The sequence below is a fragment of the Phaethon aethereus genome (genome assembly GCF_964289735.1).
Source record: "Phaethon aethereus genome assembly, chromosome: 10".
NCBI lineage: Eukaryota > Metazoa > Chordata > Aves > Phaethontiformes > Phaethontidae > Phaethon > Phaethon aethereus.
Window position 1 is genome coordinate 3,981,617 of NC_138586.1, and position 72,089 is coordinate 4,053,705.

At 40.5% G+C, this 72,089-nt stretch overlaps 1 protein-coding gene across 1 annotated transcript; it reads left to right on the forward strand.

The window, feature by feature from the left end:
- Nucleotides 1-9,916: 9,916 nt before the first annotated feature.
- CHRDL1 (chordin like 1) lies at nucleotides 9,917-50,407 on the forward strand (the record flags this gene model as incomplete). The annotated part of the gene is made up of 11 exons (XM_082003971.1): nucleotides 9,917-10,013; nucleotides 11,902-12,014; nucleotides 15,948-16,041; nucleotides 34,469-34,614; nucleotides 35,610-35,703; nucleotides 39,486-39,553; nucleotides 41,328-41,502; nucleotides 44,778-44,972; nucleotides 46,722-46,889; nucleotides 48,053-48,142; nucleotides 49,388-50,407. 11 exons carry the CDS (start codon nucleotides 9,917-9,919, stop codon nucleotides 49,516-49,518), a joined length of 1,371 nt encoding a protein of 456 aa, XP_081860097.1. The 3' UTR covers nucleotides 49,519-50,407.
- Between the last annotated feature and the right edge of the window lie 21,682 nt (nucleotides 50,408-72,089).

The window sequence follows — 72,089 nt, forward strand, 5'->3', positions numbered from 1 at the left end:
CCCGAGGTGTTTGGTAACGTCGTTGTTATTGTCTTTGGCTTACCAAGGCGAGATTAGCAGCACTAATCACGGTTTTATAAAAGTATATTTGAATTGCAATTGGAGCCTCATTCAGTCTGCCTTGACTCCTTCTGTCACGCCTTGGAAGACAGGACTGGGTTTATCTGGTGGATCTCAGCTGTAAAGAAATGCCTCAGCAAGTGGATTTTTATCATGGTATGATCAGCCTGTAAGATTTGTTACTGCTTTTCTCATGCATAGCTATATCCTCAGCAAGTACAAATCACTGTGATTCTTTTAAACTGCAAATTTCTACCAAGTGTGATTCTAGTCAACAATTCCAATGGCAGGGAAAAGTCTGTTGTTTTTATGTGAACCATACCACCTTCTGCTGTCTTCAAGAATGTGTGTTACTGAAAAAAACAATGAAGGTGAAGCTCCTCCCAGAACTCTGAAAGAATCACTTATAGGTATTGTTTGATGCTGCTTTTCACTTGCTGAAAATAGTCCTCGAGATGATATTGCATGTTATATAGCATTATGTTTTGGTAGAAGCAGTAATTGTATGTTGTGCAGGCTTCCCGCCCACAAAATGCTGTCGATACAAGAGTTACAGATGAGAGTTTGGACTGAAGATTTGGACTTGGTATCTCAAGAAAATAAATGCCCCTTTCAGTTTCCTCAAATATGTGGCATCAACTAGGGATTTAGAGCTCTATTTTCAATTACCTTTTTGATGTTATGCCTCCAACACCCATTACATTTCAACACAAGGTTAAACAATGCAAAAGAAATTCATTACTACTATTAATACTAGAAAAAGACAAAAAGCCAAATCTGGCATGGCTAAATAATTTTATGGGTTTTTCAAAAGTAAGTCAGATGGATTAACATACAAAGGGGATAAATCAGAAATCAGTGGTTTCTATCAAAGATTACAATGCACCACTGACAGTAAGATCTACCTGGTCAAGAATTTCTGATTGGAAATTCAACTATCTGGATAAGAACGCACAAGGAAAGACAGGACAGACAGGAAAACTTTCTGGGAATGTCATGAAGATCAGTCCTTTCACAATTTCATTGTAGTTTGTGCAGATTCCTTGGGCTCTTTTGAAAGTTTGAGTAATAACTGCTTCTGCATATCTTGGTGATGATACTTCTCTACTGTTTCGCTCTCAATAAACCACTGTGTACTGGTGATTTGACACACCATGGTGAAGCTCATGCAGCTCATGAATATACACAGAATCACAGAATCATTAAGGTTGGAAAAGACCTTTAAGATCATCAAGTCCAACCATCAACCCAACACCACCATGCCCACTAAACCATATCCTGAAGTGTCACGTCCACACAAAAAATTCTATACTCCTACAAATTGTCTTGCAGACTTCCTTGGACATTACAGGTATGAGAGAGAATTACACGATCATAATTATGGCTGCACACACACCGTGTTGGTGAGAGGTATCCTATAAATATCTGGAATGGATTGGATTGGATTGGATTGGATTGGATTGGATTGGATTGGATTGGATAGGATTGGATTAGACTAGAAACAGCTGCAGATGAGCACTTTGAAATGAATGTAAAATTCAGAAGGGCCTCACCTCTGAGTACATGTATATGTATTCTATACCTATATATTGGTATTCTCGACACCCCACCCAGCAAAACATCATTTGCTTTAGGACGGAATGAAAAACTGTGTGGTTCCCTTCTCCTGCTTTTTCATGTTTGCTACTGGCAGCTCTTGCAACTCTCTTCTTACCTGTGTATTTGGAAGTGAGATTTAGCAACATACATTTTATTTGCATTTTTTAATGGAACGATGAAAGATTTTCAGCTACTCTTCAGTCTCAGATGAATATGTCCACATGAAGGTAATGAGGAACCGGGCTGCAATTTGACATTTTATGTAATGATGTTGTTGTTATTTAGCAAACTGTATTGAAATCTCAGATTCACTCCATCCATCTGTCTCTCTGCTAAATAAGTAAATTAATTGCTAGTGCTAGAGGACTGAAACCCCACCACAGATGAAGTCAGTGCTACAGAATAAACAGGAGGGTGGAGAATGCTCATGACCATCCTATGCCATAATCACAAAATCATGCACATCCAAAGCCCTTTTTGTTTAACAGTGTATGTGAAGACTGCTTGATGAACATCCAGATTGTATTCCCAGTATGATAGTTGGAGGGCTGATCCAAACCACAGAAAGTAATTTAGAAATTTTTATAAAATCCTGGGAATAATACTTAGCATCTTAAGATACATTTTCCAAAGGGCTCCACTGAATTTATAGGAATGCAAAAAACAAAGGAATTCATTAGTTTAAGAACTTCCCTTCATACTTTTTCAGAAGTGAAAATTTGACCATAGATAATAGTTTTTTCTTGAAAGCAAAGGGAAAAAAAAGGCAGGGAGGTAAATGAAAGTTGTGTCATGTGTCTAACATCTCTCAAAGCTCAATGTCTGTTCCAATTAAGAAAACTCTACATGGTGTATAAACATGTTAGCATTGGCACGAATCTTTTATCCTGTTTTTTTCCCCCTCACAAGAACTGAGAAATAATAGCAGGATAGCTACGTACTGCTCAGTCACTGAACATAGCACAAGGAGATGGACTTCTACTGTCAGTGTCACAGTTTATTAGCTGCTTAACTTCCATTATCTTTAATGAGAATTACATGGCTAAATCTCTGTGCTCTTCAAAACTTAGGGCATCCTCAAATCTCTAATGCCCATTATTGGGAGCAATTCTTTCCTCTCCAGACACCCGCACACAGAGCATATTCGAGCAGTGAGTTCTGCCTGGTAGCATGAAGGGTAACAACTACATATTTGATGCCTCTCTGGAGCTCTCTGTGTCACACGTGTGCAGCAGCCCTGAACTTCACAAATTGCAGTAACAGCCCACTGTTGAGCAAGGTGTTTGCTAAGTCATATCAGTGCTGTGGTCTAAGAGGAGTAAGACAGACTCCCTAACATGGGGCTGTATTAGCTGCAACACAAGGCAAAGCACAATGGGCTGTGGCAAGACACAACTAGTACTAACTTTTAATTGTACTGACTCCTCAGTGATACTTAGGCAGAGTTGGGAGGAGGAACAGCTCGGGCATGGGTGCAGCACTACCAGGATCCACAGGCGCTGGCAAACCCTGCAACCTCAGCAAGGGTCACTCACCAAGAGGCGACCTGTGAAAATTTCATTCATGCACAATGTCCAGTATGTGTCACATTATCCTTTGACCTAATAACCGTAATGCTTGCTGTGACACTATGCCAGGTGAAGATGTATGGCAAGAAACAGAGGCAGCTTTTGTATGTGACCAAGAAAGAAGCAGAGCCTGACAATTTTAAACTATGTCATTGCTCAAAAGCCCTCAGGGACATCCCAGCAACTGATGAACAGCACAGCCTGAGCAGCAGACTCAGGACTAGGAGTAAGACTAGGGCATCCTGCCCTTGGAAGTCTGGGTTTCCACCATGTTACCCATTCAGTGAGTCCCAAGCCCTCACCTGAGAGAAAGGCTCTTTCAGCCAATTCTCTACAATCTAAATCCGCCAAAGAGTGTGAAAAAGGCTCCATTTTGTATATGTCTTTGTTCAGCAAAGTTCTTACACCTGAATTAGTATCTCCAGAGACCATCAGACACCATCATCTTCTGAAACAGTCTTACAGAATGCAGTGGAAAGTGCCAGCATCTATAGCAACTTTCCCAAGGCACTTCCCAGGCCAAATAAGGAATTTCTTCAAAGAATCTCTCTGCAAAAGAATTCAGGTCACAGAGCCTATAGAAAATTTCCATTTCTCATTACTACTACACTGACTATCCATAAAGAGTACTGCAACGACTACTGTTGTCTTTATTTACACAAACTGGACTTTGTATCAGCACAGGGAAGGAAATACATGTGATGAATGCTGTCTAAGGGAAGTTTGACAGAGGTGGGTAGCTGTGTTGGGTAAGTTGTTCTGGAGGATGTCTATACAGTAAAACTGAGCTCTGCCCAGGCCCAAAGCTGCACCTACCAAAGTCATGTAGGTGCCACAAAACCAAACTATCAAGCCTGCCTACAAGGACCTGTGGATTCCTACTCTCAAAGATTTGCAAACTCTTTTATTTTCTGGACAGAATTACAAATTGTGTATTTGGTTTTGAGTAACACTGAAAGAAAAAGATACTTACATTCCCCAGGATGCTTAAAGTCTTCTCAAAATGACACCATACCTATGTTCACTTTGGTCACTGTTATCCATATAACACAGCTTCTAATCAATGACATCAACAACAGAACAAAAACCTTGCGGATTAGAGACCCAGCATAGACAATCCAGCCTTCATCCAACTGTAATAACACAGGAATGCAAAAAATCAAAACAGTCTAGTGGAATTTGGACAGCCCATGCAATGCCCCTTTTCCATAAAGAAATGTCACTTTAATGATGTTACTAAGGGCATTTTAATATCTCATCAACTCTTCTGAAATCTGATGCCATATCAATTTAGCTCTAACACTGTAGGGAATGGACTGATTTTTGATTTGGAAGAAAAAATACCACATGTGGAGACACCAGCACAACTTCAGCCACCTGTAAGGACAGCAGGACAAAAGTGCAGAGCTCCACTTGTAATTGCTGCACTAAACCCAAGAAACATCCCTGATGATGCACTCTAATTTAAATTTAGACCTGTCAAGGGATGTACACAATCTACTGCATTTTGCTGCACCATTCCAGCAACAACCTCCTTTCCTTTCACAGCATGACCTTTATTTCATTTGACTTCATTTACCTCCAATGTTACACCCTTCACTTCTACATTTCCTTGTGGTGTCTGAACTCAAGTTTCTGAGACAAGATCAGTGGCACTGGTGAAGTGGCACTAGGGTAAGGTTTACTACTACTCCCACACCCAGTGGCTCCCAGATAGCCAAAGGCAGCTCCTAGGAAAGTCCCTCCACCCAACGTTGATGTCAGTGGGAAGACTTGTACTGGCTTTGGGTCTAGCTCTTTGCAAAATGCAACAGGGTTGGTTCAGTCGTAGGCTGAGTGCATATGTTATTCATATGCAATTTATCTCACAGGCTGAGCCTGCACAATCTAACCCAGCACAACATCTAAAGGAACAACATTGCTACGGCCCCACAGTTTAGAAGCATGTGTGTACACGCTTAACTCCATGAGCATGGAGTTAAGCAGGACCAGAGCTTGCACCACTCAGATTCTGTGCCTTCAAGTGTGAATTATTATCATATTTCTGATTCAGAGTTATCTTTTTTTTTTTTAATGTCCCCATCCCTATTTCATACCATGGCTCTTCCAAAACTATCAGCCTATGGCAGTAGCTACCACATTCAGGTCAAAGAGCTTTAAAATGATGATTTCTCCTTAGGAACATAGATTACTGCCTGTGTATAGCAAGGCAAAGAGTGGCAGAGAGACACAAGAGATAGGCATGGAGCAGTGTTTTCAAAACGTTTAGCTCCGGAATGCAGTTTGTTTCTCTTTTCCTTTTTCAATATTAAGAAATATAAAGTCACATTTTACTAACACACAGCCCTGGTTACTCATGAAGTCACACTACAAAACCCATAGTAAGTCAACTATTCTTTCCTCATGCTAGTATAAGGTTTCACCATACACTGTATTTTCAATATTTCGTCCAGCCAAGTTTCAATGGAAGAAAAGAAAGTTCTGCTCAATTTTCAGCCTTCTGAAAGGTGTATGACCTCCCAGCAGTGCTCCCCAAACACCCTGGTCCCAAACTAGGGGAAATAGGTTGTAATTTGTTTCTCCACATGATGTCTTTTCATACCTCACCCTTTTTCTCAGATCATTTGTCCAGGGTTCACTGATCTCTTCTTATTAGTTACAGGGGCTACAAGAAGACAGAAAAAGAATGTTTGACCAAGCATATAATGTCATGAGTCATGGGTTTAATTTAGTTCAACCAGAATCTCAATGTGACCTTGAAACCTTCTAACACAATAAATCAGACCAGAGGGTATCAGCAGAGGGTGTCTGACAAATCCCAGCGGACGCTAACTCCATCGGGTCTGCTCTGGAGGGCACCCCGCGTGTGAAAAGCCCATTAAAGAGCCATCTCGGTGTAGAGCCCTCTCTCTGAGAAAACTGCCCGTGGGGCGCGGTGACCGAGGAGGGAGCCGTGGCCGGAGCGGCTCGCGTTCACCCAGCCCGCAGCTCCGTTTGAAGGCATCGGAGCGCACCAGTCCCGCAGGTGTTTCCCGCACGGCGGGAGGGGAGACGGGTGGCGGGCGCCGAGGCGCCCCGCGCTGGAGAGCGGCCCTCTCCCCCTGACCCCCCACGGCGGAGCAAACTCCACCCCGGGCCGTGCCAGTCAGGCGGGTGTGCCGGGCGGCAGGAGCGGGGCGCGGAGAGAAGAGGGGGGGCCGGGGCAGGAGGCGGACCGCTGCGCTCCTCCTCCCGCCGCCGGGATCCAGTGCCGGCGGGGCCGCGGGGCAGGACCCGCTGCTGAGCACCCTGTGGCCGCGCGGCCTCGCTGCTCTCCTCGCTGGAGCAGGAGGCGGTGGCAGGTGTCCCAGCCCGGGCAGCCCGGCAGCGCCCGGAGCGCCCGCCCCGCCGCGTCCCCGGAGCTCGGGCTTAGCGGATTCCTCCCTCCCCGCTCCCGTCCGTCAGTCGGCGGCTGGGGGCTTGCCGGTGGCGGCCGCGGGACCCCGTCAGTCCCCTGCTAGCCCCCTCAGCACCGCCACTGCGGGAGCGAAGGGCAGACCTAAAAGCCCGGACGAGCCGCGGGAGAAGACTATGGCAACGTGACGGGGAAGCGGAGCCGCCTGGCCGCAGCCCTCCCGGACCCCGGCGGAGCGGAGAGCGCGGAGCCGCGCCGCTCCCCCAGCTGAAGCCGCCGCTCGCAGGCAGGCTCCAGGGCCCGCGGCTGAGCGGAGCGGCCTCCAGCCCTGCCCCAGGTTTGTTAACATTTCTTTCCTTAGGCGAGACCCCGGGGGAGGCGCAGTCCCAGCCCCCGGCGCTGCGCCCGTGGGCACGGGCACTGCGCCGGGGGCTGGGATGGCGGCACCGGCAGCCCTTGCCGGGCTCGTCGACGCCTCCCGTGCTCGCAGCCCGGCTTATTTCGCCCCGCCGATGGTAGGGGCCGGCCTCGGCGGCACCGCCGGCATTTGGCCGGGCCCCGCCGTGCGCCCTGCGGCTCCGCTGCCGCGGCCCGGACCGGGACTCCGCCGAGGGCAGCCCCCAGCCTCGGTTGCCCCCCGGCCCCGAGCGGGGCTGCGGGCGCTCCTCCGGGCTCGGCGCCCACGAGTCGACCATTCTGTGGAAGCAGCAAGAGCCGGGAGCCTGCGGCCACAGCTCACTTGGAGACTCGCCCACTTAACAGCAAACCCCGCGACGGTCGGAGCGCGGGCTTGCGGCGAGGCTCGCAGGAGCAACAGCCGTGGGGAGATGCGACGGGGACGCCCGCCCGGCTGCGGCGGCCGCCGGCTGCCTGCGAGGCTCGGTTCTGCCTTGGCTTCGGGACTTTTTTTTTTTTGCATTAATCATAAAACGTGGCGAGGCCGGACACTGCCAGTCGTAGTTGCTTCACCGGGCTCTTTGGAGGGCGAGGAGTTAAAAATAGACCCGTATGCTTTACTTCAGTGAGTAACTCGTGTAAGAAGTGGGTCGCTTTCATTGTTTCTACTAAGCAGAAAACACACCAATAATTAACAGGTTAATCCTAATTGAGATTATTTAAATCCAGGAATATTTTTAGGACATTGCCCTTTGGGGAAATAAAGGGAGTGTGCTAATAGTGAAAAGTATGTGTTTATATTTGGAGTAACAACAATACAGAAATTACAGAGAATTAAGACAGACATCAAAAGTCCCCATCCCGTTTCTGTTATTAACTCCTCCATTTCACATTACCGTGCAGCAGTTCAGAGTGTAAGGAGTCCAAGTTTTAAAACGTTCTTCCTTTTGAAGACCTGACATTTAAAATGCATGGACTTCTGAGCCTTTCTATCCGAACTAACCAATCTAGCTAACAGGTAAAAGTGCTGCACAAAGGATAATTGTGCTCCATTTATAAATATTGTTTGCTTTAGCAACCCCCAAGAAGGCCAAAATATTTAAACATTCACATTTCTGTTAGTCCCAGTGATGTGCTGCTGTTCTCCATGCATGCATGATGTCCTGGGACTAAATTACAAGGTTTTAATTTTTTAAAAAAGTTTTTGAAAGCTTATTTGGCTTAAAAATGTCCTGTGTGATTTGAACACGTTGAAAGGAAAAAATGACTTAAACTTTTCTTCTGAAATGGGGATATTATTCTCTGTTTCCAAAATAAATGGAAAGTTATATTTTGTTACTGCATAGGGAGTGTGCTTTTAAAATAGCATTATTTTTTTGAATGTTTTCAGGTGCAATTGACATTATTTTGAATGAGCTTACTGAGTATAGACAGAGTAGTTGCATAGGTTTGATGACTTAAGGAAGGTGTCCATTTTGGTTGTGGTTTGGGAATGTAAAGAATCCTTAAACAGTAAAGACAATAAAAACACTGATAAAATCAGATCACCCACCCTTTGTTACAGTATTCTAGATCTCAACAGTCTTAATAGGAAGATTTTCTTTTTAAGTGCTTGTTAACTTACTCTGTAGTTATAATTTCTCTTAAGTTATCCACCACTTAATTTTGAATATACATATATAAGTTATTACTTTGCTTTGGTTATCTGTGAGCTCAAACATATTCTTGTACAGTTCTATTATTTACATGAAATCTGAAGAGGTCAAATTAGTTTACAAAGCAGATTGTTTATTTTTCCAATAGTGAATCTTTTTTTTTTTAACTTTTGTAAAACTAATTGTGAATCCACATCAAGGCTCTTAAAATCAAACCCAAATCTTTCCAACATTGTAAATTATGGAGAAGTGCATTCTGGGAAGATACTACTTCTGCAGTGAAGTAAAACAGAACAGTAAAACATCAACAAATTTCTCAATTTAGAATCTTAGGGTGGCTATCAAAAATAAATAAATTCTACTTCAGTTAGTTATTTTTTCACTTGTTTTTTTCATTATAAAGTAATTCACCTTTTAAAAGCCAGAAAAAGATAAACAGAACAGCACATGCAGCAAGTACGATGCCCTCTCTGCACCACATAGAGAAGAATACATTAAGCTTTGCCCCATATGCAAGTTTTTGACATTAAAGATTTACAAGAATGAAGATGACATGTAATTCCCCCATTCTACTTTCTGATATCAAGACAATGAAGGGTTAACTGTGGAAAAATTAATTATACACAATCCCAGAACAATAGTTGTTGGGAGAGGGGAGGAGGGGTGAACTGAATAGTGGTGGAAGCCTGTTAGATGCAGTGAGGAAAACTCAGCTACAGCACGGCCAGGGTTTCACCCTAAGCATGGATTTCCATAGTGCAGGGCCAATGCGCCAGGCATACCCAAGATAAAGTTTACGATAAAGCAAACGTATTACAACTGACACCTGTATGTCCCAAGTTGCATCCAAAAGAGCTGCTCTACAAGAAAATCTCCCAAACTAGTTTCTTGCGAAAGAGGACTTTAAGAATTTACATTGCTTACTTGCCAGATTTCTCTAGTTTGGAATAAAGTAAGGACTTTATTAGAAGTAATATCCAGTTTTCAGCTTGCATGAATGGGAATGTGGCCCCTTCTCAAAAAATGAATTTATCTGAAGCCAAAGCTGTTTCCATGAAATGAAGATCCATGATATAGGCAGATTTTTTTGTTCTGGGTGTTTAGGATTTCTGTGTGCTGGATGAAAACGTGTCAGAGAATTTAAGTATCTTACAGGATTTTAGTTTAATTAATTTAATCTTTTCTTCCCAACAGCTCAACATTCTCTACTTTGGAGGCTCTTTCTTTTCCTTTTGTCGATAAAGATGAGAAAAAAGTGGATATTGGAGGATTTTCATTTTATCTTTTTTGGTGTGCTCTGTCTCCTTTTCATAGATGGAGGTAAACTACAACAAGTAAAACGTAAGTAGACTTCAAAGAAAGCTGTCACGTTCGCCCAAATTTGACATTTCCCTTCTATTTGGCATATGTGGTTCAGAAAATATCTTCAAACAAGAATGTCCTAAACTGTGAAACTGAGTTCAAAACCTTCTAATATTCTTCCTCCTTCTAATCCTACATTTAGTAAAATCAGGTCACGCCCATGTTTGGGGCACATTTTCCTGAAGCTGTACAGGTTTCATTGCATCATGAAGAGCGTAACACCTCAATTTTAGAATCTGTTTTATTTCAAATATCCTGAATCAAGACAGCACGTAATTCCATTTTAGTGACCTCTGTAAACATATGATGGATTGTCTGGATTTTGTCCCATGTGTAAGACTATTGTGCTGAAGTTTTCAGCTAGCGTAAAGTGTGTCCAAGACTGTTCTGTTGTGTTCCAAAAACCACCTCATGTGAACTGGATTAGATACATCCTTTGAGAAAATTAAGAGTCTAAGCACTGTCAAAAACTTGATGAGAAGAATTGAAAAGAATACAAACGAAGGGAATATTTCTACAAAGTCTGTCATCTGTGGGAGATGTTAACACATTTCAGAAAGCATGGCAAGGAGGAATAATTACCCATATAAGTCTATGAGTTATTGACTGCTACAGCCTTCTTACTATCTCTCTGGAATGCTACCGCCACCTGCACAGGCTGTGTTTTGGCCGCCTTCTTACAAAAGACATTGTTTGCCCTTGAGAAGTAGTTAAAAGTTTCAGCCTCAGTATCAGCAACTTCTGCTTCTACGGAGGCAAATTAAAAAAAAAGGGCAAAAAAGAATGAGTTCCAAAAAGACTGCCTTCTCCACCGAACTTACACGAAAACAATGTGCGGGTATCCCTGTTCAAAGAAAGCACAGTGTGAGAAATAATCAAACTCCAGCCACCTGCTTTTTCAGATCCTGTATTTCATTTGTCATGCTTTTGTGTGAAGTGAAAGCAGATCACTTCACAGTTGCTACTAATAATCCCTACTTCTTGCTACCTTCTTTTAGCCCAGTAAATGTGAAGAATGCCCCTTGCTTGGATTATCACTTGGAAGACAGGTATTTTGTTTGATACTCTGAAGTATCATCTATACTGAGGGTGATGAATTAAGATGAATTTGGGCATCGTTAAGATAACAGGAAGGACTTCTCTCACAGAAACACATGACAAACACCCTTTTATTGAAGAGCTTTGAGTTTTCAGCGTGAAACCATAATGTGACAGGGCAGTAATGTCTGATAGGTAGATGGATATCTGCAAAACTGCACCTGCAAGATTGGAAGTGCTTAATGAACAGGAAGATCTTAAAATATTTTGAATGCTGATGCATATGTAAGTCAGCACAAATTTTTCTGAACTACTAGGATAAACTTTTTTTATTACGTTGTTGAAATATGGAGATACTGAATATGCAGTGTAAATACAGTACATTTATCTTCCTTCTGCAGTTCCCTTGTTCAAAATCTTTCTGCTATACACCTGGAATTTTCCCGAGTTGAGCCCATTGCTTTGGTTTTGCAGTGAAAAGGTTTTGCTTCCTATAAACCTGTCTGAGCAATCAAGCACTTTAATTTTGTTACCGAAACGGGATCTTAGCCTGTGTTTTTGCAGGTGAAAGGGTAAACTCACCCTGTACAAAAGCCGTTTTATCAGCTATTTCAAGAGCTGCAATTTTGGAAAGATGGGAGGCCATGTCATTTATTTTGGTTTGGGAGGTTAGAAACAACAGCATATGAAATTAAGGGCATTTCCGTTGTGTGATTCTCCAGGGAAAATAGAAATGGTTTACAGAAAACACTGCACGCCTAGAAACGTTTCGTAAGCACAGAATGGGAACATTCATTCATAGCTCTTTCAATTCTTCACTGTTTTACAGATTCAGATACATACTGTGTGTTTCAAGATAAGAAGTATCGTGTAGGAGAAAGATGGCATCCTTATCTAGAACCCTATGGCCTGGTTTACTGCGTTAATTGTCTTTGCTCAGAGGTAGGACTGCTGAGTTATTGATTCTACAATTTCTTCTATGTGCTTAATTGACTAGAATCCTTTAATTTGTATCTACAATTTAACAAAGCCCAAACCTGTTTTCACTAGTGAGTCCTGATCATGCTGCAGGAAACAGAGACAGGTGATCCTAGTGAAGGGAAAACATTAACAGAGAAGGCCAATACTAGCAAAAAATATTTGCATGGGGTAGAAAAAACAGCTCCTTAACTAGCCAGAAACTTTGTCACTGCTGAGCATTACATCTTGAATAGTTAGACCCCACTACCTAAATACAATCCTTGCAGTTCCATCAGTATGGAGGATTGTGCTGAACCTGCATTTGGTAGTGTTTTGATCTATGTACAGTGCCCACATCTTCAGAGGCATTTCCACAGTCAAAGCATCTGCTGCCCTGAAGTGCTGAAGGAAGAGGCTTGGATATCACCGTTTGTAAAAATCTGTGAAAGAAGGATGAGATGATGAAAAATGAGAACAGGGTATGGGGAGCAGAGAGAATTGCGTAGGATGTGAAAGGACAGGTCTTTGGCCACTATCAGTTGATGCCCGATTCGAAGACACAGCAGTCATAGTTACTCTAAGTATGTCATATACAGCTCGGGGTGGGGGGGAGAAAATGAGCGCAGAATATGTCCCTTGGAGTACTTTAAAATTACTAAACAATAAGGGATCTTAATCATTAACTCATTAGGCACTCCAGATGCTGAGCTTTGTCTGATGTATTTAATGCATAATAAAGTTTTCTTGGCTATTTTCCCCCCTGCAAGTGTAAAAATCCTGGGCCCCTGTGCAGCATTTGCTCTGAGGGATCTGCTACTACAATTTAGTGCAGAGATGCACAACCAGTAGTCCCACAAGCTTGGCTTTATCTCAGATTTGTGCAGCAGAATGCATCTGTAAGAGAAAAAACAGTGTCGCAGGAAGAAAAGTCCCTGATTATAGCAAAAAGGAGTTTCCACTCACGTTTGCTGATCTATATGCAAAGTTGAAAACTCCTTCAGAGTCCATGTGTGGTAAAACACTCATTAAATTGCTGGAAGGCTGTGTTGGGTGGGGATGAAATTCACTGGAAAACCTAGAGATCTGGATACAAATCATTGCTCAATGATTTTTATGAAGATTGTTAAACAGTCTGGAGGGATGGAAAGGTGCATGTAATGCTCCTCTAGAGAACAGCACTGCTGTGATCCAGGCATACCCACACACTGTGAGGCTCCAACAAACACAGTGTATTTTATTTCTTTCCTTTGTATATGTGCATGGAAGAGCAGAGTGACAGTTCAGGGGAACAAAGTTAGTAAAGAAGGAGACTGCTTGTGGTAGTTATCAGTACATGCAGCTCAAAAGTGGTTCTAGACTCTACTTTCTTGTTTTTTCTGTTTTACCTGTGTTGTACCGTGAGGGTGCAAAATGTAACTTGGGGTTATTTCAACAGTGAGGATGCTGAGGGATCTCTGGGATGTGACTCTTGTTGCCTGGAAGGAAGACTTCAAATAACAATTGCAGCATCCAGCCATTCATTTGAGCTTCATCCTGGCCAAAAGAAATCCCCTCAGAACACTGACCTACAGTAAAAGCTCCAGATCATTAAGAAACTTGCTATAATTTTAACACAATTAAGGCTAGATAAAGCATTAGAAAACACGCCATGACATAGCACAAGTACAGACCTTAAACCAAATATTACAGCATAAAAAATGAAACGTAAGTCTGCCACAGACAGCAAATAGGAGACACCTAAGGGTAACCCACCTCTGATTCCCTGGCAGTAAATCAGTTAGGCAAAGGATACGTACAGAGTCTGAAGCAGCAACCTACTCCCTACACTGCAGAAAAAACAAAAAAAATCCCCAGGGGTCTTCATCACCAGTGTGACCAGAATTTCTTTGCTGGCCTCAAACATCATGATCATATGATCTCTGCACAAAACAAGTCATATCAGCCAGGCAACAGACCGAGATCTCTGCTCCATCTCTAAACAACAGTCTGTCCGTCCATCCCCTCCCAACACACACACTTCTAACATTTAAGAAAAAGGTGAGACAAATTAACTAAACACAGGCCAAATTATTTAGCCTGGAATTAAAAAAAAAGCCCTCCTGGTTTTGTGTGTATGTAATACTGTATTTTTACAAGTTATAATTTGCATACTTAAACCAGAGTAAAACTAAACATAATTCAGTGTTCTCACCCTGTTCCCCCTTTCTTTTACAACCCCTCCTCCCCCCCTCAGTGGAGACTGTTGACTGTTACTGTCGGGTAATCGGAGCATTCACAATTTGTCAGATCATTATATTACTCTTTAAAATACAGTAGCTTTTTGCTTGTGTTCATCGTCAGATCTGCAGACTCCAGGGGCTAAAATGAATCCTCTCCACACTTAGCACTTGATAACACAGCTTGGGAAGAGAGATGCTTTGTTACTCTTTGAGTATCTAATGCAGAAATGCTAACCGTGGCCCTGACTCAGAGAGGCCTACAGGAGCTTAAGTCCTGCCCTAGTCAGTAGGGCTTGGTCTCCCATATGTCACTGTGAATCTAAGTGTAAGATCAGTTAAAATAGTTCTGTCCTGCTGCAAACAGTGGAGTACTGCAGGCAGCGCTGAGGAGTGAAGTAGGCCTGCAGAATTTTTATCACAGTTGATCATGCACAGAAAGTAAACATTCACCTTGGGAGATTTCACAGGACTAATAATTAAAAAGGGAGTGAGGCCATGGAACAGGTCAAGTAAGCAATATGGAGCCAGGCCAGCAGGCAGTGCCAGCCTTTCTTCTACAGTAGTGCTTTACAGGCTCTCAGATAATGATCTGCTGGGCAAGGAGCTGTGCAGACCAGTGATACTCCTTATTCCACAAAGAGTCTACAGCCTAAAATTTGCTCCTCCTCTATAAAATCAGTATATTTACTTTCAATCATCATTGGAAACAGATGGTGATACAATTTTTAGTGTCTCTTTCCAAAGCAGATGCACAAATGTAGTTGGTGGGTAGTAATGATCTAAAAGTATGATTCCAGCCTGTGGTCTGCAGATATTTAGGAGTCAACGGATTATTTTGAAAGACATTGCTAGAAAAGCCTATACATATGCTATCTAAGGAGGTCTGCACCTCCACTGGAAACATTTCAGTGCTCCAGCAGGCATATGAAAATGAAGTGGATTTATTCCTGACACCACTTCAAACTACAGTCATAGCATAGTATCAGTGTTCATGCTGAAAGATCTTTCTTGCTATAAACATGAGCAACTCAGGGCTAAATTAGGAGGATGAATTATAGATGGGAAATGGGAATTTGAAATGGATAGTTTTTTCTGGTTACAGACATTGGAGAATGAAAATTCCCTGTGTTTTAATTATAAATCAAACTTAGATGTGGTCAAATAGAATATTATGTTAATGACATGAATAATGAACACTATTCCCAAGACTTGCTTGTATTTCTTAGAAAAATGGCTACTTACCAACTGGTGTTTTTTGTCTACTGGGGAACCCATAAAATGAAAACAAAAGAGTCTCCACAGTTTTCAGGAACAATTACAGACGCTATTGTCTCTTGCGGTCTTGAACTAACCCTCAGTAGGGGATATCTGAGAGACCTACCATTCATTATCTGTGTCTTAGTTTTGGAAATGCAGTTCCTAAGCACAATTTGCTCAAAAGAAAAACACAAAGATTGTTGCAATCCATTTTTAGGCACCTTCTCTGATTTTAAGGTTTGTATGGATTTCTGCTACATTCTGATCTCGAGCATAAATTTAGAGGCAGTAAAAGTAGTCTGGGCTTACCCTGGTGTGAGTGAAATCAGAATGTTGTAAAAAGGCATTTAAAAAACAAAATCTGGATGCAGAATAGAGAACACAGAAATTTGTAAGACAGCCCATTTCATTAAAGCATTGTCTTATGTTCCACCTGCAGAATGGAAATGTACTGTGCAGCAGAATAAGATGCCCAAGTCTACACTGTCCTTCCCCTGTGCATGTACCACAGCTGTGCTGCCCACGATGCCCAGGTAATTCCTCTTAATGACATACAGTCCTTTCTGAAATAGTTAGTTAATATGCTGAGTAACAACAAAATTAAATGTCTATGCTGGAAAACTTCTGTGAAGTTAACATCCTTCTATATCCGTTTAGGTCATGAGAGGCTTATCCTACAGTAAGTTACAGTATATCCTATGGTAGTTTCATTTTAGGAAATCAGAAGTATAGATTTGGGAAGGGATCAGGTAAGCTACCAAGTCCAGTCCCCTACAATCCAGGCAGAAGGTAGCAGAAGTTTCATTGATGGGGTCCATGGACTATCTGCTCCCCACTTCTTCCCTTATCTCTAAACTCCATCACAATAAAACCCCATCCCACAAACTTCCTAGGTTTCTGCTTTTGGTGCTTTTCATAAGAGCAGGCTAAAATACATGGTTATTTGCAATGGTTAATAAGCAATTCAAAAGTGCTGTGGCAAATGTGCATTTGTATAGGATCACTGTACAACCAGTCTGGTAACATTTGCCTTCTACATCTCAAATCCAGGCATAGCTTCATAATTAGTAGAGACTGTAGTAAATCATAGAAGCAGTGCTGTAGAAGTTTATGACTATATAAATCCAATTAGATACTGTACAGTAAATTCCTCCAGACTGTACATTTATTATATGCTCATTATTAAGAGCCACTGTATGAAAGAGACTAAGCAGGATCTTTCACAAGGCTGTTACAACATTCCCGACATGGCCTAATGGCTGGTAGATTTGACTGGAGCTTTTCCCTAAATGTCTGTCTTAGTGGCACCCCTCATTTTCACTTATAAAAGAGTATTCATGCAGCATCATAGAAAGGGGTTTTATTTGACCTTCTCCAGAGAGTTTCATTGTCTGAGGAAAACAGCTGTTCCCCGACCAAAACCTGTGAGCAGGAGGCAGTACGCAATGGTGGAGGGACACGAGCGCACAAGCAGTTTGCTGTTCAGCTGGGATTGGAGTGTGTTCATTGCACTTACTGGAGAATAAATGGCACCCACCCATGAATTTTTGGTAGGATTCATCTGATCAAGGTATCTAGAATCCTTTTTTAGTCAGTGATGAGAAAGAAGCATTTCAAGCGCATAACTCATCTGATGCCATGATGCCACTCTTCTTGTGTCCTGGTATGAGATTCATCCCATTCAACTTCAGATCTAACACTTTGGCATCTGGTTGATGGGAGAGTTTCATCCATCATGGTCTAATACACAGGAAAGAAAGTTTGTAAGGTAGTAGGCTTTATTTGACGAACTAGTACTGTTAGATTAAGTGGTAAGATGCTGGGAACAGGAACCCCTTTTCTGTTTTCAGATCAAAAGAAGGACTGGTGTGACGATGTGCCAAAAATCTGGTCTATTCTTCCAGCTTATCTAAGCTGCAGTTGGCAAGGGAATCATCTAGATACCCTTTACAGCTGTTGGAAACATGCTGTCCCCAGAGAGTGATTCATCCTGTTACCCAGATTGAGAAGAACTTTTCCCTGGAGATGCCTGTCTCTCTCCACTGACTATTGAGGGAGCACAGGCAATTAGCTTACTCTAGATGCTTACTTTTTTGACAGCTTAAGTTAAATCACAGACGTCCCACTCTCAGCAGGTAATTGGCATTTGGGGTCAGGAACTTGTTATTTTCTTTTTTTGTTTAATATTACCATACAGTATTTAGTATAGAAACATAAATGCTTCTAGATTTACTGGTTTTGCTTCAAGTGGTCTTTGGCAGTGAACTGTTTGGCTTTTTTCTGTTCATGAGGCTGTAAACGCTTTGATACCTATTAAGATATTAAAACATTCTACAATGACCTAGTAAGGAAGAGTAAGGGCCCCTGTAAACTCCCAAATCCTTCTCATCAAATTAAGTTCTTGCTATTCACAGTCTTCAGCTAGAATTTTGTACTGGTGTTTAAACTGATAAATCCAGAAAATTATCAGAATGAGCCTTTCTGAATTGTGATCCACTATCTTCTCTTAACTGCTCCTAGAATCTATCTATAGTCTATCATCTGCTACATGTTCTGGACCATTAAATTGCTAGCTGGGCATCATCTCTCTGAAAATGAGAGTCCCACTAAGGTTTATTTTTTCCCTAATTGAATCTGTAGTTCAGACAGATCTGCACGAATGTTAGGCAAAAGAGGACTCGGAATCTCCTATGATTTCAGGGGCTATTTGCATTCTGCTTTCTGCAGTGATTATGCATATCCTCTTTGGTGCGCTAACATCAGTGGTTATGTTCGTGACTGATCTGAATAGGAATCTCAAGCATTCTTGCACGTCTTATGCCAGCTTTCCATTCCTATGTGTCTGGCATACAATGTCTTTTGTGCAGTATCCCATGATATGCAGGAAATTCACTTCCCTGGTTTCCCTGGTTATTTTTTAATGGAACATGCTAGAGCTCTGGCCATTAGCCATCCATTCTAATTACTCTCATAAATGCTCATTATATTCTGTCATGCATGTTCCCCCTCAGTTTCTCAAGCTGCATTTCAGAAATGAGTAGTGTTAGTCACAGGGACTTTGGGCTCTTCCTCCTGCCTTTCTGCAGGCCTTATAGAGTGTAACTGCACAAATAACTGCCTCCTTATTTAATGAAGGAGAGGTAATGCCAGGAGGCAGAAACTTTCATTGGAAACTGAACTTCATAACTACCTAAATGGAAGAGCTGTTGAAGGGATTCCTTTGAGAAAAGCTGGCACTGCTCTCCCTTGGAATTAATGTCTCCTGCATCCATAGTGACACTGGACTTGCTGACACAAAGAGATGCAGTGTTTGTATCCTGTATCCCTGGCACCAGCCACCATGAATCTTAAGTAGTTGTCAGACATATGTTATGAAGCATCTTCTACTTTTCACCAATGGTTCAGTCCTACCAGCTTCTATCACAGAGTCACTGCTAACTTTTTTTTTTTTTTAAAAACTATCCTTTCTAGCATTGGCAAAATCCAGATCTTGTGTCTTAGAGGTAGACATTCCTCCGTTTTGCAGCTCTGAAAAGTATCTTACTATCTGAATTGGATTCTTATCATCACACATATGTAACCAACAATACTAGGTTCACATTCATCTGGACTCTTTTTACACATTAGCGAGACCCAAAAGGACATCACATGCTCCTGAGCTTGAACTCCTTTCTTCCACCTCAGGATGCTCCAGGCATCATCAGAGGAGGGGTAATTTATATAGAGTCAGGGAGAGAGTTCACCATCATTCTTAGAGCTGGATCAGCTCTTGAGCTAGAGTGGACTTCAGACCTCCTGCCTCCTGTCATGAAAATAAACTTTATGTACAAGTTCTTCAAGCATTTAGCTGCAGCTGTCTTTTATGGCACTACTACGGACAGTGCCTTTATAAACGGAATATTTATTGTAGATTGTATCATTTCTGCATGGAACAATTGTGAATCAAAACATTTAAAGTCTAGTTAAAGATCTAAAATTTTTGAGTACACTCTGGAATATGTAAGTCTAAGAGAGAGGAGAGTACCTTACACCAGAAGCAAAAATGCACAATTGCAGGATTTAGAAGGGGTTTTTGGTATTCCACTTGCTGGTTTGATTTCTCAGCAGATAAGGCTGCACACTGATGTATGAATCAGCCCATCTGGCTCCAGTATTTTTTAAGCTTGCTGCCCGAACTAAACACACTGGCTTCCAAGAACATTCATGATTAATAACACATTTAAGTTTAAACTCCTTTGGTACTATGATTTTTCTGTATCAAATTCAAACCACTGTTCTGATGTACTTTTCATTGTTCTTTAGATATTGAAATAACAAAATGCCAGATGGTACCTGTATACATAGCTGGACTAAATACAAAGATGGACCAGATCAGGCATCTCACCACAGTGGTCTGAGAACATCACCTAAAAATAAATGAAGCTATGTCTGCATGGTGGACTGCAGTGTGACTTAGTAATACCTGTATCTTTCAACTAGCGATTTTAGATCCTGGAAGTAGCCTAGTTAGGATAGTACAGAAGTCACTGCACTGGAAAATTTGCTTAAGAAGCAGGAAAAATGCACCTGCAATGAGGTCAGCGCTACCTTCTCTCAATTCCTTCCAGTAACTGAGCTAGTCCAGGTAACACACTGCACTCTGTAGCGTAGATATTCTTAAAGGCTCAGCCTTGCAAGGTGCTAAGTACATACACCACCTGTTGACCTGATATACATTGTACATGTAAACACAGAAACATCTGTATAATACAATGCATCTTGCACTGAATTACAATCAAATTGTTCGTTGGGCAGTTGGAATGCTCTGGTGGAATGATTTTTCACTATGGAAAGAGGTGAAGAGGTTTTGGGTTCTACCCAGCTCACACACCAGAGCTCCCAGTTCTAGTCTTCTCACCCTTCCATTCAGAAAAACCCAATCTATTTCACAAACACTTCTGGGATGGAGGAAGGTATATTGTGCCCAACTCTTCCATTCTCTATACAATTCTCATTGGTACCACCTACCCTTCTCATATCACTGAGAAACTCATGGCCCAGAGCTCACTGAAGTTACAAGGAGTTTCAATTGCCTTAAATAGATGGCTTGAGTCAGAGAGAGAGAAAAAACATACAAATACAGTAGTATGAAGAGATGTTCAGATGGTCTCTTACTGAGCAGATACTGTTTTCGATGCTGTTAGTAAAAGAACAGTCGTTACCTCTGATATAAAAAGTGTCTCTGTTGACTGATGCTACATATCTGAAATTGAAGTCAGAAACACTTCATATCTTGAATTCCAGACTGAAAACAGGCTATTATAGCAATACTCAACATCAAGAATTTTTATGAGTAACCTGGCAAAGGGCATATCACCCTTTTAAAAGTTGTGCCTGAACCAATATGCATAGTTCAAACACCTAAATATTTCATGAGGATTTGGAGATGGATCCTGACTTCACATATGACTTGAGAAACTTTAGAACTCTCCACTATCCAAAAGATCAGATCTCTTTCCTACCATGAAAGATCTTCAAGGTTCTCAACCCTGACAAGTTGCAAACACAGAAACCCTTTTCCTTTCTGTATGTTAATCTGTCCCTCTATTGCCTAAGTCCCCAGGCAGCAGAATTTCTTCATGAACTGTGCTGTCAAAACACCCACTTTCCATCTTACTCCATAAAAATATTTGAGACCATTGGTCATGCCACAGCATAAACAATCTCTGAGTTTGTGATTTCCTTTCTGTTACATAATGGTGAAAGGATTAAGGAAGAAGGCCACAAGAAGATTCTCATAAGAAGAATCATATGCAGATAGTATTTACTTCTTTCATGATTCTTACTGAAATTTGAATTTGACACTACTACATATTATAGCTACTGAAAGTTGTTACATGCCGTATTTTGAGACAATAATTTAAAAAAGGCATCTTACAAAGGTGCCTCCTAAAGGCCTAGATGCAGTCTGTGAGATGAAAACAACAGAGCAATAACTGTTGTCATTTTATGAAAGACTTGATAACTTAAAAAATCTTATAAAATCCACCACTTGTGGAAAATAACAACAGCTTGTAAGTGATTTTGATACTGAATTCTTAGTGCCCTACACACAGCTGATGGGAACACTGTGCTTGACACATGAAGGGCACTCTGGCTAGCAGGGATTAAGGAACAGTGGAGGACAATCTCTGTGTAAATAATTGATTGAGAATTGTTAAATCTTGGCAGAAATGTTCAGATGAAAAAAATCTAAGGCAGCACAAGCATCAGTAAAGTTAGGTATTGAAAGTACAACATTATAATAGCTGGGGTTCCCTTCACACACCTCTTTTGTAGCCATCAACAATTAGCATTGGAGGAGTTCAAACACCTGACCTATATGTCACCTACAAAGTCTCATCTATCAGTGACAGCACGGTGTACTACATGTACAACTGAAAGTCCCTGGAAGTGTCTCCATACAAAACATAGTGCTAAAAAAATGAAGAAAAAGAAAACTCAGTATGCAGAAAGAGATTTCTGCACAATTAATTTTGGAATACAGAAGTGGGGAAACTTCAGGAATACTCCACATTAATGAATGAACTGCAAAGCTTGAACATCCTACTGGTTTTATTCTTGCTCATACAACATTATCCACATTTCTGGAAGCAGCTGAATTGTCTGGGAGATAATATAAAAAGCTAAGACTCCTGAAAATCTTGACCATTTGCAACCATTATCCATGCTTGTCTGAACTGTTCATCCAAAGAATAAAATCCATATATTCTGTAAATGATGCATGGTATGTAACAAGTTCGTAACCACTTTAGTAATGGGTCCTACAAGGATTGTCTTGCTGGCACCAAAGAATAGAGAGTTGACATTTAAATAACAGTCCAGAAATATGAGTTTGGAGCTATAGGCACATCTCGGATTTTAGAAAAACTGGCCACATTCTCAGCATCCTGCCCACTTTGCCACATGTCTGACAGGAGCCTCAGTCCATGGAAGAAAATCTGCAGAGTCAGCTCCCCTTCAGTGTTCACCTCTGCCTTCCCTTGTTACTTTACCTCAGCATCTGAATCTCTTGAGACCTTTAATCCATGCTGCGGCACTGCCTGTGTGCCCAGTAGGTCTTCACTGCCCACCTCTGCACTTTTCAGATAATGAAAAAGAAATTAAAAATAACTTGTGAGCCAAGCTCTTGGCAGTCATGGTACGTCATGGTCTAGATATCCCTGCTCATTGCAAAGGGGTTGGACTAGATGTCCTTAAAAGGTCCCTTCCAACCCAAAGACTCTATGATTCTACAGTACAGGAGACTGCGGAACTGGAATGCCAACATACACAGAAGCTGACAGTAATCACTGGGGAACTACTTACTATTATCTATAGATAAAAGCAAATTTCAAATTTTTCCAGTTCGCATTTCGTTCCTGTGGAGGTACCATAGAATTACAGAGCTGTGCTTTTTTATGGTTACTCCACATACACAAACAAGGTGGATATTCATGTCTGCAATGTGAAAAACTCACAGAATGTTACAGAGCAACAGAAATTAATGAGATGCTCTGGGTTTTGTATAGTCCCAACAGTGAGTAGCTGTAAGATAGTTCAAATAAATTGTTTATTTGGAAGTAAATTTGATTTGGAAATATAATGATACAGGCATTCTTTGGAGATGCTAATTTTTTCCTATTGATGTGCGCTTAGATAACTCTGTTTTGTCATTTGCCTTTGTTACTAGCTTCATAAGGAATGTTTGGTATCACAGCCAGATTAAGGTTATCACTTGTTTCCATTCTGCTTTTTTGACCATAAAATTCAAACAATCTATCTGTAAATCAGCATCCAAAATGCACTGAAAAAAATTGTATCTTCCCACATGGGTGACAGAATTAGAACTTCCATTCTTTGGATTGACATGATAGGATAAAATGGGCGGCTCAGAATTTTTCCAGGATAACTTCCAAGAGTTTCAAAGATGCTTCAGAGAGGATTCAAAATAAACCAAAGCTTCACTCAATTTGTTTCCTTGGCTGGGAGAGTGATTGGTAGATTCATATAATAGTTCAGCTTTAGTGCAGGAACTAAAATGGAGCAACCTAGAAAGTGTTTTATGACTCCTTCAGAGTTTTGCTGGGCAATTTTTTATGCCACTATAAAAGAAAACACAGGAAATTAAGCTGCAGAAAATATATTAAAATAATGTGAAGAGCTTGACTTTAGCCCTAGAAAGCTAAAAACAACCAACAGCCTTTTAAGCTGAAACTACATCTTTGCCTTGAATCTGTATGAAAGTTCATACTGTCTAGATAAGGTGCTACTAGTTCCTTCAAGCAACGAGTTTCATACACTTTTTGCCGTCTGATCATATTAAAGACTAGCTGTTGCGATTAACTCTGAATTACCTTGGAGTTTTTAGAGCTTAACCTGGGCCTTGAAGTTATTTTAATGTAAAGCATTTTGTGGCTTAATATCTTTGACACCTGCACCTCTGAGAGGCACATATGGATTTTGTTTAGAGCTTGTGTTTGTAGTTTTTGGATAGTGCACAACTTTTCAATCCAAATTTATTGTCAGCCTCAGCCACTGCTTTAAAAACAACATCGTTGCACTGTTTTTGTTGTTTTTCAAAGGGACCTTCATACGTCATCTATGTTTCTTTAAATCATAGATTTGTAGTAAGTTGGATTGTGGTGCATGACTGAGGGAAAAGACTAAATGCAGAGGGACTGAGGGTTGATCCACGGTCTACTGTAGTCAATCAACAGATTTCTACTAGCTTTGATAGTTTTTGGACTCAGCCTTCCATGGAAACAGATGCAGTTATTGACTGTGATGTAGTCCCCTCTCTAGAAATGCTAAGGGGTATGGTAGAAATATGAGACAGAAGATGAAAGAGGAAACTGCCTTTATGCTGTACCACACAGAGTAGGTGTTTGGGCCAGGTTCCAAATTTATTTACTTCAATGGACTTCAGATCAGACTTTGAGGTGACACATTCATGAAGAGTGGAAACAAAAGTAGAGGGAAGAAATTAAGGAAAGGAATTTTTAATAGGAAAGAAATCCATTTGCTCTCTTATGCTGTGCTATAATCCCGTAAGGACCTCCAGCCACAAAGGTTATTTAAAGTAATACTAGGGAATCCCTAGAAGATAACCTTGCACCGAAACAGTGTAATAGGTTTTCTCTGTCTGAGGTTCCTTTATTCTCATGAGAATTTCATTCTGGTGATGAAGCAGCTCTAGAATATTTGTGTTTTACCGTTCTTGACACAATAGTGGTAAAAGCATTTACCCTTTTAGCAGCTGGTGGTTTTAACCTTGCAACAGCCAGTTTGCAACAGCAGTTTGTCCCGCCATGTGCTGACGGCACTCAGGGCTCAGTTTAGTTGTCCAGCCCTGAAGCTGCGCTAGGAGCAGATCAGGAATATGCAGTAACTGAGTCGATGGCACTGACAGGTTTCCTGCCTTTCTGAGGCAAATGTATGCAAGAGGCTTCCACAGATACTGAGGGATGTTTGGTAAATTTCTGGAAAAAAAACAGCATGTGTTATCCCAGGTCACCATGACACTTGTGTTCCAGAATGTCCCTTGCTGCCTATAATACAGATTCCCTGTCTTCTCTGTTTTCTTTATCTTCTCTGCATTTGGCCCTTCTCACCAAGTAGCCCCAGCATAGCACACTCATACTAAGGTGGCCAAAATATGATCACAGAATGTCTTCTGCATTGAAGACCTTTTTGAGGAAGTGAACCACAGTGGCAGAATGAGGAAATCCAGATTCTCAGCTGTATGCTTCTTTGCACTGGCCCTTTTGATAAAAATGGATCAGAAGACAAGCTTTAATTGGATCTCTGAGTACAAAGCAAACCTACTGCTGTCACCGTACCTTAGTTTCACTGGAACTGCAGGAAAATAGGCAAGTGCTCTGTGTTATATAAAAGCACTGCTATTTGTGCATGAAATGCACTGCATAAACACAGAAGAATAGTATTTATGTGATATTTTTCCCATAAAAACATAAGGATCCTTTTTTAAAGAATATTTTTAAAAATACAGTTTAGTTTGAACACATAGCAGGGTTCGTTCAGTCACAGAGTTATTCCAGATTTATTCAACTTAACTATGATCAAAATCTCGCTGACTGTCACTCTCCTAGCAAGCTGCATAATCTCTTTCTGCATGGTGCTTCCCTCACCTCTTTAAGTCTTTGGCTGCTCTGTTTTGAATTTGTAAGGATCAGATTATCAACACATACTTATTCCTCCATTCCAAATACGTGTCTTATACTGAATAGCTGTTTTTTATATACAATAACCATATTCCATTGTCTTATGTGTAGTAGAGGGAAGAGCCTAACATAGAGGATTTCTGCCTGGAGGCAGGGTTCTTTATCTTTTACTTGGAATGTTACTAGCACTTAGATTTTTCCAGGACTATGAAAAGCTTTGGAACATAGAGCTCTGATTCCTTAGGTGAAAGAAGGCTAGTTCAGATATTGTTAATCAGAGCAGCTCCACAACTGCTCACATCTATACGTGCTTATCTAGCTGTCAAAATGGCTGTTCCAGCAACAGGAAGAGGCACATACCATTTTAAAACTGGAGAGAGGAGTTTAGCCCAGGTCCCTTCACAAAGCGAATTTCAAAGTCATTAGATTTACTCGCTTTGTGCTTCTTTCCTGTACATAAGGGTGACAGAGAATTCAAACATGTTCCAACTGCCTCTGCAGTCAAAAGTAACTGTAAGAGTAAACCGCAGTAACTCACTCTGGGCCTGCTTCGGTAAGATGCCAGATTCAAGTCTGTATCTTGCAGTGAGTAGAAGCCGCAAAGGAGCTTTAGATTCTCCAGTATTGTACACATGTCCTTGATAACACAGAAAGATAAGTAATGTGCATTAGTAGGCAGCAAACATGCACAACTACAAAGGAGAGTCCAAACCTGCTGCCATCCAATGTGATACTGATATAGCACTTGCTGTTGCTTTCCCCATATACCAGTGACACAGAGCGTTACTAGCATATGCCATCGAGAATGAAGCACACCATTTGTCAGGACCTTCCTTTTAGTTTAGTTTCTTCTGCATGAGGTGTAAAAGCATTACCTACTGCAGGGAAGTGTTTTGAACCAAAGCACAGCTCATGTGCTTTGAATTAATTTTCAATATTGCTGCCCCAAAATTTAAATTAAAATGCTACACCTTGTTTATTTAAGAGTCCTAGTCTCCAGCCTTATTCACTGAGTACTTCCTTCCAGAAGTCACTCACTGGGACCCACTTGAAAGAAATGGACTAATCTATACTGTGGTGTAAAAGATGCTCTTCACCACGTGCAAAGTGGGACCTTATGGTATATTGTTACCCTTAAAGTTTTAAAGATTCTGCACTAGGAATTAAAAAAAAAAAATCCATGAGCTAGCCCATTGTCATGGGTGTTTGGCAAAAAAAAAGACAAGAACTGTTTTTCCTGCTGCCAGTCCCAGCTCCGCTTTCAGATAAAAGCTGAAAGTTGGAGTGGGAGGCACAGTTCCTACTCTGCATGTGTCTACCTCAGGATAGAGCTATTGTTGTGAATGATCGTACTCAGGCTAGCTGATTTGTGGAAGTCTTGTCCCGTACACAAACACAAATTGAATTTCATTCTAAGACAGATGCACAACTCCTGTGGGTGACAGCCTGTTTCATGTTAAAAATACATTTCAGTGGTGGAGGAAAACACAGCATTTTTTACATTGTGGTTGGTCTTTAGCAACTGCAACCTGCATTCTGGGAGCAGCTGAAGAAAGCTAGAGCGGTAACAAGGTGCATAACATAAAGAAAGCTTCCAACGTCTTATCTGCAACTCTCTCCTCCCTACATTTTGAGCTTCCAGCAGTCAGTGCAAGTTAGCATTTTATTCTACATTGTTGCCTGGATTTTTTTCAACCCACTGTAAATTGCATCTCCACCTGCAGGCTTTTATCCAGAAATGTAATTTTCTGTGCATCAATAAGTTATCCCATTAATGTTATTCCACACTACTTCAGTTAGTGTTTTGGGGCCTCCTAGAATTAATCCTTCACAGTGGAACATGAAACCCATTGTGTTATCCTTTAACATCGCTATGTTAAAAACACCAGTAAAAAGACTCAATAAGCAAGAACCATCCCTGTATCTCTCTCCTGACTTATGTGTATGTTACCCTAGAGAATGATTTGGCTTGTAGGGAGAAGACCTGGACTCCGTGAAGGAGAAGAATTAGCAATATTTTTGTAACAAGGAGACCAAGGGGTATGTGCCCTACCCAAGCAAACAATTGTTTGAAAAACAGATGTCAGGTCATCAAAGTGCTACTCACTTGTGTTGGACAGTGTGCGTACCTAGGCTGATTCAGGTTTCATAAAATTTTCAACAAGCAAGACAAGGAGAATTACTCTCATACTCTAGTCAGGTTCTCCTTTGGCATTAGAAATGCTCTGCACATTTCCAAGAATTGTGTTTTATTTGACCTGCATAATTGCTCTTTATGTGTTGCTTCTGAATATATAACCTGCAATTCTTATGCCAATTTTAAATGTCAAGACAAGTAATATCGCCTCACATGGTGTTATGTTACAATTTGGGATGACCAGATTTCTGTATAGAAGCAGGATGTTCAAAGATGACCAGTTAGCTGGTGTCTAAAGACAGTTTCCTGCACCACGATACAGCCTAGAGAGCTTTGAAGTACCTGTTGCAACTAAACTGACTCTCTCAATTGTGTTCAGTAAGTAGCAAAACTCACTGGGAATACAAGTGAATATGCAGGAGAGATGTCAATGCAAACAGTTGTCCCAGAGTTGTAGCAGAATTCAATTGCTTGTCTAGTGAATAGGGTTCCAAAACAAATCCTCAGTTTCTTGGTCTGTACATGCTTATGCTCCATGTTGATTCAGAGAACATGTTTCATAAAATCCTCTCTGGATTCAAATTCATAATCTATCATCTGTCTACTTACAAAAGACCAGAGAGACTATCTGCAGAACAGTTCCCAGTATGGTAAGTTTCTTAAGGCATTAGACCTCATGATTAATTTCATATTGTTTAGCACTTGATTGTTTTTATAAGGGTGGTTAATAAAACAGACAAACTGCAAAGACGCTGAGTGCCTAGCGTTTCTGCTTGATGTTAAAAGCCCATCTTTTTCAAGTAAATGACACTAGGTGATTCTGAATGTTGCAGTTTAAAAATAGTCTCTAAGTCAGCAAGCCAAGAGTCTGTAGGATTTTAAAAAAATGATCTTTGCCAGATGTTCTGATACTAAAATAAGCAATATTGAGAGTGTTAAGTACTAACAAGAATGGCCAGTATATTGTAGAAGAAAGTATCTCATAGAGATGCAATAAAAACCCACAGACCCTTACTGAGGTGCTGTGCAGGGTCCTAACAGACCCTGCTGAGAGATATGCAGCAGCATGAACTTTGCCTACACACCTCCCTTGTCTAATCTGTACAATCTCCATTTCGGGAGTACACTCGGTTACCACTTCAACCTATTACTAGCTGCAGATCAATAAAGCTTGGCACAATGACTTTCAGAAAGCCAAGATGCTTGGCCTCATGGTCCACAATGGCAAAGACCACCCAAAAGCAACTGATTTTCTTGTCTTGAAGGTCAGATGTCACATCATAAATACTTTACTGTCATGCCATGACTGTACTGATTCTGTGGTGGTTTTGCCAGTTAGTTAATGTCCTAAAATTGTTTGTTAGCAACTGTACCTCCTGACTTTATCCAGAAGGATCCAAGTTGAACTTAGCTGACTGTAGTAAGGCCTGGATCCTAAAGCCCTTCCTCAAGTAAATCACCCCACATTTCCCAAAAGGCTAGTTTACTCATAGCCAGTTACTGCTTTTCACTTTCAGCACATAAATACTTTTACAGAAGTTACCACTGTTTCAAACGCCAGGAACTGCCCATGGAATTTGTCTAAGCTATTCAAGGGATTAGTTGCAGATAACTGATGCTCTTCTGCTCCACATCCAAGTAAGGGTAAAGCATCTCAGGACCAACTTTTTACAACAATCCAGGAAGGAATGGAGTTGTAAACAGAAAAAGCTAAAAGATGCGGTTTCCAAAACTGACTGTGATCCATGTGACACAGTATCTCTTTCTCCCAGGAGTCTGGAAAGCCCCAGAAGCCAGGAAGCCCTGGTCTGTGTACATAATATGACTGCCCTCAAACCTTGGCCCTTGGAAACCTCAAGTCTTGGGCAGACCGTCAGGAACCCTCGCTTTCTACAACTACCTGAAAGGGATTGTGGCGACATGGGTGTTAGTCTCTTCTCCCAAGTAACTAGCGACAGAACTGGAGGAAATGGCCTCAAGTTGCACCAGGGGAGGTTTAGATTGGATATTAAGAAAAATTTTTTCACCAAGAGAATGGTCAAGCATTGGAACAGGCTGCCCAGGGAGGTGGTGGAGTCACCATCACTGGAAGTGTTCAAAAAACGTGTGGATGTGGCGCTTCAGGACATGGTTTAGGGGTATGGTGGTGTTGGGTTAATGGTTGGACTTGATGACATCGAAGGTCCCTTCCAACCTTAATGATTCTGTGATTCTGTGATTCTGTGAACCCAGGCATGTTTCCATGAAAAATCTGTGATTGGAGTAGACTCCACTGAACCAGAAAATTTCCACAAAAATGCCTGTGGTTTATCAAGTTCGTATCTAACTCTGTTTTGTCAGACTATCAGGAAAGCATTAGTGCTGCACTTCACACTAAGTTAGCATCCCTTCATGGCAAACTTCTTGCCATATTGTTTCTTCACAGGCCCTGCCAAATGGCCTACAGTTCATGAAATATGTGAACTATACCTACATGCAGTTCTGGTTCATACTGAACTTTTATATCAGGCTGTACTACAGATCTGAATTGATACAAATCTTCTTTGTCTAGATCAATAGTTCCTCCTAGTACAAGCATCCATCTGAAAAATAATCTTAAAAAGCAGCGTTCAAGCAAGCACCTAGGCTGAATCCTGAAGGAAACCTATTGGCTCTGTTGAGGCCAGGATTTACCTTGTGTAATGGCACTCCAGCAAAAAACAGCCTAGGTAGGCAACAGAAGCTGGACAGAATCCCACGTTTGAAAGAGGGGAATGCTTGGATATAAGAATTCAAGCATAGCCACCATGGTCTCCAATTGCTTTTTAAAAAATAATTGTTTTGAAGCTAATCTATTTTTGATACAGTGTTATTCTGTTGCCTATTTGTAAAACCTGAAAGATTTCTTCAGCCAGGTTCAACCTTTAAAGTACTTACAGGATAGGTTCAAATCCATAACAAGTCACACAAAGCCTAGGTTGCACATCTTAGCCCCCTGTCAATGTTGGTGATAAATCAGTGCTATCCATATTGCTAACTCATGGTCTTATCTTGATCGCACTAAAATCACAGGCAAATGTAAGCACGGCTTGTCAACTTTTATGCTGAAGTCTGAGTCCTTAGAGAATAGATGCCAACCACAGAACCAAAGACGCTTCCTTTTTGATTGATGCTATAACATCTTTACCCTGTTTGTTTTATATTGCTTCCACTGATATGCTATGAATGCCAGAAAGAAAAGCTCAGATTGAACCCAGTTAATTAAAAGGATTCACACAGATGGTTTGCCTGGTACTTTACAGAGGCAGCTAATTAAAGCAATGTTAGTCAGCACCATTAAAATGCCAGATAAAGCTTTGGGAACAATCCTGATTAGGAAGCAAGGTTTACAAATAGAGCTTTGAGCAAGGCAGTATATTTGCAGTTAATTAATCTCATTCTAACATATCTTAACTAAGGCACAGAATAATGCATGCTGATGTCAATATTAATGCCAAGATTTTTCAAAGTTCAAGCCTGGCACTTATTAAAACAATCCACAATGACTCTAATTTCACATTCTGCAGGAAAATATGGTATCATGAGGGAGTTTGAACTCCTCTAATTATCCATGATTTCAAGAGCACTAGAAAAGAAACCAAGGGAAGTCCTAGTTGTAGAAAGTCAGTCACACACTAGCAAAGACACAGAGAGAGAAAAACTGCACCAGACAGAAGTTATATTTAGACATGCAATATAAACAAAGCTTCCTTGCAGTTTTAGACAGATGCTGTGTTTGGAGAGCATCAGTTGCCTTCTCCAATATGCTGTCTCCAATATATGACTGTATATATTTTTTTGCAATAGCCATAATGTGGTCTTGATCTGAAAACTTCTAAACCTTATTTTATGCAACCAAATAGGCCCATTCACTTAATACGCTAAAAGATAATCAAATGCATAGGTATGTGCAGCGTAGGACCTAAACCATGGTCTTACGCCCTGTAATTGAAGTTGACTTTTCTTACAATTAAGTCTTCGAAATAGCAATCGAATTTCATCCCATATCCCAAAGATAGGCAGACGTACATGTGTTTTGGGCTGCACGTTATGATTTAGCTGTTATAGGCCTAACTTCTGTGACCAACTTAAAAGAAATATAGATGAAAACAACTACCTACTGCAACTCTCCACTGTCATTTTTCCAAGCAATGAAAGTTTCACCATCCTCCTTCCCCTACTTAGAAGCCACAGTTTAAAGGCATTTGGTCATTTCCTAGCCAACTGAGCAATGTGGCATATACTAAGGTAAATCTGCAGTAATATTTACTCTCTTCATCCAATACTCTGAAGAGTCATGATGTCTCATGTCAATGAGAGTCATTCAAGTACTGGTCCTTGCAAATGTCAGACCACAAGCCAAACACTGCTTTTGGACAGGCATCCCACATGGGCACAGCAATGTCCTGCAGAGGCTGCATGAACAGGGCCTCACATACAGACAAGAGCCGTCTGTATTCTCCTTCTTCATTTCATTTCATTTCATTTCATTTCATTTCATTTCATTTCATTTCATTTCATTCACATTTCTTTCCGGCTCTACTGCTCTTCCAGTTGCCCAAGGGGCAAGGGGATAACTAAAGGTTTGGCAATCTCTTTCTCTGCTTTCTGCAAGGTGACTCTCGGAAAGCCCAAGAAACTATGGTGACATAAGTTTTGGAAGGTAGTGCAGTCCTGAGAAGCGCCTCTTTACTCATGTTTTTCAACATTTGTGCCTAATGGGACCGTAGCTGAATTTGTCACTTGAACCTTTTGCTGATGACTCTCAAAGGTTGTGTCTTAATTAAAGCATACATCTTGCCATTCCAGAAAGTGTATTACTAGCAAACCATACAGAAGGTGCCAAAAGCACTGCATTTCTATGCCAAGCACAGGTGTTGTCAAAGCTCTGTACTATTTGTCAGATTTTAGAAAGGTATCATTAGACACACTTGATTGTACTGAAATAATGACGTATTTGGTGCTTCAAAGGAGGAAGTGCAAATGCTGTGTCTGTCTCGAGGAGAAATGAAATGTCAGGCAAGGAACCCCAAATGGCTAACTTCTCCAGACGTTCTCCTGCAGATTATTCTTTGCTGACCCACTAGACTCTCAAATACTGTAGTACATGTGTGTTCCACAGCCAGATTTGACATTTACCATTCAAAATATTATTAATATTCGATGGACCAATGTAACTAAGTATATGCTTTTATGGAAGACTCTTAAGTGTCAGTGTTTAATGCCAGTGCATGCCAGCAGAACACTGCTCTTTCACTTGAGCTCCCAGGTGAAAAATGTGCGTTCTGTGGTGGCACAGTTTCACAAAATCATCTCCTCAGTTTTATCAGATAGATAATGAAAAGGGTTACAGCAAAACCTGAATTTTTAGGTCAGGTTTCTTTTACATGAAATCCCAGACCCACAGAATGAAATTTCAGCTGCATTCCTAGAAATTTGCAGTGATTCGGGCTCCAGAGAACAAACGGTCCACTGTTACTTCCATAGAGCTCTTGTTCAAAATGCCTCTTCCCATGCCGAGATGCTAAATTTATGTGAATGTAAACGTATAGGGCCAGATTCACTGCCCTATAGGTATCAAGTGACTTACATTTCATAGGTAAAGTATAATCCCTTTGCACAGTTTGTCAACTGCTAATAGTTAAACAATCTAGGGGATGTTTTAACATAAGGTAGAGATAGCTGTATGTCAGAAGAAAATTTAACCCACGTGGTGCAGAACTCAATACGATCTTCAGTTGAAACAGGAGGTTTCAGGGTTGAATTGACACTGCTATCTTGTGCACTTTGTCACGTGCACTGAGTTCTGCAAACAAAATGCACTCATTTGCACATCTGACGTTACAGTGCATGTCAGAGAAAAATCAGCTTTTGGGTGGCTTTTGAAGCCTGCCTTTGACAAGTTTTGCCCATTTTGAAAACAAGAGCAGCAATGAATTGTGAAGGCTGCTAGGAAGGCTGCTATGTACTTGCATAGTACATAGTTTTCTCTTGACACAGTTCCATCATCAGTACCACTGCTTCTCTACCAGAAAGTTTGTGCCTGTGGATGGCATGGAATCATGCATGCCCTATGGGACAACCTGCTAATCTGCAACTAAGTCTTCTATGGGCTACACCACTACAAATCATTAATGAAATGATACTAGTACTAAGAAGGGGGAAACCATGCTAGAATGGTCCTATTGATAGTGGGGGGTCTGTGTATATACAGGACCTAATGCCATCTACATTAAAACTTTAAAAAGCCATGTAAATATAACAAGTGGGCACATAACTGCACCTGTCTATCCCAATATCAAATGCTACAGCAGGCAGAGCAAGAGAAAATACAGCAGCACGCGACATGGCCATCAGTGCTGGCATTGCAGTTGATCATCTACATCCTAAGATTAACTGGGACAGTCAACTCCAAGTGTGAATTATTAAAATTCAGCAAAATAGCAGCATGAGAATATCAGTTATGCTTTATAGTATGACAAAACTTGTACTTTTATGATAAAGAGAAATGAGGGAGAAGGAAAGCTTTTCATCCCCTGTATTTGTGATATTGTGAGTTATCAAGAACATTTGCATGAAGTGTTCCTTTCCTGTTGCTTCCAGAAGACTCCCTTTTCTCAGTAAGCAGCAAAATCACCGGGAAATCCTGTGAATACAATGGCACCACCTACAACCACGGCGAAATGTTTGTGGCAGAGGGGCTTTTCCAAAACAGGCAAGCAAACCAGTGTGCCCAGTGCAGCTGCTCAGTAAGTAACACGATTTGAGAGCCCTGCTCTGTCTATGCTTCATTTCTCCTTTCTAGAAGACATAAGCAATACATAGCAAAGGCTGGGAATTGAGAATTAATGTTGAAACTCATGAGAGTGCTCAGAGCCAGTCTGCAGCACCTGGTAAATGCCAGCCTACCTCTTACTCAAACACAGCGGACAAAGCTTACCCTGTCAAGCATCTGCTCTAAGTGAGCTTACAGTGCAGAGGCAGCAGGTAAAATACTGCTACTTGGCATATATAGAATATTTCACTTCAACCTGACTGGAAAATATAGCACTAAGCCAATGACTGAAACTGAATTCATTTGGACTGAGCTGATAAGTAAAGAGCCCCACAGGCTGGGAGTGGACAGCTCTGTAAACTGGCACTAGGCCACAGTGTCATTCCTGAGATGTCACCAGTTCAAATCCAGTATATTTGAGCAGTCACCCAGTGACTCTTCAGAGCCAGTGCCAGAACCAAAACATCCCTCTCAATCCAACCAGCTCTTCAGTATCAAGTATTGGCAATTCTGGGCTTCCTCTGATCAAGTCATCATCGTATTTTACATCATTAACTGCAAATTTAACAGGTCAAGTACTGAACAGGTTTTATGACTTTTAGTTACTGCTAAGCTATTCCTCCAGGTCAATGGTAAGACACACCTGAGGGAGAGCAGGGGGAAGAATTTACACCGGGTGATTTCAGTGCCAATGTCAGGTACATTTTCAGCCTACAATAATTGCAGTTCTTCTCCCCACACACTTTTACCTCTTCCCTTTTCCTCATGTTTTTTTAAAGGAAGGGACCTTCCAACAAAAAAATTGAAAAAAGCTATTCAGACTTTTCATTGGTCTAATATTCTGCTTTTGCATACTAGAGTGGCATTTACGTAAACACATATACTAGACTTAAGCATGTCCATAAAAAATGCATATACAGTATCAGACGAATCGATGACTCCTAAATGGTCCTTGTGTTTTACTGGCAGGAAGGAAATGTGTACTGTGGGTTGAAGACTTGTCCCAAATTAACTTGCTCTTTCCCAGTTTCTGTTCCGGAGTCCTGCTGTCCAGTTTGCAGAGGTAAGTTCAAGTACAACAACAGAAGGACAGGCTCTGAATTTACTCTTTCCCCTGTCAGAGCCCTGTCTGTGCACCAGCATTGTCACTCAGGATACTATCTGCAAATTTCCCATGTACTTACAATCCAATGCATGTTGGGAAATTAAACCTCAAATTCCAGCAGGGTAAGATTGCTACCTTTGTTTTCCTAAACTGAAGGAAGGAGAGAATGCACTGATAATAAAGTTGCATCCCCATGATGAGGTAAATCAAGGCTTCAGATGATGTGTTGAAATAGCTGCCATTGCTCTGGGTAGAAAAGCTTTGTAATAAAAGACAAGCTTCTATCTGACAGGTTACCAGACCCACTCAAGTTATGCAAGACACAAGAATTTCAATTCAGAGGATAAGGACAATTACTGTAGTTTAAATTAGGTGTCAATTTATACTCAGTATTGTACTAGCAATTGCATCAAGGGGACTTGATTCTAGGGGCCTTCCCAGCCTTTCTGAATGTCTAAACCTAAATGTATGTCTAAAAGCCCATCTAAATGTCTGAGAATTTCTAAATGTATTTTATGTCACTGTTAGTATTGTGGCATTTGAATCACCACTTCTAGGGTATCTAAGCACCTATGACCGGTTCTCAAAGATGCAGATAAGCACGTAAAGGTACCTATGGTTTTCAGAAGTGCCACTCTATTGATATCAGTGATGCAAGGCTGCTTTGAAAAACTCTCCTGCTTGCACCTTTGTGCACCTATATCCTGTAGAGATTCTGCTTGTTTGGACTCAGTACTATTGCATGGTAAAAACAAGGACTATTATATTGTTGGCTGTATAATTTTGCCTATGGTGCTAGAGTTGTAAAACACAAACAGTCCCATGGTCCCTGTCCTAAAGAGTACACATGCTAGACCAAAAGCTCTGAGTGGTGAAGGGGCTGAGCCAGAAAGAGGGTACTTCAGAGTGCATCAGTGTTTAATAATGCAGCGTGATGCAGAGATAGTACAGCACACTTTGAAGGAACAAGTTCCTGGATAGAAGCTGTGTAGTCATGTCAGTGCAGCAAGCCGTCTAAGCTACTTAACCCTGCAGAGATGCAGTGGTAATTAACTTGTGTGGCACGATGTAGGACCTGAACTAATCTCTTGGCAGGGCAATGCTATGTGCTGCCTAAGTACATCAGCTCAGTCAGAGCAAGGATGAGGATCTCTAAGCATGGAAATTGTTCCTCATTCTCTGCTGCTTTGCCATGGTGCTGCACAGTATCTTTACAAATCTTGAACCATTTTTCCAGGGAAACTGCTTATACAGCTTTCTGATCTCAAGCAGGCAAGGTGATAGTCATGACTTCCCAGGGTGAAATTTAGTGATACACTGTTTTAAATTTAATACATTGACAGCCAATTAAAGTAAATCTTTGCTAATCATCTGATTCCTAGTATCTGTTCCCTGATAGTTACTTGATCTGTATTTGAAACCAACCTTTTCTAGTTACAAAAATAAAACTGACTTTCAAAGTATGAAGTATTAGACATAGCTATGCTATAAACTAGCCTTACACTAAAGAAATCGGTCACTTTAGCCAGAGAGTCACTAATGAGAAACAAGTTCATTAGAATTTCCATACGAGAGATGAGATTAAATTGGATTATGCAGTAGAAATGACCCAGTGTCTCCACTGATGCATCTTTTTTTTAATGTATTCCATTGTCTAATACTCTTATTTAAAAATGTTAAAATGATCATTTTTCTCGTAATCAACTTCATCCTTTTCAATAGGGCATAAGCTGTTTTATCTCCCCTCTGTGATTCTTATGAAATGCAAACCTAAACAAAATGTTTGCATCAAGATCTAGCACAGCTGATGGGGAGGAAACTGTGAGTCAGTTTCTGCTCCCTGCATGGCCAAATGTATTAACATAATATATTAAAATTTGCTGATATTCCTACTCATTCCTCTACTGCTGACTAGAGAAGGCTCCAAGCACTATGATTCAGGTGCTGATTTATGTCAGGATCCAACTTCCCCTTAAGGGGAAAGTTCTAAAACTACATAGAGGACAAAATGCTGATACACAGTATGCAGTAAGGTAGTGGATCCATGATAGATCTGATTGAGTTAAATCTGGGTGAGTTAAGGGCAGAACCAGAGGCACACCTGCATCAGCACCTTGGCTCTCCCAGGCCAGTATCACACACTACTACTGCTGCAGCCGCTATCTTCCTTCAAGGACCCAAGCCCATGATCTGTGCCATTAGTGTAAGGCTCCTGATGTGGTGGTACTGCTCTGCATTCCAGTGCAATTCTTGGCATATCCAGAGCTAGGCTTTGAGCTACTAGCAAAGCCATTTTATCTGTACCTGTATCTGAGTTCCAAGGCTGGGATAAATTCCAAGCTCAGCTCCACACTAAATGATTTCTCTTGTTCTTGTACAAGTTTTCCAAGAATCAGATATCGGTTCAAGTTCCATGGCTTGTCTTAATCGAGGAACACCTCTAAATACATCTCTTAAAAACTTCTTAAAGCCACATTGTCTCTCTAGCCTGAACTGATTTTTCCCTGCTGTAATTTCCACCACAGTTTATGCTTGGTTATATTTGTATTTATGAAGTTGTCTTTATTAACGAAAACAGCTGGACACTACTCCTGAATAGAAACTGAGGGTTTCTTCTTCTTTCCAACTTTCCTTTCCATGAATCACATGTTTGGCTGTAAGGAACCAGAGCCTGGCTCTGCAAGTCCCTCACATTGATTCTCAAAAGCATTCATTACTTCTGCATCACATGCACAAATGGCAAGTGCTCTAGCAAAACCTTTTCTCTTTTAAAAGACAAGTCAGAATGTCTTTACTTTGTTATAAGTGTCCTTAGTGCTATGAGCCTTACTAAATAGTACTTCTATTGGCCCGATTCAAAAAAGCAGTGCTGAACTTTTCATACTCTCTACATGCAAATACAGGATTCTATGAGCTTAGATGAGATCCGGTCTTAGTGGGCCAACTTCTCACACATCCTGCTGTAACTCATCACATGTGCCTGGCTTCCTAGAAGAGTTGCTGTTTTGTGTCTAATAAATCATGCACTGAGCACAGCCATCACTTCTGTTTATGAGAGTCTGTCTTTGACAGACAGATGAAAGCACCTTCCTGGTTTATAATCATACCTGGGGGTAAATTGTGACTTATCAGTTTTTATTAAATGAAGCAAAAATAAGAGGGAAAAAACAACTATATAGATACAGGGGCAGGAAATTTGCAGGACAAAGTATGCCTTACTTTTTCTTTATATATATAATACAATGTTATTCATTAATGGCTACACTTCAGAGCTGACTACAAAAATGTAATTCAGGATCCAATTCTCGGTCAAGTTACATGTCAGTTGAGCAACCGTAACTGTGCTTGTGAGTTCCCTCCCTCACAGGAGATGGAAGGTCACAGGAAGATGGAAGGCCTTTCTCTGTGAGCTAAGCTAAGTCATATCTCCTCGCCTTTGCCTGAGATCACATAGCAAATGGCTGCTGGAAATTACCTTGCCCATAGCAAGCCTGTTAAGCCGCCTAAATCTGGAAGTAAATCTTCATCCTGAGTTTGCATAATGTTTGGGAAGGGATCTTCCTTTTGGTCTCTACAGAATCTAGTACAATAAAGTCAGACTACAGACTGGCATTTCTACACGCTGATGAAACCTCCACCCTAAATTTAGCTGTAAAGCTCGATGAGACTTTTCCCCTACGTGTGTCCTAAGGTGTTGCACAATTACTCTCCTAACTCATACTGCTCTGCTTCATGTACAGGAGATGGAGAATTATCATGGGAACATGCTGACGGAGATATCTTCCGGCAGCCAGCCAACAGGGAAGCTGTAAGTGTGGCCTACAATTTAAAGACATATTTTCCTGCTATGCATGCCAGTACATTGGGAAAAAAAACATAAAAGGATGATTTTGGGCCCCTCACTACAAGAAGGACATTGAAGTGCTCGAGCGTGTCCAGAGGAGGGCAGTGAAGCTGGTGAGGGGTCTGGAGCACAAGTCTTATGAAGAGCGGCTGAGGGAACTGGGGTTGTTTAGTCTGGAGAAGAGGAGGCTGAGGGGAGACCTTATCGCTCTCTACAACTACCTGAAAGGGGGTTGTGGTGAGGTGGGTGTTGGTCTTTTCTCACAGGTAACTAGCGATAGAGTGAGAGGAAATGGCCTCAAGTTGCACCAGGGGAGGTTTAGATTGGATATTAGGAAAAAATACTGAGAGAGTGGTCAAACACTGGAACAGGCTGCCCAGGGAGGTGGTGGAGTCACCATCACTGGAAGTGTTCAAAAAATGTGTCAACATGGCACCTCAGGACATGGTTTAGTGGGCATGGTGGTGTTGGGTTGACGGTTGGACTTGATGATCTTAAAGGTCTTTTCCAACCTTAATTATTCTGTGACTCTGTGATTCTGTGAATATCTACGGCTTCATCCTGGGTTCTGTGAATATATCCCAAAACAGGTTTCTTCTACTTCTGCAAACCCCTTAATAAACTTAACCTGAATTCATGAATAATGCTCAATGCCGGCTCCTGCAGGCTCTGGATTTGGTCTTTGTTGTATATGCTCTATAAGAATAAAATTCTACAGTGTTTTGTTTGCTATGCAAGCACCACTTTTAAATCAGAATGGCAAACACTTGAGTCCCAGTTGACATACACACATCTATATATTTACTTTAGGGGCTTTACTACCTCTGGGGTTAACAACTTACTCCTCAAGAGATTATTTTTATAACTGCATTTGGAGAGAATATGAAGAACTTTTAAGCATTAGGTGCGCTACCTACATACATGAACCAACAGATCTTTGGATTAGTGAGAAGAATCATGCCTTATAAGATAACTGCTGTAAATACACATTATCCTTTCATGCCCATGGGTATTTTGGAGGGTAATTCTCTGAAAACAATCAGTGTTTTTGCTCTAGAAAACATGCTGTACACTACTACTACTACTTTACCTTGCAAATAAAATGAGACCTTCCAGTCTGTAAGACAGATTCTAGTAAGGTTCTGCTCCATTTATGCAAGGCTGGCTAACCTTGGCCTGGCATGAGAGTTTAAAGCTGCAAGCAAACAGGAAGCTGGACAGTCATTCTGGACATGCTTTGCCACTGGAGCCCCAGCAGAAAGCAATTTTGATGAGGAAAACTAGACAGGATTGCAATTCTCATCTTAAAGTAAAGTAGACATCAGTAAAGTAGATCTCTAGCTCTGAACGCCATTTTTAATACGTGGAGTGAAATAAGCACTTCTGGGTTGTGATTCATCTCCTCATGATGCAGATCCATAACAGTTCAGGTTCTAAAATTGCCTCTCTGTTCATTGACTTGATGAGGGACTTCAGCTGACCAACTTAAAGACACCTACACTGACATATACAGTCTGGTGAGATGAGTTACCACTGCATATGCATAGGTGACTTCATTACGTTAACTATCTGCAAAACCTGAATGGCCTTTATTTAATATGGTGCCATTCATTACATTTAATGATGTTTGATGAGAGTGGCAACACTCTCGTTGCCTGCATGAAGCTTCTAGTACAGCCTGTTTCCCTATGTTCATTGGAATGAGACATTTGCCTTCCTGCTCTCTTTCTGTCTCCAGAGACACTCATACCATCGCTCCCACTATGACCTCTCACCCAGCTCTGTGAGGCAGGTAGTCAACATTCCACGATTTCCCAATGCCAGGAGTAACCGTGGAGTCCTACCGGATCCCCAGCAAGCTTCAGGAACAATAGTACAAATCGTCATCAACAACAAGCATAAGCACGGACGAGGTAAAGACAAGTACTTCTTATAGTATTACTCTGGGTCAGGAATCAATCACCTATTGCTCAAAAGGACTTCTCAAAATATACAGCAGAGTCTTGGAAATTCACACTGGTATCAAGAGACCCAATGCAAATCAGGGAGGCAAAAAGCAATACGCTATTAGGGATACGAAATTAGCTCTTGACTGAGATCAGTTGTCCCGACACATACAACTGTGCACTTCACTCTGCAAAGACACTACACTACCACGTTGCTCTCTGAATTACTTTGTGGGATTGTGCTACATAATTCTGGGAACACTTCAGCAGTTATCAGGAAAGTGAGCACTTTGTGCCATAAAGGACACTATGATGCCTTTAGATTCGCTAACTTGTTCACACAATGACTTGTCCAGTAGGAAATTGCTCACAGTTATTTTCTTTACTTTTTTCTTTATTTCTTTTTTCTTTTATTTTCTTTTTTTTTTCTGTTTTGTAAATTTACTACCTGTAAACAGCATATGTTTAAACTGCCCAACAACTCTCAGACCATAAAGCTTTGCCATAGTGTCAAGAGGTTTTCTGCCTCCAAGGCTTAGCAAATTATTCTCAAGAAAGACAATGTCATGACTTCCGCCACATTAAGCTAGTTTTCTGAGACAGTGGGATGCAAGCGGTACTTTTCCTCCTCTGTGACTAATACTGGAGGCAGAGTAGGCAATTAGCCTGCACTGATGCCAGAGCTGTAAAAAGGCAAAGTTAACCAAAGTAATGAATCTCACTCTTATGATTCCTTTAGTGCCTTGTGATAACATACTATAGGACATATTACATTATGGGGACAGCAGAACTTTGAGCCAAAGCAAGGCAAACCTTACCCAAACATGACTAAATCATATTCCTGCTGCATTACAGGAAGGACAAAAATAGGAGGAAAAGATCAATTCTCCAGTTAGTGGGACAGCAGGTTTTGTACAATAAAAAGGTTGGGATGCTAATTTCCCACGGTGGCTGTACCTCTGATCAGAAGTCTGCAGGAACAGGCCTAAGAAGCCATAAAAGAAATAGCTGTAAAAATGCATATTCAGAACAGCATCTGTCCACAAATGCCAGTCAGTATGCACTTAGAAACTACCCACAAAGAGTTAAAAGCCCTTGTATTAGGGCCAACTAATCTTTTAAGGTATTAACTAACCGAAGGAATGTTGGCCATAGGATCTTTATTATCCACCTGAACAAGCATGAAAAAACATTCAGATCATGCCAGTGTTTTATGCTGAATCTAGGAGCAGGAATCTCCATGCAGTGCACTATCTTTGACATGTAATTCACACATGAAGACATCATCAAAGCAATTTCTAACTCATTTGTTTCAGCAAATAAAGAGCATACAGACATATTTCTGGATGCAGGGTATAGTAACTGCCACAACTTCAGACGCTCACTGCCTGGAGAGTGTCTGAGAGATCCCCATGATGGAAACAAGAATGCTGACCATGTATTTTCTTTTGTTCTTGTGCAATTAACACATGTTTTATTAATTAATGCACATGCCCCTTGAGACACATTTCAACAAGTTAAAAAATACACAACAATTCTCTGACATGCAAATACTGTGCAGTTGCAGGGATGCAAATTTATCATTCTAAACATGAAGAGCACCAAAAACAGGGCATTGGGGAACTAGAAATTATTTGCCATATTTTGGCTTCTACTGGAGGCTTCATCTGCTACCTCAGAGTAATTATTTAATTTTCTGTGCTAAGGAACTGGACAACTCTAGCTGGGAAAAAAAAATCCATACAAGCATAAATATGACTAACAAGTATTTAAGCATGTAAGAAGCTTGCCAAGCAGCTGAGTACTTACCAGTTTTCTTATTTATAGTTTTTTCTCTCGCTTTCTTAGTATACAGGTAACACTTTATTTGCTTTTATTTGAGAAACAAAATTGTTTCTTACCTCTAAAATAAAAACATGTCTTAAGAAAGAGTTAAAAAGCAGCGAATTATAAACCAAATGATAGCATTACCCCATGAAAGACAATACATTGCAAAGAACACTCGCCATAAATCTCAGTAACTCAGTAAAGTATAAGCCAGTTGGTCACATCTGTTACCAGTTAGATGTAAATTTCAGATTACAGAAAAAAATTAAATTGCTTTTGAAAGTTACAGGCAAAATAGGAACATATTTTACAAATAAAAGCATTAATAATAATGATGGCATATTAGAAGAATTGGAAATATTTACAACATATCCCAGCTTCACTTTAGTTGCTTTTAGAAATCAGGCAGTGCCCTTTTTTTCACCTTGTTAGGATTAGTTTGCATTTTTCTTTGTGTTTATAAAATATTTTAAAAGAAAGCAGTAAGGTTTATAGGACAAATGCAAACATGGTGTAAAGTGATATAATTTCCATTAACTGCTGGGTGACCCAAACTGGCTTCTACCAGGCATGGATTTTTCCACTCTCCTTGTGTCAGCTGTATTTGTCTCCCGAGGGCACTGATGAAAATAAATATTCTGATGTGCTTAGATGCTATTGGAATGAAATTTCAGTCCCGTGTGCATCCTTTCTTGCTAATGTTTTCTTGTGATTCCAAAAGATTAATATCTCTATATACCTATAGACATATATATTTCCCCAAAGGACATTAAACTGCATTTTGCAACATTCCCTTGCTTTGTTCTGTGTGTTGTGTAGCCGGAACTCTCGTGCAAAAGCAATAAAGGCCCAGGTGGCACTAATCCATCCTGCTGATAGCATGGCTCTCACCGCAAAAGCCATGTTCAGCTAATGGTAAGAAAAATTGTGCAGATGACTCCGTAGCAAATGTCATGATCCTGTCATCTGCAGATTCAATTCCAGAAGCCAGAGCCAATGTAACAGGCTGTGTCCTCTGTGCGGACTGAGATTAGGAGGGGAAGAAGGAGTGAGTTTTATAAGCTGGTTGACGATGCACTACTGAAATGTGTGCACTGGAGAGGAGCTAGTCAAATACTTGACTCGGCCACCTTCACTGTTCTCCTCAAAACAGTGATGGACACCAGTGTCAGCAGAGTTGGAATCAAGGCAAAACTGCTCAGAAAAGGGTGCTCATAGGCTCAGACTCATTTTAAGTAGCAAAATTCCAAGTTAAAGTTAACAAGCAGAGAAATGGGCCAGACACACTAACAAAGTACGTATAGAGACACTCCTTTAAGCAAATGTGCATGAATCAAATTAATATTCATAGAGAGGTAGCCAGTGAACATACCATTTCCAGTTGTACCTTTTCTTCCTTTTGTCTTCTTTCATAGTTTGTGTTTCAAATGGCAAAACATACTCGCATGGTGAATCGTGGCATCCTAATCTCCGGGCCTTTGGAATCGTAGAGTGTGTGTTGTGCACCTGCAACATCACCAAACAAGAATGTAAGAAAATTCATTGTCCAGAGCAATATCCCTGCAAATACCCTCAGAAAGTAGAAGGAAAATGCTGTAAAGTCTGTCCAGGTAAAACAAAGTTGATTGCAGACCACCTTTTTGCTGTGCATGTTTTAGGGGCTTGGCTCAAGCCTTCTGGTCCCAATAAGATCTGATGAAAACAGCAATAGTTGTGCACATTGTTCTAATGTGTGTGCAGAGATCTCGGTGTGAGACAGGCAGAGCTGTCTGGGCAGCCCTGCTCTTCACTGCTGTTCCTCAAACGGAGGGGCTTGCTGCCTGGGACACATATGTTCTGATCAGTCACTGCCTTTCTCTCTACTGTTAGCATGACTTCGTGATGCTCATTTCCAAAGAGAGTATTACAAGAAACATACACAGAAAGTTCACTACTGTCAAAAGACTCTCCCATCCTTCCCTCACTGCAGTGCCCACAGAACCTTCAAATCATTCTCCAGCTTGTGAAATTTGCATGGAGACAATATCATTTCTGCTTTTCAAAATGTACCAGAAGGATTCAAAACCCCTCATTATAAACTGATTGGTGTCAGTTATGTAACTTAATCCTTAAAATAAATACTAACTTCTCACAAATTTAGCATTGTTTCTATGTTGCACTAATGATTAAACTTATGTAGACATTACTTACTGAAATCAATGCCTACAGCTAGTGAAAAATCTGCCAATATGAATCTGCTGATTATCTGCCAAATGACTAGCCATGTTGCGTATGATATAAAGGGTAGAGTGACCAGTTCCCTTCTGTGCCTTTAAACTTATTTTCTAATCTATATGGCCCATTTCTGTGTTTGTTTGGTGATGCATTGGGCAGAAATGCTGAGGAAATGAGTTGTTCAGTTGCATATAGAAATTCTTCGTAGAATGCACACTGCCCACTTTCTCTTGTTAGCCGTGCTTACTGGGCAAAAGCACGACACAGTGGCAGTAGGCAGGCAGGAGGTATGTATCTAGACCCTTTTGGATACTCGTGAATCAGAGGTCCACAGCTTTTACTGGGCTCACTTGAGAGGACAACAAGTCAGCAAAACCTGGCTAACAGGCTTCAACAGAAAATTTAACAGCAAGAAGAAAGTTACTGTCTTTTTCTTCAAGATTCTATGTGCCAGTTTTTAAACAAGCTGAACCTCTCCCTGCAGTCTGTCCTGTATGTGTGGAGATGTATTAATTATTAGGGTTTTCCACAAATGGCAGTCTGAGTTTCTGAGTTGCATCATCTCTCTTACATTCTTGTCCAACTTCAAACTACCAACAGAATAATTACAATTTCTACTTAAATGGTCTATGACTTTAGCAGGTGGGCAAGAGATGATGTGCACTGTGGCTAGCCCAGGCTTACACTGGCAGCTGGCTGCTGCCAAACAAAATACAAAAAAGATTCTGCCTGCCCTTTTCCTCAGCAAAGCATTCATTTGGGTCTCTTCACTCTGTCCAACCACCAATTTTAATTTAGTTATTTTATTGCCTCTGAGACTTCTACCATTATTTCAAATATGCTTGAAAAGTGGACAGCAAGTTCAAAAATTGTGGAGTCTCACAGACCAGATGGTTTTACCCAGCTCATTTCCTTATGGAATTGGATTATAAATACAAATACTGTCTTGCCACCATAGACAGGCCACCAGAACCTAGCAGAATATAACAGTATTAAAGTCTGGGGCTTAGCTGGGGATGGCTTTGAGTGGCCGTACAAGTGAAAACTTCTACTTGTAAACTAAACCTGCTTGGCTGTCGGTGCCAAGCAAGTTCTGGGGGACTTGATTACAGCTGCAGTATGTGTTTTGGGCTTTTCTTAAACAGAAGAAGTGCCAAGTCAAACCTTTGACAACAAAGATTACTTCTGTGGGAAAGAGACATTTCCCGTCTATGAATCCATTCTCACAGAGGAAGGAGAAACCATCAGAAAAATTGCAGTAGAGACTGAAAAGCCACCTCAAATAGAAATACACGTGTGGACAATTAGAAAAGGTGAGTTGAGCAAATTCCTTCTTTAAACAGTGTATCATCTTCCATTAAAATACCAGGACAATGTACAAATCCAAGCATCTTGAGGCTGCTGTTCTTCTGGCTATTTAGGATATCACTATTACAGCCACTTCCAACATACTCAAGTTTTGCTGTACAAAAACCATTAATAACACACAAAGCTCTAGCTCTGCAAACTCCTACTCTTCATGGTGAGCAAAAGCACAATGACAAACAGGTTGTCAGTAATACCCTGTGTAATTTATTGCAGAGAAATGGGTAGTAGCATTTGAACCAAGTGCCTGGAGGTTCTTATTTAGAATGGACCAAAAAGCTTTTCATTGAAATCAGTCTGCCCTATCTGCCTTAGTGATGCTACACCCATGATGGTCTAGATTATGGTCAAAAAATGTGTTAAGGATGGAAACAATGTCTTTTACTAGACTAACTGGTAAAATTAGAAAAAAACAGAAAAGCATTCAGGAGCCCAAGCACGTCTGCAAATCCTAAACTTTTAGTATAATAAAAATGATCTCCAGCCTCCTAAAAATCCTATCTAATTAATCTACTTTAAGCAAAAAGTATGCGATCCTCACAGGAAACCCTCATATGGTGCAGCCCTTTACATGGAAACAATATCTCTCTAGAATGCACTTTAAAGCACAAAGCCAAGCCCAAAGTGTGAGCAGAAACTAGGTCACAGTGGATTGGATGGTTAATAACTACCGTGTGTGTTCAAGAAGCCATGTGATGATTTGACAGTGATGTTGCCTGCTCGCTCATGACAGGCAAAAAAGGGTATCTGACTGCAAAAATAATACTGGTTTTCTCCAAGACACTGTGACTTTGGCTTCTGTTGTTATCTTACATTTACTCATACTAAGGAAGGGTTCAGCTATGTTGGAAAAGGATTGCCTAATTCTCACACCCCTCACAAACTCTCTGCAATCATAAATCCACAGAAAGATTTTCAGGGGAGAGGCAAAAAACCAAGGGGGTGGCAAACAGAATTAAAAAAAATAGGCTGAAAATCCACGTAACTGGTAAGGATTATTTCACAAGGTGACTTGACATGGCAGTAATTCTACATAAAGGCAGGACAGCAACCCAGGTTTAGAACAACAGGCACATTTCCAGTAACATGCACTTCTCATTTCTTGCTGAAGGTATTCTACGTCACTTCTATGTTGAAAAAGTGTCCAAGAGAGAATTTGAAGAACTTCCTTACTTCAAGCAGATAACAAGGACAACACCTAGTAAGTAAAATTCTGACCTCTTCAAGTTTCTATTCTCCATATAATCATAGCCTTGAAAAACATTCTTTTTTACTCAACACGGTCAAACAGATGTACTAATTTTTTCTCCATTACATGGCTCCAATATTTTACAAGTTTAGATTTAAATAATGACAATACAGCAATTTAAAATAGACATACATATAACAGTAGTTCATGTCCATGCTTAGTATCCTGTATTTTGATAAAAAACAAGATAGGCTGTTTTCTGCCCATACTGTCCTAAGTCTGAAATATGACTGATGTCAGCACAGCAGCACAATTTTGATTTATTTAAGTAACAAGTCAAGTTACCCCAATTTTTTAGAAAGTCATTAGAAAGCAAAAAATTCAGAGATTATTAAAGGAATTCTCCTACATACGTATATGTTAGATTTGAAAGAAGCTTTTCTTATGTTCTTAACAATATCCTCATTAAAATCTGTCTTTTGAAAGGACATGTAATTCTTTTATCACTCTTGATGCAGTTTCTTTTTTGTATTCCATCCAGCTTAGGATATGACACTTAATTTGATAGTTGAATTAAGGTATAATCATTTTTAGTTTCCAGTTCTTTTGCATTACAAGTCATCATTTTTTCTGAGGTCTCTAATTAGGCAAGAAAGTATTTTTCCCAAGAATAATATCTTCTTGATAATACCAGGGAGAAGCAGACACTTTTCGTTTCCTCATTTTTTGCTGTCAGCCTACCATAAGCTTGTCATTGTTATCTGTAATACAGTATTCTAGTTACCAGGACAGGCATTTCTAGTAACATTATTAAAAATGTATAGAAATACTAAAGTCCAGCAAACACAGTTTACATTACACACAGGTAGGCAGAGTTCACAATGCATGAAACACTTAGACTTGTTGCTTCCCAACTTTTAAATACTTTGGTTTACTCTCAGAGTTAAATTATCACATCACTGTGATAAAGCAGAGTATCCAACGTCATAACTGGTTGAACAAATAGGGTCAACTTACAGTACAACTTAATTAAAGGGATTATATTCTGGTCCTTGTTTATTATTTTCAACAAAGTTATTTTGCACGGAATATGTTACGTGATGGTAAGATACTTTGAATATTTTCCATGGGAGGATTGGACATTCTCTCTTTGACCGTGGTGAATCAGTTGGTCTGGAGAGTGCTTGTAAATGACTTTGAAGTTCCCTGTGCCCTTTTCTAAGTCAGTATCTGTCTCCTTTGTATTTTTGTTTTCAGGCCAGTGGAAAATATTTAGCGAGGGAGAAGCTCAGATCAGCCAAATGTGTGAAAGCAGAGTGTGCAGGACTGAGCTCGAGGATTTGGTAAAGGTTTTGTACCTTGAAAAGTCTGAAAAGGGTCACTGTTAAGGGAGACAGCACTGGAGGGAGAAACACAAGAAAACTTATGAAAACTTGGATCTGCAGCTGGACTGCAGGCTTATTTTGCTTAAGTCAACAGTTGCCCTAAAACCCAAAACTATAATGCAGTAATTATTCACATCATGCACAGCAAATTTGCTGCTTTATGTGTAGTGGTCTGTGTCAACCGTTCAAATATCTCCTCCAAAAGACTAGGAGGCTCTGTATTACTGGTGGGGGAAGGAGAAAGAGAGACTGTACTTTCCCAGAGTTGCATTTCTTTACAAGTTAAAAAGAGAAAACAGAGCATTTTTATTATTATTATTTGGCAAGTTATTCAAACTAATGAAAAGAAGGACACCTAATAAATGTGCAGGAGCTATGGAGAGCATTATTTCCTGTGCTGAATTTATACCATTTCTGGGTGTTGAAATGACTCATGGATTTTTTTTTTTTTTTTTTTTTTAGTACTGGAGGAAAAATACAAGTGATACAATACTTGTGTGGAGACACAAAAAACAGATTTAAACTAACAAACTCCTAAGCAGCCTGCCTTTGGGGTGATGTCTTGTAGTTGAGCAAACTGAGTCCATAAACTGAACAGCAGGTGTTAGTGGCAATCACTATATTTTTGTAGCAATTTGAGCAAATGTTCGCTTTTAAGTGGTTTTCACTGTTTCCTCCACCCACTTCTCTAAAAAATCTGAGGTGTTAGCTCCCTATCACAGCCTTAGTAACTTCATTCTTCTGGGCCTTATTAACACATGGTTTTGGCTGATAAACTGCCTTCTAAAGTGATGTGGCAGAAGTTAAAGTACTTGCAGTACTTTCAAAACACCTAGATGGTTAAACTTGCCGATTAATAACTCCTTTAGACAGTGCTTAATTTATTTGTTCTGATTTGTTACAAACCTAATCTTCTGCATGTTTCTGAGGGTGACCTCTCAATTCTGTCTCTCATGACAAACACCGAACAGCTACAGCAGGCCTTTAGAAAACAGCAGCTCTGTGAAAACTGTTATCTTGGTGAAAAACACATCTGAGAGATTTAACATTCTGTTAAATTTAGTATAGCATGTCTTCAGTCTGTTTAAGACAGGTGGCTCTCATCTGCAGAAAAAGTATAAGTATCATTTAAAAAATATTTTCTCTGAAGAATCACCAAAATACTGCACCGCCTCATGGCTGCGATGTTGGATTAAATCCCAAGTGAGTGACTCTGCCTGCTTTTGCTCCCATTTTCTATTCCACAAGCAGACAGGAATACTGCTGTTCAAACACAGGCTAGGGAACAAAGCCTTATGGAAATGGTCTGAGAAAGGGGCTTGGTCTTCATAGGGAGGGAAATCAACAGTGACAGCAAGGATTTGGGGGTTTGTCATTCTGCCAGTGACAGCACTCCAGGGTGTACCCATTTCTAAAGGGATGAAGGTGTGAGAGAGCTCAGCACTGAATGCCAAAAGCCCATTTCAGGCAGAGCTTCACCATCCTGAGGAGATCCTTGTCTTGAGCAGCAAACCCTGGCAGCCTCCCACTGCAGAGCAGGGCTCAGAGCCAGGCTTCTTCGTGGCACCCAGGTCCTGCCTGCGCTGCCGGCAGTGTCAGGAGGAGTGCAGTGCAGGGCTTCTCAACGAAGAGGAACAAGTGAGGAACAGACATGAAGATGTAGGAAAGGCTGAGGGGAATTGGAAGAATACATATAGGGTGATCTCAGGTCCATAGTGATCTTGCCTGTATATAACCACCCCATTGTCCCTAGGCTGGGACAGAGAGCAGATGCTATTTAGGAATATTTCCCTCCCTACCAAGCACTTAACATGGTCCACTGCATAACAGGAAAACACACTAAAAAGGGAGCTCCTCTGGAAACTGTGTGTATTTGCAAGAATGAAATGCTCTCACCTGGTATCACTAAGAACCGTGGGGGTCTCTGTCCAAGCCTCCATATGCTGCAGGGAAATGCTCCCTGGTCCCTCCATGGCCGCAGAGTCCCTGCTCAGGGCCTGGGGCGCCTCCTCCCTCCTCCTGCCCGGCCCTGGGTGTCGCGGGGCTGTTCCTCGCACTTCTCCCCTCGCTGCCCGCCAGCGTTTTGCCCTTCCTCAAAGACGCTTTCCCTGAGGTGCCGCCAGCCTCGCTGAGGGGTTCAGCTGTGCCTTGCGGTGGGGCGGCTGGAACCGGCCGGAACTGGCTGGAACCGGCTGTGTCTGGCACAGGGCAGCGCCTCAGCTCTCCTCAGAGGGGCCCTGCAGCCCCGCTGCTGTGCCCGGGCCCAGGTGCTGGCACGGGCAGCTGGTAGCACTGATACCGTGCTACAGTGTGCAGTCTTAACCAGCACCTGGCCATTAGAGGTTCCGCATCACTGTTAATTAAAAGGAGAGCGAAGTGAACTGTCCCACCACCTTTCCACGGGACTGCAGCCTCCATAAATCCTGTCCTGGTGTCTGAAAGGGGTGTAGCGCGTCCTCACCAAGGTCCTAAGACCTCACTGCACCGGAGGTTACTGCACCATAATTGCAGAAGAGGCAGTTTGGCATCAGCAACATCCACTGCATGTGGCGTCTACTGGGTTGAAATGTGCTGCAGAAGTGCAAAATTTTATTGTAAATCTTCTAATAAGTCATGATTAACCTTATCGTTCCTTTGGTGAAGACCTTGTAAGGAAGAGGTTCTGAGGAACGGTAGCAATCTGGTGGGAAGACCAGCAGCTGATTTCTCACCTCGTGGGCATCGTCTGTTTGTAGCAGTAGCTGGTGAAAAAAGACTAAGTGGAAAGTGTACAGTGTTTGTAATTTTTTTTTTATGAAGAAGAAGAAGGCAACCTGCTTTTTGTATTTGTGACAGAACAGGTGGAATCCAGATTGTGTATTTATTTTATAATAAACACTTTCTAAGAAAAGCAAAAAAAAATCATACGCATAATTTAGTAAAATGCAGTGTTGCATTTTTCCAGTCGCTGGTCACTTAAGACAACAAAATAGACAGTGTCATGTTTTTCATTCTCTTAATGGGATGTATGTCTGTTACAGTACTTATTTATGTACTTGTTGTATCACTTTGGCCTGATTTGATAAGTTAATAAACTCTGAAGTTGATAATAAAACAAGACGTTTTGTGTACGATGCTGCTTGGTCAAGATGTTTGGTTTCAGTTCCCTGTTTGCAGTCCTGCTGCCGCCACCCCAGGGAAAACCCGAACCCGCGTGCCTGGCTGGGTGCAGTGCGTGGCCGCCTGCCGTGGAATCAGGTACTCAGCTATGGAAGAGCCAGATTCAAGACTGAGACCGCCAGACAGGGTGCCAAGTAAGGCTTCAGGACTCACCTGCATCCTTAACACTTCAAGTGCGAGCTTGAACCACGTGGACTTCGGCAGTGCACCTAAGATGCCAGTGTATCGAAAACCTGAGAGAGGTTCGCAGGTTATGAGCAGTTCTGCCTTACCGGGCAGTTAAGCTCTGCACTTACAACAGGGCCCGAGAAGCTCTGTGGAGTGCACTCATGGGAGTCTCAGTGAACTCGGAGGGATTGCGTGGCCCTCCACAGACAAGTTTGCCTCAATTAACTAACTGTTGCAATATGCTGTGGTGTTTAATCCGTAGGGGTGGTAATGTTGCTCCCATTTAAGTCTGTTTTGGACCAGTGCAGCTTGCTATAACTCAGCATCCACAGGGTTGACACTGAGCCCTGACTGCTCACTACATCTGAAAATCAGACACGTAAAGCTTGCAGCAGGACAGCCGTGTCTCCAGCGCTGCAGTAGTTAATTCTTTTGTGTCTTCTCTCAGGAATGTCTTCTGCAGAATTTTGCAAATGAACTTACACTAGCATTGATCCAAGCTAAATTGAAAAGGTATAGAAATTATCTGAACCTGGGTAATGCGAACAGACAGATTAGAAGGATCAGCAGGATGCTCAAACTATCAGTGTATTTAAATTGTTTAATCTCAAGAGCCGCAACTGCTTTCAGGACTTGTTAGTAGGGCAATATAGTATGCTGGGGAGACAGCATAGGACCTGCAATATATAGATTTTCTGCTCAGAGATATGTTTGACCTTTGGAAAATACCGAATTTAATTCAGCTTTCACCTACCCAGCATGATTAATTTTAAAATTCAAGCATTGACATCCATATATGGAATCCAACTACAGAAGAAATCAAGCATTGACAACTGAAAGAACAGTACAGGACATACCGCTTTCTGGGCACTACGTACTCTGAAGCTCAAAATAATTGGGGAAATGTTGATGGAATCAATCTGTGCTAATGACTAAAAAGAGATGGTCTTGAGAAACATAAGAAAAATATGTAAAACATTAACTCAGACATGGCTAGCAGCATAACTAAAATGGAGAGTATCAACCTTGGGAAAGATGGTTGTTCAAAGTGGTTCCACAGTACATCACTTTGAATCAATAAGTTCATCAAATCTGAAAATCAGGATGGCTCTGGAAATTCTTCATGGAATTTATTTCTGTTATTTCATCACAACCTGCATATTCATCTTACCTACCTTTTTATTTTAGCAAGGCATCTGTTACAAGAACCCTTTCCGTGAAGACACACCCTAGGCATGTGTCTAGGGTGCTCTGCTCTGCTCTCCTCCTGTACCAGTCCCCTTCTCCAGGCCTGGGGCATTAGCCTTCCCTAGTAGTTGCAGACTGGAAGTCACTAACAGTCAGGGTTGCATGGCTGCATCCCTGTATTCTCTTGATTTCGTAACATCCAAACACTTTTTAGCAGCACACTAAATCTTGTTTCTCACTTCACTCCTATTCCCCTCTCATGTAACACAGATCGTCTCTGACTCCACGTGATTCCACAGGCCAGGAGGGGCTGGGTACCGAGAGTCCTACTGACTGCTGTTATTCCAAAATTACTTTTAAATGTACCTACACAAGTACAAGAGAAAGAATATGTCAGCCTAACACTCTCATCTTCCTACACTCTCCCTTAGAAAAAAAGGTCAAACCATTTCACAATTCAGATGATGAATACTTCCAAAATAATTGATAGCACATGAAGTATTTGCGTAATATTGGTGTGCTCTGGTGCCTATTGTGTTATGCATCTAAAATAAAAGCCAAGATTTTTGAGATTTATTGTGGGAGGGGTGAAAATTGACAAAGTTAATCCTTATTTCCATTTATTGCTTTTGTTTGGGGTTTGAAAAATGTCTTCATCTTCTGATCTGAGGTTTTGGACTGGTTTACTTCTTGGGTAAAGTATGTCTGCAACTACACAAGTATATGAGTATGAACCCACAACCCTGCCCTTCTCACATAACACCAACCCAACTGTGAGCAAGAATGCAAGGCATCCAAAGCAAAAACAAATAATTAATTTTAACCCGGCAAAACAGTTTTTAATGTAGACACAGTGGATGACAGTTCAGCATGTTCAGAAAAGGCAGTGAGGCATTTCACTACCACTTGAAGTAAAAACTCCCTATCTGTCCTCAAATGACCTCAGCTCAGGAGAGAAAGAGAGCACATCACACTAAGCCTTAAGTGTAGCCAACTGCTTCTCAAGCAGCACCCATAGTTGATCTCCCCACCAAGATAAATTCTATCCTATACAAACTTACTTCTCCTGTTTCTCTTGTCTTTGTTTGTTTGTTACAGTACCACAACACCACAAAATCAGGTGTGTTAAGGCCACAGTAAATTAAAACTGCGTTCTATTGCCATTGAAGTAAATAGCAAAACCCCCAATCCCTTTAAGAAGGGGTCCCTGAAGAACTCATACTGATATGTACTGTACTGGCATTAAACATCTTTTAGTGTGCTCTAGTATTTAGTGTGTACCAAAGGTACATTTTACATTTTTCACAGACAGATTCCCAGCCACTTAATGCTCCTTAGCCATCACTGTTACTCATGCCTGTTCTTCCCCAGCTCACTTCTCCGCTCTGCCAATAGCTAGGATGAGACAATGAATTTGAGTCCTAATTTTAGAAGCATAAATAGGAGTCAAGTGATGCTTAAAGTTTATGTATGGAGGTATTTTTGCTCCACATCTATAAGTGGTAGGGTTAAGGCTTTCCCATTAAAATATCTAGCTTGAAATTAATATGGTATTTATTTTCATTTCCTGTACTAAAGTGTTGTGCAGTATGGCCAGGTTGTATGTTGTTAAATATGCACTTTGAGGTAGCTGCAGTTCAATAGAGACTGAAATAGTTCCTATATCAACTTCTTGTAGTGTACTCGGGGTGGAATGGGAAATGCTGTAGAAGCATCAAACAAGAAAAGTGAGCTCTTGGGCCAGTTTTTTCATTAGTGAAATGAAAGGACATTATGTAGAAGTCTTTATAGTTATGGCTGCATAACTAATAGACAACAGTCACCAACTAACCAATCTTCACAAAGTTCTTCCTAGAAAAAGGAAGATCTGATTGTAAATACAGTTATTTAGCTAACAAAAAATTATTCTTAGAGACACATGTGCAGCTCCAAGTGATGATATGTTCCAGAAAGCTGTGTTTTGGTATCTGAGATCATGTTTTCAGTTCTGTGCTATTAGAAAGTATTTCCTTGCTTTGAATCCCATATGCTATATTCACAGAACCTAAGTCTCACAAAATCTTTGTTTTTAGATCTAGCATCAGTGGCATCCTTTCAAAAATGGTCCAACGACAGCGTTAAAAAACATTAGAGGATGTTTACAATCAGAACTGATTATCCACTAAGTTTAACTTTGCCATTTATATTAATGCAAACCAGCTGTAAAATCATGCAACCAAATCCTACCAGTAGCCCTTCTCACTCACTTCACACTATGTAAATTACTGTATCCAAGTCTAAATTTAAAAAAAAAAAAGTTATTTTGAGCTGCAGCAAATGTGCTAAATTTCTGGAAATAAAAACCCTGCTGCTATTTTGTTTGAAAGACTTAGTTTATAAATTATGGATTGTTTTCACAAGTGAGAGGAAAAAACTGCAGATTTAAAAAAAAAAAATCAAAGAACATTCAGCCTAGAGTCTCTTTTAGTTTGCAATTATAAATAACTGAAAGATTCAATTGATAATAATGGTCAAAGCCTCTGTGAGACTTAAGAACTTGCAACAGCTTTTCCCACTCTGATATTTCTTCTTAATTCAAAGTCAGATGTTTTCTAGAGACCTTTGCACTGATGAGTCCCTGCTGCAGAGACTGGGCTCTTCCCATGACATCAGCTTATAACAAGCTCCCAATTTCTTCACAGTCAGCATGTGTCAGGAATTATTTACTCCATCTAAATGATGCCCATGGTGAGATCACTCCTATTAAGACAAAGCTATCATAACCACCATGCTTGTGATGATCACATCTCACCTTAATACGTAGAGTGCCTAAGAAAGTACAGTCACTAATTTACTTTTCAAGCAGGAAGTTAAGCAAACCCTAGAGAAATTGAGGAGCAGAGAAACTCTTGACAACTGCAAAACTGCATTTGAATACCATATGTTTTAAACCGGAGCTCTTTTTTCTGGCCTTTCCACCAAGTACATTTTAAGAGACATTTTATCTTTTTGTCCATGATTAAAATATTGCAAGGAGCATTTGCTATAACAGTACTTCTAGAATGAAGCTCCAGAAAAATCAATCTGCTGGAAGATTCTTGAAGCCAAGAATCCAGTAACAGGGCTTCTCCAGACCTTGGATTACACAGCTCAAATATACCAGAAACTCACTGCCTGCCACTGTTCCCTTAAAATACATTTCCCCCTACATCTACATAATAGTCACAATAAACTCTGAATGTTTTTGTGAAACTCCATAGAAAATGATACATCAAGTAGGATTTCAAAGGAAATTATAAAATTCTGCGTAAATCAGTCTATTTGCATATTAGAGGGACATCTGACGCAACAGAGGAATGAGTACTTCAATCTGGACAGAAGGCACAAGAGAAAATACAGGAAAAATATGACATTGTCTGTTATAAGTGTAAGGAGAAAGATTTTTCTCATCTTCACATTTCTTTTTTAAATTGCATTTTCAGAGCCGTTGCAAATCATTCATTGCTACTCCTGCTGAACAACCTGTGAAATCTTAATAGATTTCCGAACAGAGGTTCCCAGGGGACTGCTTAGGCCAAAGGTTTAGTAAAGAGAGTACAGTAGTTGTCACTTTGAGTTCTACTTCAGGGCAATGGGATGAACCCAGCAGACTAGCTTTTATTTCCATCTCAGAAAACACATCCAAAGACCTTGCTTGTAAATAAAGATTGCTCTGGTCTGATACATCAAAGGTAGTCAAGGTGAACCCCAGGATCTCTTCTGGGGCTGCCTCAATCAGCCAACATATCTTAAAGCCACTGCTATTGGTCTGTAATATGTTACCTAACATATATTAATTAAAAAATAGTAAAAAAATATAGATTTCTTCCTTGTATCAAAATAACCTGATTTCTGTCAAGTGTCTCCTCCCTACCAGCATCCTTCCAGTCCTAGGCCTAAGGACACCTTCTTCTTGTATCTATTCTGCTCCAAAAATATTCTGATAAAACCGGCTTTTGTGAACAAAAAAAGCAGGAGAGCCAAAGTTTGCTTCCAAAGAACTCTTGGTGCCCTCAGTGGGAGAAACTCTGTAAAATTCCAGCTCTGCTGCCCGGGAAATCAAAAAAGATCCTGTCCCATTTCTGCAAAAGCTTGTGCAAAGCCAGTCTGCCCTTGCCAACAGCATAAGTGTTATTTTCACTAATTGCCAACTGAGAGAGAATCCCAAAAGAAAGTTGGTAATTAGGCTTGGGAGACCTCAGAATGATGTAATGTTTGACAATAAGCTTTTGACTTAAAACAGGTAGTCCAACAAGTTGAAAGTGCATTTAATTAAAATATTTTCTAGATCAAAGGGTTTTCCTTTCTGACAAAGCTTCAGGTCCCACATAATCATAAACTTTTCAATTTTAAGTAAGTTAAAATAGACTGACATGCTCTTTTGTACATCCTAAATTTTGCCCTATAAACTAACTACTTTGGATATGTTTATATCTCCTTTCTCCATTATAAGATATCATTAAATCCTCACTGGAAACGTATCATCTTCCACTACCTATTTTGTATAAAACTCATTTTTCCAAAATAATAACAAATAAAATAGGGTGAAAATAAGCTTAAGGCAGTGATGGAACTCTTTCATGACATGCATAGGTGCTCTCTGTGCCAATACAGTCTGTTTAATCACAGCCTAACATTTTAATTATGGATATAGCTAAGCAGACTTGCTTGCATTGGCTTAATTATTCTGCATGATAATATGAACAAAGGGCCTCTGTTAAAGTAATCAACAAAAATTTTAGCTGACTGAGTTTCCTTAAATGTTCCAAGAGCAATGAAAGATCTGATCATTAAGCATTTACTGCCCCTGAGAGCTATTTTAAACCTGTTCCCTTCATATCACAGCTGGCCCTTTGAGTACCCTCAAATTCTTTTTATCTGAAAGCCCTAGTAAGGCAGAACAAAAGGATGTTTCTCGTTTGGAGTGAGCTGTCTGTGTCATCTGTGTGATGTTCACTAGCAGGAGACGTCTATCTTAATGAGCTTTTGGCCAGGAACAGCGCTGCCACTTTCTAACTTTTGTCCAGTTCACAGGACTCCTGATGCAGGGCACACTGGATGTGTTAGAATTGTAAATGAGCCCCAGCAACTGCACATTGCATAAGGATCCCACAATAACAATTAAGCAATAGTCTCTGCTGTTGTGGGCCTCTCCTGCCAGATAATTGACCACGACGGGAGCTATGCAGAGAACCCACGCTGAAGGCGAGGACACATAACAGAAGTGAAGGTTCATTATCTTGCAATGAAAGGGAAGTTAGCACCAATGGGAACTGGGTTTTAAAGGACCAAAGGGTTAAAGCTTTCACATTTTGGAGGCATTTACCATTAATTTCTCCTTTGCCCAACAGAAGGAAGTGTTTTGAAATACACTCCATTTTAGTGGGTCCTGGGAATCAGAGCAGAGGTAGCCATGTAAACACTCCAAACCTACCCATGTATATGGTAGAAGAGGGTCCAAGAATGCTAGAAGGTTGTGCAGTGTGTGTCTTCATTAAAAAGCTAAACATTCTGTCACTGTAAAAGCCTTCCATGTAAAATCTGGAAGCTCAGAAAGAAAACCAAGAGCCGACATATTACAGCTGGGGAGGATCTCTCTGGTGCCCTGCGAAAGTTGAAGTCCAAGTTCTTCATGATAGCACTTTCCTCTGTAAGTCTCCCTCATCAGATCACATTTCCCCTCACGCACAACCTGCTCTCACAGCGATGGCACACCACAGGAGCACCTGCCCATGCCGCATCTTGAGAGATACAGCTCACCTGCCCCACCAAGGAGAGCAGGGATGAGGGGAAGAGAACTACAGGAGTCATCCAGTATCGTGATGGGAATTTACATAATTTCTATGTTGAGTCATTTTTCAAATATCTATTTTCTCAGTTGATATTCTTCCTTAACAAAATATGCCAAATGTTGGTGATAAACTCAGCAAGAAAGAATTCAGGAAGTTCTAAAAAACTGTTAACTTATTGTATGAGGCAGATTTACTGGGGGGGGGGAATAGGGAGGTCTACTGCACTTGCAGGCAGCCCAGTGGAGTATATGTTTCATCCATGTGACTGAGCAGAAGCTGTAGCACTATGTAATCCCCAGGTCACCACCACAGCTAATTCAATCTCACATCCAGCATATATCAATGTGATATTCCTCCTGTTCAGTACAGTCTTTACTCCTGAATCTGCACTCTCGTTTTGCACTCAGCCTTCTGCTTCTTACTCTGCCCAGCTGCCTCAGCCCTGTACTATTCACTCTAATTCTCTTTCCTGCTCTTATCACTCCTTAAGTGTGATGGTAGAAGAAGAAATGGTAAGGTAAAAGGCCTTACCATTTTCCTTAGGCTTGTCAGTCCTCCTTGCCTTTCAGTTCCTCTGCCCCTCAGACTGCAAAGCACTTTTCAAACATCTTATTTATGCAGTTGATCATATCAGTGAAAAGACAGTGGTGACAGATGATTATTTTGAATAAACTTGTGCCAAAAATAAAGAGCCCAGCTGAAGAGAGAAAGTGCAGTGTCACACTGTACAGTGGGGAAGCACTGGTCCCATTAGCCTATTCTGTTATTCAGGAAAGTGCCTCTAGGTGACAGTTAAATTGTTAACACACGACATCATTAAACAAGGCAGTAATAAATACACATTTTTTAATTCACACTCGTTAATAAAGTCAAAGCCATTCTAAAACTGACTATTCCCAGGATCTTACTTCCCTCATCGACATTCTAGTCCAATCTCTGAAGCTTTTCCCTTACCTCATCCGCATTTTTCCTCATTATTTTCTCTTTCCACAAGTTCAATTAGTTTTGGCCACCAACTCAAAAAAACTAAAGGCTACTGGAGAACAGTGGGTTTTTCTGTTATCTTATTGGCAAGTGTTGCTGTTAAAAAGTTAGCCTGAAGAATAAAAGGAGAAATAAAATGAGAGAAAACAATGACGGAAACTCCGACAATGCACCTGTGGGTTTAGAGCGCTGGGCATTTGTGAGTGGTTATTCTGTTTTCCTCAAATCTGCCCTTCTGAGACAGAGACGTTCACTCCTGATAGGAGCCGGTAAGAAGGAAGGAAGCAAAGGAGGGGGAAAAGAGAACTTCTACAGTTGTGCAGATGGCAAACATGAGGAAAGGATCTATAATGGAAAAGAAAGGGTGAAGAAACCGCCACACCAGTCTTGTCTTGCCTCTTGCTGAACAACTACAGTCGATCAACTTTGCAAATTCTTGAGCAGTTTCCTGTGCAGCACTTTATTGTTTGTTTGCATGCAAGCCTTTCTGCTGTGGTCTTGGCTCCCACGTTTGGCGTACTTCTTCTGTAGGGTGAACCTTATTTCCAGACATATTTCCCCTACCACAACCACTAGAGTGGACTATGAAATATTCACAGCCACACGCCTGGTCACAGCACAAAAATGATTCCCTTAAACTGTTCACAAATGTCAATATATATGGCATAGTAACGGCATGATGCCTTTGGGGAAAAGGGCAGACAGCAGATATCTACCAGTCCTACCTATGAGAGCTATACCAGGCCAAACCCCAGCTTTTACAGCTCCAGTTTCACTGACACCAAGCAGATCATCCCCAGCACACACTGAGACAAACAAACAAGGCATCTCAAACTTCATTGTGGTCTCGTTCCAAAAATGCAAATCCCAGAATTTATCTGTATCATCAGATTTCATTTTTTGGGGTCTGAAAATATCTACAAAGCTCAGAAAACATCGGAACCTCAGCCGAAACTGCATGGAGAACTATTTTCTCATACTGTGCATTTCTCTGGTCTGCAAATTCCAAAAACTGTGGCTAACTCGAGTTTTCTCACTGCAGTTATTTTTATGCAATTCACATTAATTTATTAATCCTGCCATCTGAAAATAACCTCTGTATTACATATGTTCTGATCTTCATTTGGAACCATTTATAGAATTAATAACCTTTGACTTGGGGGAAAAACAATCCCAATTCTTTGTAGCATGGATTTGCCTCAATATGCAGCACAAGTCAGCAAGAGGTTTCCCAGGAAAACAGGTATGGATGTGATGTAAGTGTGCTACTATGTTAAGGTCAAAAAGTTACCACCAGAAACTAGCTACACCCCAAGATCTTAACAAATCCTTGCTTTTCTCCTGCTTTGATCTACTGAATAGCAGCAAATTCAAAACCGGTAAAAAAAAAATCTCTTCTGCCAGCAGTCTTTGAAAACACTGCTGCAGGAGACCACACACAGGAGTCCAGAGTGTTAAAAATAGATTAGAAACTTATGTGAATAAGATAATCAATAAGTAAAACCCTAATAATTTCGCTTTTATAATGTGAGAGCAAGAAAGTGAATTGGAACTGATTTCTGGCAGTATGCAGTGTTAGCATTCTGGCATCGTTTTTTATGCATACAGATCTATCAAAATAGAAACAACAACTATTAAAACAGTTTAAAAAAATAAACTTGCTTTCACTAGAGATAATAACACTTCTCCCCACCCTGAAAAAACATCCTTTTATTTATCAAGTTAGGAAAAAAGGTCACAACAGTTTTCACAAAATTTGGACAATTTTCAGCCAGCTCTAACAACAATGACAAACGACAGCTGAGAGACTGAAAGCCAATGTAGAAGCGAGAGAGAGCTCTGCACTGTGAGGGATTCATCCTTTCCTGTATTTTATTTCTGTATTACTTCTATTTTACGTGTCTAGAAAAGCATTTATACACATAGACACCCAGGCCTAAATTTATGCCTGGTTTCAGGTGAGTTATACCTCTGTCTCTCCTGCCTGCCCTTCCAGTTCTTTCCTATTAACTCCAGTCTGAGTTAATTTGTGAAAAAGCCCCAACTAAAATTTTCTGATAAGGAAAAAAGAAACTGTAAAAATTTTATGTTCATCCTGCCTTTCTCCATTTAGTTTCCTTTTCCAAATGTGCTGGGTTTGGCTAGGATGGATAGAGTTAATCTGCTTCACAGTAGCTTGTATGGAGTGATGTTTTGGATTTGTGGTGAAAACAGTGTTGACATTTTCGTTATGGCTGAGCAGTGCTTACACAGAGTCAAGGCCTTGTCTGCTCCTCACCCCACCCCACCAGCGAGGAGGCTGGGGGGGCACAAGGAGTCGGGAGGGGACACAGCCGGGACGGCTGGCCCCAACTGACCAAAGGGATATCCCAGACCATACGGTGTCACCCTCAGCAATAAAACTGGGGGGAGGTTGGCCGGGGGGCTACTGCTCAGGGACTGGCTGGGCATCGATCGGTTGGTGGTGAGCAATTTTCATTTGCATCACATATCTTTCTTGGGTTTTATTTTTCTCACTGTTTTTTCTTTCTTTTTTTTTTTCCTTTTCCTTACAATTATTTACAATTATTGTTATTGTTATTATTAATTAATTTTTGTCTCAACCCATGAGTTTTCTCACTTTTACACTTCTGATTCTCTCCCCCATTCCACTGGCTCTCTATTTATTTTACATGAAGAAAAATCAAAGAATAGGTATGAAAGCACAAAAGGGGAAGAAGCAGGTCTGTCTGTCTCCAGTCTCCTACTGGAAATGCTTCTCAGTCCCTTCCTGTGCAATGCTGGCGACGTACAGCTAAAGGTGCAGCACCCAGACTTATCACTACTTATCTGCCAAATTTTCTTAAGTCCCTGCTAGATTATCTGTGGCATCCAACTTGAATCAGTTACAAAAGTGCTCATTTTCAAAAAGTTATATATCTATAAAGACTGTAGAGCTGAGTACCAAAAATTACTCATCCTTTGATCAGAATGGCTTACTGTTAAACAAAGTCAATAAAGATTCTCTTCCCTGACTGTAAAAAATTGTGAATCTTTCTTTACATGAGAAATCCAACAATGAAAACTATATTAGTGTCAAAATATCCTGCCCTAGTTTTGTTTCTTGGCATGTACATTCCAGAGTTGTTGAGTTGTCTCATCATGGTTGTCTCAGCTCTAGGAACAGCGTCTCAGACTACCCCTGGCCACACTTACCATGAACAAATGTATAAGTAAATGGATAGATATGGTACATAGTCACTGTATGCTATTTATCACCCTTCTGTCACCGTGGTCAGTCCTAACAGCATTTTCCATCCCCAGGTAATCTGCCTTTCACCTAAAAAAGGCTCTGAGAGGATAATCGTGTTGATGCTGCATGGCCGAGGTTCAAGACGACTTGAGCTGCCTTCTTGTGTGTGGTGCTTCCAGCCAGATGGAAGCTGGGCAGCAATGACCCGCAAGAGCCAATTATTAAGGAAGCCAAGCATATTCTGAAGGTTTGAGCACATTTCCTAGCGCAAAATCTAGCCTTTTCTGATGCAACATGTTGAGGAAGAGAAGACAGAAGCATTGTCTGCCATGTATATAGTGCAAGCAGCATCCTTTCTAGCAAAATGGATATTCAAAGGCCGTGAGATGTCCCCATGGTGGCTACACACTGCTTAGTTCTCTTATGGACCGTTGGATTAGCTGCTCCCTGCAGCAGTGCGATTTTACCAAAGATTTTCTGAGTAGAAGACCTTCATCGAGGATGGTTAGATCCACTCTGTTCCAGCATTAACAAAGCACAAGAGCAGAATGAGCCAGGACAACGTTTCCAGGGGCTTTGACCTACATTTCCAAACTGGGTTCTGAGTTTGTGCAGATTCAGAGTCACCTGGCAGAAACCTCAGAGCACCTATTCTCTAAAAATCAATCTTTCCCCAGTATCTCAAATTAGACAAAGAACAAATAAATAAATCTGCAGCACTACTATTCAATTTCCTATTTTCACTAGTAGCAGCTTTTGCAGGGATAATTTCATTCTTCTGTTTCATCTAGCATTGAGGCTTGTAAACTCCTTTGAGGATCTCTACCAGGAATTCATCAACATGAAGGATATATACTGGGAAGATCATAATCAAGTCAATCAAGGGGAGAAATTCAAAAGCTTTGCCACTAAAGGAATCAAACATAAAAGCCTCCCTGGGGGGGAAGAGGTTTATGTACCATGCCTGGCCTATGTTAAGAAAATTAAAACTCGTTTCACAACATAAAAGAGCCAAAGTGTCAAGTCACTAAAACCAGTTTCCAGTACAGATGCCCTTTTCCAGACTGGTTTATGAGGGAAATACAGATTTATAATACATTTAAAGAAACACAACTGACAAAAGCGTAACTAAGGGATATATACAAGGAAGACAGCATAGAACATAAATTAAACAAAGACGATTTAAATGCAATTTAGCAGCCCTCCATGTTGCTATAACTAAGGACACTTCTGTTTATATACATGGCAAACTTCCTACTTTTTTCAAAGGAAATGTTTGCAGAGCAGACACCTCTAAGGAAGCTGGCCTAACATAAGAGTTAAGGTTTGCTCTTATTATTTCCCAGAGTCTATTCAGATGGAAGGGTAGCAATGCATGGGAAAGGGAATCCAGACTACTGCTGGGGTATGTGTGTCAATGAATGGAAAATGTACTTGGGTTTGCTGCTTTTTAGTTCTGTTGGAATAGGCAATTCTCCTCTTCCCTCCCCCTTATCTCATTCAGTAATTTTGCTTTGAAAGCCTTCACCTTTGAGGGTGAAGCACATTTTAAATACATCATTCAGAGCAGGATGGAAAGAAAACAGTTTTCTGAAGAAGGCTGTCAATGTAACGTCCAGAAAAGGAGAACAGGATATAGACTGATTGTTATAGGGTGCATGTCAGAAAACAAGGTATCATCTTCCTTGCATGCAAATAGGATGATCTACTAGTTTCTTTCCAAAACTGTCCCTCCCCTTTGAAATTGTGTCATATGAAAGACTCAATGGAAATGAAAGAGAAAATGTAGCTGAACAGAAAAATGAGGCTCTTTAAACTTGAGGAAGTAAGATGATCTCTAACTTTATGTTAGCAGTGTTTGGGGAAATGCAGCTACATAACTGGGTAAACATTTTGTTGCCTCCAAGAAGAGCCATAAAGAATCTGGTGGAGATTTTTCAAAGCTGCCTTAGGGGCTGGATGTCTAGTCCCCATTAAAATTAACAGAAACTGGCTCCTCAAACCCAGTGAATGGCTTTGAAGAATCAGCTCCATGGGGGAAATATGTAGTATCAAAGGGTAGGGATGAGTTGTATGGTTAACTGCGTGACATGAGAGTTTGTTTGTTTGTTTGTTTGTTTGTTTGTTTGAATAAAAAGGAAGTGGGGGGAGGAAGACAACAACAACAATGACAATTAATAATAATAGTAATAGTAATAGTAATAGTAATAATAGAGATTGAGCTAAATACCCAGACAGATTTTTCCCAATGGGCTTTAAACACTTTAAACAACGTGGAAGGTTTTATAATGGTAACTGGAATTCTCTCACTGAACTCAAGACTAAGATCTTTTCTGGCATGATGATACAATTTAGCAAATCACTATTGTGATAACAGTTAACACTAAATAACACAGTTATTTAGTTTTAAGTTTGCCAATTTTCCCATTTTTTTCTCCTGAGGTTAAAGAGAAGCTTTTAGATATCCAGTAAGAAAGAAAAAGACTAATTAAAATACCATGAATGTAAATGATGGAACTTTCAACTATCCAAATGACAGCCCTCTTAAGGTTGAATTTTTTTTGGAACAGTAATAATCCTGAATGCTTTGAAACAATTTTCACCAACTGGACTTAAAAAGCATTTTTAATTTAAGACTGGTCCTTTCCTTAAATTACTACAAATATTTATAAACTGTTGTTCTTATTAAGTATTGCTAATATCCAATAAAACTTAGAGGCAACAACTTAAAAACTGCTAAAAGGAAAATATTTAATGCAGAACAAGAATCTCTAGAACTCATAGACACAGGAGATGGTCGAGGAAAAGCTTATTTGGATTCACTGAAATATTAAATGATTACATGAATCTAATATCTGCAGTTCCATAAGAATGAATCAACAGTTCATCTTTAGGAATTTGTCATCACTTATTTAGGTGGGATTCCCAAAAAATACATTGTGTATGGGCAACCCATTCTGTTTTCCCAGTCTTACCTAAGATAAAATCTTCTTTCATAGTTACCTGAAACAGAGATACTTTTAACATCGTGATGACAATGGTCCTTGGTCCCATTTTGCAGTCTGGGAAACTGAGGCTCGGGGAGATAATGCAGTTTGCCCAAGGTCAGCAGCAGAGTCAAGAACTGTCCCTTACTCCCCACATGTCAGGAACTGCCCGCTCCACGTCCATGACCAGGTGCTAGAACAGATTACCCACTGCTCGGTGCTAATGCGCCTCTCTCATGCTCTGCAGCGCAGGAACCAGGCACACTCGCCTCTCTCCCCAAATCCACCTGCAGCAGTGTTGGCAGCATTGAGAATGCTGGGCCTTATTTGAAGAAAGCTGCGTCATTGATGCAGCCAGCTCTCAGCCCCGCTGCCATTTTTACCATTTTGAAAATCACATGCTCTTATTTCTTTTACAGGAAAAAAACTCTTCCCTAGAAAGCATCCCACAACAAAAAACAAAATGGATTGTTTTGAGAATCAGTGAGACTGATTATGTACAACGTATTTTTCCTTTAGCCTCTTTCAAATTTGGAGGTGGTGGTTGTTGCAATGCGGAAAAATACACACAAGTTGAAATGAAAGCTTTGAGAGTATTAAGTTTCTCTTTCAATTAAACAGCTCCTGCCTTCTCAGACAACCCACACTTGGTAGGAGCATTTCACTCAGCTTTCCTCCTGACCTCTGGCTTAAGGGTTTTATTTCTACAGAGTAAAATGAGAGTGAGTCCATGCTTAGGTGCCAAATTGGGGTAAAAGTCACCACAAAAACATGAATAATGCTCAATGTTACCAGAAGTAAATTAAGTCTAACTAAACAAGCCATGGCAAACAGGGTAAACTCACACTGTAAGGTGGACTTTCACACAGAAGGCAGCTATAAACTGAGTGTGGCCTGCAAATCAATCAGCCCCCTGCCTCTACCTAATGAGACCCTTTTCTTTATTGCATTTTTATAGACTTATAAAACCAGCATAGGATGGATTATATGGGCCGTCTGTCTACCCTGTCCATCTGTCGCTATGCTATTGGTGTTCACCCCCGTAGACCAGGATAGTACTTGGCAGGGGTTGGAACTTAAGGCAATATAGAGGTGATTGATAGAGAGACTTCTAAAAAATTAACAAAACAACAGACGTACAACCTCCTCTCAACTAAAATACAACATTCCAACAATACTAGTTTGTAAAAAGGACTGTAAAATCAAAATGAGTCAACAGGAAAACTTCTCCACAAATGCAGCACAACCCTTCAACAGCCTTTGTGTGAGTATGCATGTGAATGTCAGTCCTAATTCACATTAAAAACACAGACAATTTCTCAGAACTCTAAATGTAACATAATTACTTTAAAAAACCAAGTTATGTCTATTTGGGTAGAATTATTTCAAAGTTCTAGGATAATGACTTCATTTAACATGCATTACACAAAAGACATTTTTGGAGCTATTCCCATAGAATCAAAGCTTTTGTGTTCACGTAACTCATTTTTGTGATTCTTTATTTTGTCAGTGTTGCTGTAAACAATGTGCTGCCCATGGCAGGGAGGGGAGAGGAGAGATTGTTTAAGGAAAAATAGTCATCCCTCCACAGAATTTTGTAGTTACATTTACCAGCTGCATAAGTGTTCTGATAAACTGCCAAAAAGGGTCACTATAAAGCAACACTCCTTTAAAGTTTTAATCCCTATTAAAGGAAATTATCTGGACTCTCTCCAGAAACATTCGGGGCGGGGGGGAGAAAGGGGCAAAAGCTTCCGCAAAAGATCAAATGTTGTTGATTATAAATTCATTACCAGCATAGCTGCTAACTTCAGTAAATTAACAAGGAACTTTTATTACATCCAATCAAGCTCTTGTTAAAGATAACAAGTTCTTTTCATTCCTTGTATTTGTATAACAGTCACTTTTCTGGAACTCATCAAAGCTTGTTGTGAATCCATGCCAAACTACCACTCTCTCTTTTAAGAGCTTTAAAAAAATTAATGAAATCCCATGATCACAGTGAAAAAACACTGATTATGTTAAAATATTCCAAGATAAAAGATTTGGAATTATAGAGAAATCTGCCCCAGCATCAGCAAAGAGACAGATATTCCACAGCAGAAAAGTCCTAAAATGATGAGTTTTTCACACTTGTTTTTCATTATTTTGTTTGTACAGGAAAAGCGTAGCTAAACAGCCTCTTTATGAAATCTGATAGTATAATAAAGATCCATTATGGTTTCACTTTAGAGCAGGCTTTCACTCAAATATTAATTGCTAAAAAGCTATTTTACATAATCAGTTTAACCATATGATTATATTAAGAATCCTTTCTTTATCAAATAATCAAAAGTGGGAGGGAAGAATGTTTTGCTTTGAAGCTTCTTACTAATAACACATTTTACAGCAAGTTAACAATTTTCTAAAAAAAAAGACTTCAAAAGCAAGTATCTTGGTGACAGGCTATTGCACTGAGATCCCTTTCTTACATGGCATGATCCAAATACATATTTTTCATCCATTTCATTTGCCTGCTGTCCAAGTTTACTAGTGATGGAAGAAACCTTTCTGGAAAATATTTAAGAAAGTTCTAATGCCCACTGAAATCAATGTCTAGACTGGATTAGTCTAATATGACAAGTTTTCTTATAAAACTTAAAATCATTCCTAAAAGAAAGTATGATAAAAGCATACGCAATTGATGAGATTCAGCAATTATTAACAGGCAATGCAAAACAGTTTTTCTCAGTCCCACCTTTCTAGCAGTACTAAAAGAAAATAACACCTAATGGATAATATCCGCCCTTTTAGGTAGGTCAACTAAAAATCCTAAATACAGTAAGATATTTCCATCATTTTAGATTTTTTCCTACAGTCAAGCAGTAGCTTATTACTGAGATTGCTTGACGTCCTTTGTTCTAACAAGCTATTTAAGTAGGAGCTTTTACTGAAAGTGCAGTTCTTTTGTTTATTTCTTTTCATGTCAGTTGGCCAGAATGAAATACTTATGAACATAGAAGCTGAACATGAAGATGGTCATTTCTTCTCTTCCCAGCAGGACACAAGTTGTATCTGGGCCACCTTCCATTGTCTGTTGTCCTGGCATACAAGTGTTTGAAAATCCTCTGTAGAGGCCCAGTCCAGAAGTCAAAAGGTGAAGCTGCGAGAGCAGCCACCTGCAGTCTTTTTATATCTGCATCATATCAAATACATTCAACTTAAAATGTTCTTGGACAGCTCTAGCATCCTGTAATTATCATGTAATGCATCCCGCCTCCCTGAAGCAGTCTAAGGTCCATTGGCTCTGGTTAGATAAAAACGGTCATCATTAATAAGACTAGCATTATGTAATGTGCTGATAGAAGGCCTACGGAGCAGCACTGTGGTTCGAAGCATAAGCACTCATTTGCCTCAGGAGATTCAGTGCTGAATGCTGCAACTGATTTTCTGCGGAGCCTCAAGCAAGTCACTTCATCTTTGTGACACCTCCTTTGTGCTGTGCAGACTGAGAAGGAGAGAGCTGTGTTGTACTCCTGCTGGTTTGGGGCTGGTTCGGCCCTTGCTCTTACCCTCAGTCTCTCAGCTGTCTCGGAATATGAACGGAGCAGCTTTTTCCTTGGAGTCACACTACTAGCAGTAGTTACAGCATTGGCCATGCTGTGTTTGCTCTTCTGGCTAGGCCTGTTCCTCTGCAGAGTCTGTTAGTGCCCACTCCTGAATAAACCAAGCTGTATACTTGGACAATGGCAAGTACTGGGGTAATTCACCTTTGTACATGAGGAGGGAAAAGCCCTGGATACAAAGTGAGGCTTTAAGAGATGAAAACATGTCCCACATATACCCAAGTGTCCCACACGTTTCATTGAACATGAAGAACCTAGCTAAAGTTGAACTGAACTATGTTGTACTGGCATTTCTGGAAGATGAAAGGTTCCTTGCAGAACCATGACACAACATGCTACCCTGTTACCACAGCATTGGTTCTTTCCTACAACTTAGAGGTTCTCTGCAGAACACAGCAAGGCAATACTTGGATTCAAGAAGTGGTGTCCTTTCTACCCAAGGATGCATGGTCACAAGGAGATCTAGGAAGGAGGAAAAAGAAACAACAGATAACTAATCTAAGAAAAGACAAAGGAGCTGAAACGAAGTTGTACAGAAAAGATGAGGGATTGGTGATGGAAGAGGAATCATAGAGAAAGAAGACAAGTGGACTGTGTTCACAAAAATCTCTCTTAAAGAACCATAATGATAAATTGGTCCTGTGTGCCACGAACTGCCACAGTGATTCTTCTTTATTCTTCTATGATTATTCTTTAATCTGTGTTTAAACAAATCTGCAGTCATCTAAGTTTGATGGTACATGACCTATGATGCCAGGAAAATTCAGTCAGCTTTCCCTTTAGAAGCAGCCTCTTGCTCTAGCAGCAGTCAAGGCTGACAGGCATGCTCCTTGGGTTGGGGACTGTTTTGTTCTTTGAAGCAAGCAAAATGTCAGGAAAGCAACACTGCCACAGTTAGCACGTAAAAAAAATATTGAAGATTTTTCTCACAGCAGCAGGCAGAAAGAAACACCAGCGAAAACTACGCAACTCCCAAACAAAATATAACATAAAGATTTGTTTTCTGTACTAAACACTTAAAATGTTACAGCCTACGAACAGAAAATATAAAATAATTTGTTATATAATAATTAACACCCATACATACATTTCCTCCTTTGAACCATAGATTTTTTGGCTGATGCCGCATACATAAGTATTCTAAACCTTGTACAAGTCAGAAACAACAATCCCTGCCATTGATATTTATCATGTGTTCAAATGCTGATTGAAATTTGAACATCTAAAACTAAAAAAAGACCTTACTAATTATGGAAAAAAGTTTCCTTCTGGTACCAACAGCAATTACACATCATTAAATACAAGCTAAAGCTCCTGTGTTGTTTCTTTGTTTGCTTTGTTTCTGTACTTGCCTTTCATCCCATTAAATTCATTGGCCAAATTAGTCACTGTTATCTGTTTTAAGAATCATTTCATAATTAACCAAATGGAAAAAAAAAAA